Source organism: Ipomoea nil, unplaced genomic scaffold, assembly GCF_001879475.1.
Source record: "Ipomoea nil cultivar Tokyo-kokei standard unplaced genomic scaffold, Asagao_1.1 scaffold2036, whole genome shotgun sequence".
NCBI lineage: Eukaryota > Viridiplantae > Streptophyta > Magnoliopsida > Solanales > Convolvulaceae > Ipomoea > Ipomoea nil.
In genome coordinates, this window is record NW_017618464.1 from 2973179 (window position 1) to 3044875 (window position 71697).

The 71697-nt window shown below is 39.1% G+C and overlaps 5 protein-coding genes and 1 non-coding gene across 12 annotated transcripts; all 6 read left to right on the top strand.

The window, feature by feature from the left end:
* Positions 1–19657: 19657 nt before the first annotated feature.
* On the top strand, positions 19658–23372 carry LOC109148179. Of its 5 annotated transcripts, none has more exons than XM_019296016.1 (7): positions 19658–19844; positions 20671–20737; positions 20823–20881; positions 20960–21049; positions 21165–21304; positions 22692–22749; positions 22945–23372. In XM_019296016.1, exons 2-7 carry the CDS (start codon positions 20671–20673, stop codon positions 23119–23121), a joined length of 591 nt encoding a protein of 196 aa, XP_019151561.1. In that variant the 5' UTR covers positions 19658–19844; the 3' UTR covers positions 23122–23372. The 5 variants fall into 5 exon arrangements, with proteins under 5 accessions (XP_019151561.1, XP_019151563.1, XP_019151564.1 ...); XM_019296018.1 differs by having other exon boundaries at positions 22948–23372; XM_019296019.1 differs by having other exon boundaries at positions 22951–23372.
* A 1047-nt stretch (positions 23373–24419) lies between these two features.
* On the top strand, positions 24420–24492 carry TRNAA-CGC. The gene has a single exon. It is a non-coding gene; the product is annotated as a tRNA-Ala (tRNA).
* A 5948-nt stretch (positions 24493–30440) lies between these two features.
* LOC109147802 lies at positions 30441–31118 on the top strand. The gene has a single exon (XM_019295459.1). It carries the CDS (start codon positions 30441–30443, stop codon positions 31116–31118), a length of 678 nt encoding a protein of 225 aa, XP_019151004.1.
* Positions 31119–34738: 3620 nt separating this feature from the next.
* On the top strand, positions 34739–38426 carry LOC109148280 (UDP-glucose 4-epimerase GEPI48-like). The gene is made up of 9 exons (XM_019296166.1): positions 34739–35292; positions 35663–35712; positions 36483–36618; positions 36711–36812; positions 37099–37326; positions 37425–37503; positions 37646–37728; positions 37825–37916; positions 38006–38426. The coding sequence occupies exons 1-9, from the start codon at positions 35110–35112 to the stop codon at positions 38154–38156; spliced, it is 1104 nt and encodes a 367-aa protein (XP_019151711.1). The 5' UTR covers positions 34739–35109; the 3' UTR covers positions 38157–38426.
* Positions 38427–41814: 3388 nt separating this feature from the next.
* On the top strand, positions 41815–54677 carry LOC109148210 (anaphase-promoting complex subunit 5-like). Of its 2 annotated transcripts, none has more exons than XM_019296071.1 (21): positions 41815–42124; positions 42655–42856; positions 42939–43098; positions 43190–43311; positions 43474–43720; positions 44279–44456; positions 44565–44643; positions 44732–44817; positions 45607–45739; positions 45919–45951; positions 47584–47832; positions 48131–48208; positions 48306–48565; positions 49631–49690; positions 49815–49882; positions 50767–50872; positions 51097–51238; positions 52158–52256; positions 52438–52702; positions 53787–53854; positions 54315–54677. In XM_019296071.1, the coding sequence occupies exons 2-21, from the start codon at positions 42686–42688 to the stop codon at positions 54450–54452; spliced, it is 2742 nt and encodes a 913-aa protein (XP_019151616.1). In that variant the 5' UTR covers positions 41815–42124; positions 42655–42685; the 3' UTR covers positions 54453–54677. The 2 variants fall into 2 exon arrangements, with proteins under 2 accessions (XP_019151616.1, XP_019151615.1); XM_019296070.1 differs by having other exon boundaries at positions 42684–42856.
* Positions 54678–56794: 2117 nt separating this feature from the next.
* LOC109147726 (GDSL esterase/lipase LIP-4-like) lies at positions 56795–60303 on the top strand. Of its 2 annotated transcripts, XM_019295377.1 has the most exons (6): positions 56795–57061; positions 57707–57892; positions 58014–58171; positions 58346–58622; positions 59857–60107; positions 60176–60303. In XM_019295377.1, exons 1-5 carry the CDS (start codon positions 56809–56811, stop codon positions 60087–60089), a joined length of 1107 nt encoding a protein of 368 aa, XP_019150922.1. In that variant the 5' UTR covers positions 56795–56808; the 3' UTR covers positions 60090–60107; positions 60176–60303. The 2 variants fall into 2 exon arrangements, with proteins under 2 accessions (XP_019150922.1, XP_019150921.1); XM_019295376.1 differs by having other exon boundaries at positions 59857–60236.
* Positions 60304–71697: the final 11394 nt, after the last annotated feature.

The following is a 71697-nucleotide window of genomic DNA, read 5'->3' on the forward strand; positions in this document are numbered from 1 at the left end:
GAGCACTAATTCATGTTGGTTTTTTTTTTACACAGAAGACGGAAATAATGAAAAAACTCACGGACTCAGAAGACGGAAATAATGAAAAAACTCACGGACTCATGGTGTGTAATGGTAAAAAATTAGAAATTACCTTAACACCCCTCAGCATGTTACAATTGATAAATCTAAACCATTAAAATAATAAAACAAATACTCAAATATGTGAAACTTTATTCAGTTTCATTTTATATATACTATAGTTTTATTAAAACACAATCACATGATCATTTCGATATAACTACAACTTCATTGCACAATACACTCAAAAATGTGAAATGTTATTCAGTTTCATGTTATATACACTACAGTTTCATTTCACCACAATTACAGTATCATTTTGATATAAGTGCAGTTTCACTTGATAATATATAAAATAATACGTGAGGCAATGTCGGTTTAGATACATTGTAGTGTTAGTTTGTAATTAACACACCAAAAAATGCGCGCTCCGTTAACAGTAACGACGTGCCGTTTCTTTATTTAAAGAAGCGGCGCCGTTTTGACGACGGTGCACGTACACCGCGGTCCACGATATAACGACCGGATCCCACTGATCCTATATATATATATATATATATATATATATATATATATATATATATATATATATATATATATATATATATATATATATAATTAGGTTTTGGTGTGGTTAGGTTGTTCTTGTGCAGTTGTGCGGTTTAATCTGGCCATTCATCTTGCTTAAATCAACGTCCATGATTACCAAAATTTAAAAAAAAAAAACGCGGTGATAATTTTGTAATTTTTGTATTTAGGTCAACATTAATGTGAGCGGTTCTGTGATTAATGTGCATGAGTTTTGTATATAATATGCGTGAGTCTTGTGCATAAGGTGCATGAATTTGTGTTTAATGTGTATGGGGTTGTGCTTAATGTGAGTAGTTAGTAAAACTTAAAGTGTGAGCTTTTGTGTTTAAGGTGCGTGAGATTTGTTCTTAATGTGAGTGGAGTTTGTGCTTAATTTGCGTAGGGTTTGTGCTTAATGTGTGTGAGGGTAGTGATTAATATCAGTAATTGTTGAAACTTAAAGTCTGTGAGTTAATACTTAAAGTGCGTGGGTTTTGTGTTTAATGTGAGTGAGATTGTGCTTAATGTGTGTTGGATGAAGAAGCATGCAACACGTCTAAATGACCAAAAGCGTCTACCAAAACCAAAAGCGCGTCCTCTTGTCCAACAATGTGCGTGAGTTTTGTACTTAATGTGCGTGGGTTTGTACTTAATGTGCGTGAGTTTTGTACTTAATGTGCGTGAGTTTGTGCTTAAGATCTAACACTTAAGGTGCGTGGCTTTCTTCCAAACACGCGTTTTTTTTTTTTAATTTTCATTGATTTGAGCCATTGATTTAGATTTGATCAACGGCTCAGATCTAACCGCACAACCGCACGGGAAGCTATATCCGCACATGAACCTTTCCCTATATATATATATATATGGATCAGTTCACGTGCAAAGACTCTCCGAAGTGAAAGATGGGTGAAATTTGAGCGGTTGATCTAATCTAAGTCAACGGCTCAAATCAAGAAAAATTATTTTTTAAAATAAACGTGATTCTGCCAATATGCATACAAATGACCAACTGTCTCAAACTGATGCACCTTAAGTTATAAAACCACGCACCTTAAGGTATAAAATAAAACAAAGCACTTTAAGTTTAAACTGATACACCTTAAACTAGAAAAATAACGCACAATATATATACATATATATATATATATGAGCGCTCATATGCGGCGGGGTCTTACCGTGCGGCGGTGCGGCGAAATTTCAGAATACACCAACAGTGTTAACAATATGCACCAACAGTGTAATAAAAACACACCACAATGAAATGTAATAAAACATCACAAAATACACAACAGACTCAAAAAAATACACCATATAACTCACCACCCCCAATGTAGGGATGGCAATGTGCCCCGTCCCCGACGGGGATCCCCAATCCCCGCCCTGAAAAAGACGGGGATAGGGAAAATTTTCAGGGAACGAGGATGGGGACGAGGATGGGGACACCCCTCCCCGTCCCCTTATATATATATATATATATATATATATATATATATATATAACAGTACACTTATATATATATATATATATATATAGTTAATTACATAAATAAATATACTACTATCACTTATATATATACTGTTATCACTTATATATATACTGTTAGTATAAGTACTGTTATATATATAAGTAATTAATTAATTAATGTTGCCACACTATATATAAGTGTAGTATTATTGCACTGTATACACATGCAGTATGCTATATATATATATTTAGTATTTTAATTTTTGAAATTGTGATTTATATTTTAAAATTTTTATTATTAAAATTTAAAATTATTTTACATTTTATCTAGAAGTTGACGGGGAATGGGGAATCCCCGTCCCCGCCTAATTTCCCGTGGGGACGGGGATGGAGAATATTTCTAATTTCCCGCCGGGGACGGGGATGGAGACGGGGTAGCGGGGACGGGGACGGGGACGGGGAGTATACTCCCCGCCCCCGCCCCGCCCCGTTGCCATCCCTACCCCAATGGTGTATTTCCGAACAGTGTATGGTGTTTTTACTCACACCTAATGGTGTGTGTTTGGTGATGCAGGGCTCTGTTTACTCTGTTTTGTGTGGTGTATTTTCCTAACGTTGATGGTGCATATTTGTTGAACTATTGGTGTTGCCGCACCGTAAGAATTCGCCACACCGTAAGACACTGCCGCACCTGAACTCGCATATATATATATATATATATATATATATATATATATATATATATATATATATATATATATATATATATATATATATATATATATATATATATATATATATATATATTGATACTGCTAATTATACGTAAGCAATATGAAATAACTCGAGACCAATTAAAGCAAGTAAATGTCTTTATTGATCACGGTAGAGGCCCTAAGTACAATCTACTTGGTTGCTTTGAGTACCGACTGACTGCGGTCGGGATTCTCTAACAACAACCTATCGATCGTCCAAAAGTCCCCTCCACTGTAGCTACTGTGGGTATTTATAGCCTCTGTGCCGGAGACAAAGATCCGGTCGTTCGGCATGCTCTCCACGTAGCCTCCACGTGTCATCCTCGCGGGTGCCCTGTCTGTCGATGTAGAGAGCCGCCACGTGTCTTTTATCAGCTCTCTCGCCAAAGGGCTATCGCTCGGTGGTCGACACTGTCGCTCGGGCAACTCCCGACCGGGTTTTTCACGAGGAGCCCGACCTGTTACCTGCAAAAGATAAAAGAGAAAAGGACGAAGGCATCTCGGTCGTGGTGAAGCTATGTCGGTCGGGATATTCCCTACCAAGAGCCCCCCAGCCCGGGCCTTTTTGATCGTCCGGGAAAAAACGGGACGGGATGAAGAAGCTCAACCGCCGGCCATCAACCCGACCTGCCAGCTGACATTCCTCTCTTCGCCACGTGTCGGCCACTGCCGGCCTCTGCGACAACCGTCGCCTCGGAATCAGTGCGGGTCGTGTCAAGCAAGTGGGCTCGTTTCCCGCCTAAATGCTCTCCTATAAATAGGCCCTTGAAGCCCTCATTTGAACGTTCCTCACTCTTTTGCTTCAGTCGGTACTCTCAGAGCGCCCCGAGCAGAGCACCCTAGCAAGGCAGTCGAGCAAGGAAACCTTCAAGCTTTCATCCGCAAAGTTCCTCCATTCGGTAAGTTCTCAACCCCTCCCTTTACTTTGCGCTTTCATTTATAAGTAGAACTGATAGGCCAACTAACTGTCCCGGACGTCTCAAGTCCCTTACTAACCCCGACCGACCTTTAGGTAGATCGAAATGACGGACTCTGACAGCCAGAACGCCTCGATCGCGGACTATGACGAGGAGGTCGAGTACCTCAGCGATGAGGAAGTGGACATCATGTCCTACTCTCCCGAGGTCATCCACCGACCGGCGCCAGCCCCCGAGCGGGCTTCCGAACAAGACAACGCGTCAAGCTCCTCTGGGTCATCGAGCTCCAGCTCAAGCGGATCGGGGAGTTCCGGCGAAGAGGAAGAAGAAGGAGCCTCATCAGGCAGACAGGGCTCCCCGCCCAAAGGCGTTAGGGAAACGCCTACCCGGGTGGTTGGGGACCACCCGGAAACTGCTCCTCGACGAGGCGACCGGGAAAATACTCCCGAGCCGGCCGAGGAAGACACAGCTGGGCCAAGCGCACCAGCAGCAATGGAGTTCGAATTCTTGAACAGCGAGAATGTCGAACAACAAATGAGCCGATTGACCAAAGGCGAAGCGGCTAGGATTGCTGAAAGGCTCAGAGGTCGGGTGGAATTTGACACGAGCCGAAAGTTAGGGAATGTGATCGATCGGCACCGGGGCAAGTGGATCGGGATGCATTACGACTCCCTGATGGCCCCGATCGCCATTCCCTTCCCCCCCCCCCCCCCCCCCTCTTGACGGCCTTCTTGGCATACTACCGGGTCGTCCCGGCTCAGATCTGCCCCAACTCGCACCGGATCATCGCCTGCTTTCCCCAGATATGCGCTCGGCACGAAGCCGCCTGCACGATGGAGTTATTCAACTACATCTACCAGGTCAAAGTTCTCCCGGGCAGCTACGGAGGCGGGTTTCTAATGCTGCAGTCTCGGGCGGACATGTGCGCCATCAAAGGCCTGCCCGGGAACAACAAGGGGTGGAAGAATAGAATTTTCTCCATCAAATACGATCCCTGGATCCTCCCGGTCGACCGCGCTTGGAGCACCCACTTTCGGAAACAAGTGGTGCCAGACGAGACACAAGCGCTCAAGGAGACGGTCGCTCGGATCTCGAGCGAGCTGCACGAGTATACAATCTTCCGAACGGCCGAGAGTCTCGAGGCGGCTAAACTCCCGCCCCCTACGTATGAGCTACGGGAAAAATATCTGCCCGTACCTATGGGCGTGACGGTCGCCAAGCCGTCGAGGCGGAAGAAGAAAGGTTTAACCCGAGCTTCTCTTCCCGATCTAACTTTATATTCCGATCAATCTAACTTTGCTTCTTTATTTGCAGCCATGGCAGAGTTCGGAGACGAAGATGCCCCCCTTCCCCCGCCCGCCAAGATCTCCCTTGGCGGCAAGAAGAAGGCGAAGGCGAAGCCAGCCGGGGAAAAGGAGATCCCCTCGGCCCGACCGCTAAGCGTCTCGACCGTGACGACGGCCGAGGGCTTCATCGTCGAGCCCTCAGACGTCCTGGTCACCCGGGTGGAAGTCGCCCGTGGTAAGGAGAAGGTCTCCGACCGGGGCGTGACCGAGGTGGGCGGCATGAAACGCCGTCGAGAACAACGCAGTCCGAGCCCCTCGGTCGGGCGAGGGAAGGACGACACGTCTATATTGGCCCGGATTGGCAACGCCGGGCCAGCTAGGGAGGATCTGGGGAAGATGACCCCAACCCAAGTGGCCGAGAGGATTGGCCATGACCTGGCCGAGGTAAGCTCTCTCCCACTGCCTTTCTCTTTTGTACAAGTATCTTCATCGGGGCTAATCCCAAATATCTTTTTGTACCGCAGATTTCCCGAGCGGCCCAGCTCCTACAAGGTCGGGCCATGCTGGCCGAAGAAGCCGACCATCACAAGAAGACGGCCGCTCGTCGCTTGAAGGAAATCAAGGACATCCAGGCCGAGCTGGAGAAGGCCCAGAAGGGCCTAAAGAAGAGCGAGGAAGACCGGGTTCTCGCGGAGAAGGTCGCCCAACGGGCGATCGGGGAAGCCAAGGAGCTGAAGGCCCGACTCGACAATCCGAGCGAGTTGGTGCAGTCTGTCTTCAAGGACAGCGAGTCGGGCTCGGCGTTTCTCACAACGGCCTGGGGAACAAAGGTCGGAGATGACCTAATCCTCTCCTTTGGACGATGGGCCTTCAAAGCCGGGCAACGCAAAATGCTCGAGCGAGCTCGTACCCGGATGGAGCAAGCTCTTGAAGGAGACGACCTCCAACTGGTCCTATCGACCTTGCCCCCAGACCTAGCTGACCCCGGTCCCTCTCCCTTCGCTCCGAAAGAAAAGGCGGTCGAGCCTGGGGGATCGTCTGCGGCCACTCCGAGCGGGAAGGAAGCGGCTGCTGGAGCTCAGGAAGTAAAGAAGTAGAATAGGCTTCTTCTTTTTTGTAAAGGAACACTGATCGGGAGCCCGGTCCCAAATTTGTACCGGGCACTCTTTTTCAATCAATGAAACTCGTTTTTTGTTAAACTTATATTGTTCGTCTTTCTTTCTGCTTTTTTACTTTTAGTCATGCACATGCCGACCCTTAATGCTCGACCTCATGGCCTTTTGGCCCGGTCCTGCACTACTCGATCCGTTCGACGCCCGACCTTATGGCTTTATGGCCCGGTCGTGCATCCGAGATTTCGACATCGAACTGGCCAACCTGATCGGGTTTACCCGGTCTCCAGGCCTTGTCAAAATTTTTGAAAATAAGTAAGCCTCTACGGTCGGGATACTTCCGAACGACGGGCCTGTAAATACTTCCTTCATCCCAGCCCCCACATTATTGTGCGCTCGAGGCACAAGTGGGTGCAATAGTGGACAAGAGGTGATCAGATCGGGGAATTATGCTGTGTGCTCCTGGCTTCCCCGACCGGTGGCGTGACTCGAATGTCCGCCGATGTGGAGCGCGTCTGACCGATCGATAAATTCGCCCGGTCGGTGTAGCTTGAAGATAAATTGATCTGCGTGCACCGAAGGTAAAGAAAATGACCGATCGGGCCGCCGCATGCAAGCGGTCAAGCAATCACCGATCGTATATACATTAAAACCTTCCCGCTCGCAGGCGGTTAATATCTACAAACATAGGAACTTAACTACAAACGACGACCGGGACCTACACACAGGTCAAGCCCCCTCTTCGTCCAAAGATTACAAAAAATAAGCTTAATGCCTAAACATAACGAGGTGCTCGGAATTCCAAGTCCCCTCGATTACCCGATCGGTTGTCGTCTCCAGTCAGTATGTACCCGGCCGTATGATCGCGCTGATGATGTACGGCCCTTCCCAGTTTTGAGCTAGCTTTCCGCCCTCTAAAGGTTGACTGGCCTCCCTTCGTCGTAGAACATAATCTCCAACCTGAAAATAACGAGGGTTGACCCGAACGTCTTTAGAACTCTTAACACGCTTCTGGTATTCGGCCATACGCCGAGCGGCTAGCTCTCTTTTTTCTTCGACCGCATCGAGGTCTACGGCCATCGCATGCTCATTCTCCTCCGCATTGTAAGTTCTCTCTCGATCAGTCGGGATCCAAGCCTCGATCGGGAGTCGGGCTTCAGCTCCATAAACCAGGGCGAAAGGGGTCTCCAAAGTAGCTTCCCTCGGGGTCGTCCGATAAGTCCATAATACATATGGCAACTCATCGGCCCAACTACGACCTGCCGAATGCAGCTTCTTTTTTAGACCTTCCAAAATCGTCCGGTTTGCATTTTCCACTTGACCGTTTCCCTGCGGGTAAGCCACCGACGATCGGATGTGAGTCGTCCCGATCGTGGCCAAAAAGTTCTGGAAGTACTGGCTTACGAACTGGCGGCCATTGTCACTGATGAGATGTACGGGCACGCCAAAGCGGGAAACCACATTTCGCCAGAGAAATCGAGCACATTGCTGAGAGGTGATCGTGGCTAGGGGCTCGGCTTCTATCCACTTGGAGAAATAATCAATGGCGACAATCACGAACTTTCTCCGTCCAGAGAGCTGAGGGAAAGGGCCCAAGATGTCCACCCCCCACCTAGCGAAAGGAATGGCGGTCGTGACTGGCTGGTAGAAGGTTGCCGGTCGTCCGGGCATCCGGGCGAACAGCTGGCACGTCTCACATTCCCGAGCTAACTTTTCACAGTCTAGCTGGAGGGACGGCCAGTAGTACCCGATCAGCATGATACGACGGGCCAAGGATCGGCCTCCTTGATGTGAGGAGCAAATTCCCGAGTGGAGTTCTTTCATGACTAAATCGGCCTCAAATGCGGTCAAGCAACGCATGAGAGGGCCTCCATATGATCGCCTATAGAGACGGCCGTTCAAGACTTGGAACCTCGGGGCTCTCAGTCTGGCTTTTCGAGCACGCTGAGGGTCATCGGGAAGTCGACCGTGCTCGAGGAATTCCTTCAGATCAGTGATCCAATTGTCTTCTACCGGTTGGATTGGATTGACCGGTAGACGATGGATGCTGTGCCTCGGGATCACTAAAATCCGAGCTATCTTCGACATGTGTTCCGGGGCGTCTTGAGCCAATTTAGATAAGATATCTGCGTCGGCATTATCCAATCGGGGTATGTGTCGGACGGTATACCCCCGGAACTGAGCAAGCTTCTCCATTGCAAGGTCTCGGTATAGCTGCAAACGCTCTCCATTGACTTCATAATCCCCGAGAACTTGCCCGACCACGAGCGCGGAATCCGTTTGAGCCCGGATGTATTCAGCCCCCAAATCCCGAGCACACTGTAAGCCATTAACAAAGGCTTCGTATTCGGCTTCATTATTGGTCGGGTGGAACTGATACATGAGAGCAAAATAAACCTTGAATCCTTCCGGGCTCGTGACCACCACCCCTCCTCCTGCTCCTTTCTTGCTACTCGACCCGTCAGTAGCCAACGACCACCACTCAGCCTCGGGATTCGCTACCTCGGGGGGTCGGGTATCCCGGGCGGTGCACTCGACCAAGAAATCAGCAAGGGCCTGACCTTTGATAGCTGGTCTTGGCCGGTATTCGATCGCGTATTGTGTCAGCATTAACGCCCACTTGACTAAGCGGCCGGATGATGAAGCGGTTCGGAGGACTGGCCCGATCGGCTGATCGGTCAATACGCGAATTGCTCGACCTTGGAAGTAGGGAGCCAACTTCTTCGCGGCAATGTATAAGGCGTAGACGACCTTCTCTAGCCGAGAGTACCGGAGCTCGGGACCATGTAGCGCGTGGCTTACATAGTACACCGGTCGCTGGACCCCTTCCGGATCGGTTCGGCACAACACTGCGCTTACTGCGCGATCGGACACGGCGAGGTACACGTCTAGCTCTTCTCCGAGCACAGGCTTTGAGAGCACGATCGGTGACATGAGATATTCCTTCAGCTCATCAAAAGCCGCTCGGCACTCTTCGTCCCAGACGAATCCATTAACCTTCCGCAATACCTTGAAGAAAGGTAAAGCGCGCTCGGCTAGCTTGGAGAGGAACCGGCTGAGGGCTGCCAACCGGCCGGTCAATTACTGGACTTCCCGAACGGTGAAGGTGGTTGCATGTCCAGAATCGCTTTTACTTTGGCCGGGTTGGGCTCAATTCCTCTCTTGGTCATCATATAGCCGAGGAACTTGCCGGTCTGAACCGCGAATGTGCACTTGGTCGGGTTCAGCCGCAACTGGTATTTCCTCATGATCTGGAAGCACTCCTGGAGATCCCGAGTGTGGTCGGATCGGTCCCGACTCTTGACCAGCATGTCATCGATGTAAGCTTCCATCGTTCGGCCCAATAGATCGGCAAAGAGCATGTTGACCATCCTCTGGTAGGTCGCCCCTGCGTTCCGGAGACCGAACGGCATCACTCGGTAACAATACAGCCCGTCCGGGGTCACGAAGGCTGTCTTGCTCTCATCTTCATGGTGCATCATGATCTGATGGTATCCCTTGAAGGCATCCATGAAGCTCATTAATTCGGCCCCGGCCGTCTCGTCGACCATCTGGTGTATGCTCGGTAGAGGATACGGGTCGAGCGGACAGGCCTTGTTGAGGTCCGTAAAATCGATGCACATCCTCCATGCTGGGGGCTTAGGAACAAGAACGATATTTGCCACCCACTCGGGATAAACCACCGGGCGGATGTGCTCGATCGCCGCCATCTTTTTGACTTCTTCTCTGACAAATTCGCGGCGATCGGAGGAAAGGTGTCGTGTTTTCTGCACGACCGGCTTGGCTGAGGGATCGACGGCCAATTTGTGAAAGATGACCGATCGATCGATCCCGGGCATGTCTTCAGGCCCCCACGCAAAGATATCAGCATACTCCCGGAGTATGGCTAAAACTTCCGCTCGAAGCTCGGGGGTGAGGGCTCGGCCAATCTTGATCTTCCTATCCGGGCGGTCCTCGGATAGGGGAACTTCTTCTATTTCTTCGGAAGGCTCAGGTTGTTCCTTCCGATCCTTAGCCTCCTCTTTGGCTATGGTGTTCACCCGGGAAGATGGACTGGAGTCGCGTCTATTAATCGCTCGGGTGTAACATTTCCGGGCGGATTGGACATCGCCACGGACCACACCGACCCCATTAGGGGTGGGGAACTTCATACACAAGTGGGGCATAGAAATTATCCCACCGATCTTCATAATGGCGGGTCGGCCCAAGATAATGTTGTGGACGCAATGGAGGTTGACCACAACAAATTCTAGCTCCGTTTGGATCGACTTTGGAGGTGCGCCGATCTCGACCGGGAGCGTTATTTTTCCCTCGGGGTAAATAAGAGCCCCGGTAAATCCTGACAGTGGTACACCGACCGGAGTCAGCTCCTTCCTGTCGAGGCCAAGCTTCTCAAAGACGTCCAAGTATAGGACGTTTACACTGCTGCCCGTATCAACCATAACCCTCTGGACGTCTGTCCCCTTAACGTCAATCGTGACCACGAGCGCCTCCATGCCGTGGTCATTGCTGCTAGGTTGGTTTTCGAGGGTGAAGGTTATGGGCTCCATCTTCTGCCTCTTCCCGGTCTCCCGGGAATCCACTATAGCGACCGGGCAATTAGTCCGCGGTCGGGAAGCATCTTCCAGTCCACCAAAAATGACATGGATGGTAGGCTTTCCGGACGGGCGGCTACCAGACGGAGGGTCAGGGTCCCGTCGGTCATCATGACGATCGTCCCTTCGATCGTCTCTTCTGTCTTGCCCTGACCGATCAGAGCGGTGATGGGAACGTCTATGATCCCTCCGATCGGTGTTCCTCTTGTTGTCCTCTCTCTTCCCCACACACTTGTCCAACTTGCCCAAGTTGAGCAAATCTTCCAACAATTGGCGTAAGTGGGTACACTCCTCGGTGTCATGCCCGGCGCATCGATGGTAAGCACAGTGCTTACTCTTGTCAGGGCCGTCTCGATCGGGATGGGGGAGTTTGATGAGATTGCAGGACTGGGCGTACTGCATGGCCTCCGCTGCGGATCGGTTCAAGGCCGTAAACTCGCCAGGCCTGGTGCGGGATCGGGGATTGTCATCTCCCGACCGATGTTCCGCCCGGCCGGCCGGTTTACGGGACGAAGAGCCGACCTCCTGCAAGCGCTTTACGGCGTTCGCCTCGCCGGCGTTGGCATAGTCTGTGACCCTCCGAAGGGCCTCCTCGTAACTGGTCGGGGGGTGTAGGATGAAGTCTTGATACAAATGTCCCGCCCGGAGAGATATGTGAAGCATATGGGTGGCGGTCGCATCGTCCATAGGCTCGACCTCCCCGACCGCTGCCTTCCACTTGACGAGGAAATCGGTCAAGCTTTCCCCTTCTAACTGCTTGGCCTTCTCAAGATACATGTAGGGCTTTCTCACCACTTTGGAAGTAATGAACTTCCTCACAAACTTGATCGCCAAGGTGTCAAATTTGTCGATCGAGCCCGGTTGTAAGGTCCGAAACCATTCCGCTGCTCGACCGGTGAGCGTAGAGTAGAATGCCCTACACATTACGGCGTCTGAAACGCCCTTCATCATCATGTTGCTGTAAAAATCATTCACATGGGCTTCAGGGTCTGCCCGTCCGTCATAACTCTTCTCTCCAAAGACCTTCAAGTCGAGCGGGTAAGGCTGGGCCATTACCGCTGCTGTGAAAGGCGTCTGGTGCAGGGTCGATTGGTTGACCGGGGGTGTTGCAGGGTACGCATTCCTGAGCTGCGCAACTTCCGCCTGGAGGTTATAGAGCAATCCTCGAGTTTCATTGAGCTCGGCGGCTTGGACGGTTTGGGCTGTTTCCCGAGCGCGTCGCCGTCGGTGTGATCTCGACCCGCTATGCCCAAATGAAGCCTCCTGACTAGCGTCCTGCATGTGCACGTCTTCCGGTTGGCGATTCGGATCTTGGGGTCCCAATCTTTGCCGCATTTCCGGTCGAAGACGGTCAAAAGCTACCGCTCGGGCAACTTCTTCAGGGTCCTCCGCTTGGGCGGGAACCTCTTCTGCTTGCTGGGCCTGCCGTGGTGCCTCCATCGCAACAGCACCCCCCGACCCCAACCGCGAACGAGCCGAGCGTCGAGCCCGGGAAGTGGGCTGATGCTGCGGCTCTACCTGAGCGGCCGGGTATACTGGAGGGGCGGCGGCTGGAGCCGTGTACGCAGGCGTGAACGGTGGGTAACCAACCGGAGGAGTGTAGTACATCGGTTGGCCTGGCCAATACCCATACGGTTGAGGTGGGACCGGGTACGGATACTGACCGGGATACATCATTGGTTGCGGGTATTGCTGACCGGGCGTCTGAAATCCCGGTTGTATGTAGTTCACCGGCTGTTGGGCAGCCGGGTATGTGTTTGATGGATGCGGGGGCGAGAGGTTGAGGTTCAGATCGACCGTCCGACCTTGCTGTTGGGTAGCGTGATGGTCAGATGAGCTCGCCGCATCGGCTTAGTCGTCGGCGAAGTTGTTGTATCCCCACGGATACATTGTTGCCAAGAGACCGAGTGCTCGTCAAGACATAGCTTTGTTGCACCGATCCCCACGGACGGCGCCAAAATGATACTGCTAATTATACGTAAGCAATATGAAATAACTCGAGACCAATTAAAGCAAGTAAATGTCTTTATTGATCACGGTAGAGGCCCTAAGTACAATCTACTTGGTTGCTCTGAGTACCGACTGACTGCGGTCGGGATTCTCTAACAACAACCTATCGATCGTCCAAAAGTCCCCTCCACTGTAGCTACTGTGGGTATTTATAGCCGCTGTGCCGGAGACAAAGATCCGGTCATTCGGCATGCTCTCCACGTAGCCTCCACGTGTCATCCTCGCGGGTGCCCTGTCTGTCGATGTAGAGAGCCGCCACGTGTCTTTTATCAGCTCTCTCGCCAAAGGGCTACCGCTCGGTGGTCGACACTGTCGCTCGGGCAACTCCCGACCGGGTTTTTCACGAGGAGCCCGACCTGTTACCTGCAAAAGATAAAAGAGAAAAGGACGAAGGCATCTCGGTCGTGGTGAAGCTATGTCGGTCGGGATATTCCCTACCATATATATATATATATATATATATATATATATATATATATATATATATATATATATATATATATATATATATATATATATATATATATATATATATTTAATTTCGGGTATTCAGCGGGAGTTAGATGACATTTACCCTAACCCAATTCGAATTTTAATCATTCATCTAAATCAGCTTCAAGTTCGGTTATCCTAAACATGTGGCCTTGTTCGGTCAGATTTTTTGGATACGATGATTTTTGCACAGCCCTAGGTATCGTCTTCTTCTAGTCACGTTTTCTTCCAATCTAGAAGAAGACGATGCAGTCTTCATCCAAACAGGAGGAAGATAGCGTTGTCATGGCAGTCAACAATTAAAAATATTATTATTTATTTTTTAAAATACATTATATATCATTTAAGATATATGTGGATGTCAATAACTGATTAACTAATTTTAACTGATTATATTCTAATAACCTATAAAAAAGGTTTAATGACATTATTTTTTACGTTTAAGTGTCTAATTTTTTGTTAATTGATGGAATTAATTACACTATTTCTATCATGTGAATTTCAAAATAAGTACTCCGTATTTAATACTCCTTCCGTCCCATTTTATGTGTCTGGTTCGGTTAACGAAACTTGACTGGAGTTACTTTTAATCTAATTTTTCATAATATTATGTTTAGTATTAGTATACAAACTTGACTGGAGTTACTTTTAATCTAATTTTTCATAATATTATGTTTAGTATTAGTATACAAAGTTTATATATTTAAAAACTACACTAAAATATTATTTATCACCATACAACAAACTCGGCGACAGTTGGAGCGGTACTCTTCGACAACGATGGAAGTTATATATCGGCCTTCAACGCCCCCGTCCAGAGTTGTTTCTCCCCTCTTATGGCAGAGGCGGTCGCATTCAGAGAGGCTTTGTCATGGCTAAGGGACCGGGGAGAACAATTCGTAGAGCTATACACAGATTGCAACACGCTACAGAGTTATCTATCATTTGTTGATGCCCCGTTTCGTTCATATATTGATTATGTTATTGATAGGTGCAAGACTATCATATCTACTTTTCAGCACTGTTTGATTAAATTTATTCCTAGATCGCAGAACTACTATACACACACTTTAACTTCTAAAGCTTTTGATAATGCTACTGCTATGTAGTGGGACTCAGTCCCTCCTGTCTCGATTTCAGGCTTTCTATAATAATGACCACATTGGTTTGCTTTCAAAAAAAAAAAACACCAAAAGTACTATTAAACACATAAAAATATATACTTAAAATAAGTAAAAATATTTAAAAAATAAAATAAATAGTTGATTTAATCAATAAATAATAAGTAAAATAGATAAAATTGGACATATGGAGTATCAAAAATTGGAGTGACAGACTAAAGGTAGATATTCGAAGTACTATTCTCCTATAGGAAAACTACTTCGGAGTTGGTTTACGATTTCCTAATATCTTAACCGCCTCTCATAGTCTCATAGAGAAAATTACACTTTTGGTCCTATGACTATAGTGGAGGTGGTAATTCCAGTTCGTGACTTTTAAAACTAACAGATTTAGTCCTTTTAGTAAGTTTTTTTACACATTAAGTCCTTCCGGCCAAATCACCGGTGGATTTTGGTCGGAAAAATACAATCCCTTAATTTATTAAATATTTGGGGGGTAAAATGGTCAATTCAGATTCTTCTTTCTTCTTCCTTCTTCTTCCTTCTCCTTCCTACTTCTTCGTTCTTCTTCTTCCTTCTTGTATTTGGGGGGTAAAATGCACTAATGTTTCAAGTATGAAATTCAATCTGGTGTTCTTCGACGGTGGGGGCTACAGTTTCAATCTGGATTCTGGAGGACCAAAATAAAAATCTATTTAGTTAATTTGATGATGCATGGAATAACATTAACAACCTCAAATTATCAATTGTTAACCGTAAACTAAAAGTTCAAGAATAAATTCTCTTTTTTTTTTTTTTGGTGTGTGTTTGTTTTTGTAGTCAAGAAAGGAATATTTTCGGGTTTTACGATCTGGGTTTCGTGGGGTTTATTTTTGCTGCTCGTCGGCGGCGGTTAAGTATTTGCCGAAGCAGCTCTTCAGGCGGATCACGAAGTGCGCAGCCTCGACGAATTCGACAGTCCATTTCGCGGCCTTGGAGTCGCGGTGGCGGCAGTCCTGGATAACCGATTCCTCGTTGCGATCGGCTAGGAGGTATTTTTCGTGGTGGCTTTTTAGCCGCAATCTGAATATAAGGAGATCGGAGATATTAACGGTGTCGGCTACAACCACCGGAAAATACGTGTGAATAATCGCGTTTTCCCCTTTTTTTCTCAAACATAAATGGACTATTTTACCCCCCCCCCCCCCCCCCCCCCCCAACTCCAAATATTTAATAAACAAAGAATTGTGTTTTTCCGGCCAAAATCCACCGGTGATTTGGCCGGAAGGACTTAATGTGTAAAAAAAAGCTTACTAAAAGGACTAAATCTGTTAGTTTTAAATGTCACGAACTGAAATTACCACTATTAGGACTCTATGTATATGAGTCTGTTTAGAACTTCTTATCCTTGTCACACTGTGACTCTCTACTTCTTATCATTGTCACACTGTGACTCTCTATTCTATATATTCACATCATCTGATCTCATTGTAATCAAGTTCAGAAAATATAATACAATCAGTTCTCATCTGGTATCAGTTAGCTAGGGTTTTGTGATTCATAAAATTAAGAAGATGCAGCGCTGCGATGGCAACCTTAATTACCGTGGAGGTCAGCAACGTGGCTTCGATGATCCGTGTCAAATCTGTAAAGGTTTCGGCCACACAGGAGTCAATTGTTTTTGGCGTTATGATGATCCGTGTCAAATTTGTAAACGTTTTGGTCACACGGGAGCCAATTGTTTTTGGCACTATGATGATCCGTGTCAAATTTGTAAACGTTTTGGTCACACGGGAGCCAATTGTTTTTGGCGCTATAATGATCCGTGTCAAATTTGCAAAAGTTTCGGTCACACGGGAGTCAACTGTTTTCGGCGATATTCAGGGGCTCCGGGTTCTCAGGCTAATTTGGTGTTTCAGAATGGTTTAGTTGCTAAAACCTCGTCAAATTCTCATACTTGGGTTCCGGACACTGGAGCCACAAATCATGCAACTCCGAACATCGCTGCCCTTTCTACATCGGAGAAGTACACTGGTAATGACACTTTACGTGTCGGTGACGGTATGGGTTTATCTATTAGTCATGTTGGCCATGCCTCTTTTAATACCCCTTCTAGATCATTTACATTGTCTGATATACTTCACGTTCCGCGTTTGTCTAATTCTTTATTATCTGTTCAGAAGTTTGCATCCGATAATAAAGTCTTTTTTGAGTTTCACCCCTCCTTTTTTGTTGTAAAAGATATCAATACCAAGGAAATACTTCTTCGGGGCAATAGTTCGGGGGGACTATACACACTTTCATTACCTAGTTCGTCTCCGTCAGCGTTTATTTCCGCTCGTGCCTCGGCTTCCACTTGGCACAATCGTCTAGGTCATCCTCATAACCGTGTTCTTAGCCATATACTTCGTTCTTGTTTGGTTAGTGGGTCTCGTGATAATATTCGTTGTCATAATTCTTTATGCAATGCGTGTCAATTAGGCAAATCTGCCCGTTTTCCCCTCCCCCGTGTTGCTTCCTCTAGTTCTCAAGTCCTAGATCTTATTTACACAGACATTTGGGGTCCTGCGCCCACTTTATCTACTTCTGGCTTCCGTTATTTTGTGATCTTTGTGGATGACTATTCCCGTTATACATGGTTCTTTCCTATGAAATTAAAGTCTGATCTTTATGTCATCTTTGATAAATTTCGTACTCTTGTTGAACGGTCCTTTAATTGCAAAATAAAGGCCATTCAGTCTGATTTAGGTGCTGAGTACAAAAAGTTGCATTCTTTGTTTGTTCAATTAGGAATTCAACATAGACAATCCTGTGCCTATACACATGAACAGAATGGTCGTGTTGAACGAAAACATCGTCACATTGTTGAAACTGGTCTGGCTCTTCTAGCTCATGCCTCTGTTCCTTTGAAATTTTGGGATTTTGCCTTTGAGACTGCTGTCTATTTAATTAACAGAATGCCATCTTCTGTATTAAATAACTCCAGTCCTCATCTCCTGTTACATAAATCCCCTCATTCCTATCTTTTTCTTCGTGTCTTTGGGTGTTTATGTTACCCTCATCTTCGACCATATAATCGTCATAAGATGTCATACAGGTCTTCTCCATGTGTCTTCCTAGGTTATCCTGAGTCCTTTAGGGGGTACAGATGCATGGACTTACATACTAATAAGATTTACACATGCAGGCATGTCAGATTTGATGAAGAAGTTTTCCCCTTTGCTACTAAAACTTCTTTGCAGGATCTATCTACTCCGTTTTATGGACCTTGGGTGGAATCTGTTCTCAGTCACAGCACACCTATTCCTGCCGTGTCCAATGATGAGCTGCCAGAATCGCCGCTACCTGCTTCATTCGAACCAGCCGTGGATCCTGGACAGGCTGCCTCGTCGGGTGATCCTGTGGAGCCTGTTGCTCGCCGGCGAGGCCGTCCACGTGGGCGGTCCATCAGGCCCAATGTCCGTACTCACTCTATGGCCACTCGCAGCAACGCAGATGCTCCTGTTTTTGCTCTAGCAGCTCAAGTGCATCCCACGGAACCCACATGTTACTCTCAAGCTGTCAAATATCCTGAGTGGCGTGAAGCCATGGACCAAGAATTCAATGCTCTCCTGCATAACCACACATGGTCTCTAGTTCCACCCACTGCAGGTATGAATATTATTGGCTGTAAATGGGTGTTTCGTACGAAAAGAAAGGCTGATGGTGCTATTGAAAGGCATAAAGCCAGGCTGGTTGCGAAAGGTTTTAATCAGGTTCCAGGTCAGGACTTCTTCGACACTTTTAGTCCAGTGGTAAAGCCTACGACTGTAAGACTCCTTCTATCTCTAGCTTTATCATCTGGGTGGTCTATCAAACAGCTAGATGTTCATAATGCTTTTCTGAATGGTAATCTGGCTGAAACAGTTTATATGAAGCAACCCCCTGGTTATATTGATGCTAACTTCCCGAATCATGTTTGTTTGTTAAAAAGATCTCTGTATGGGTTAAAACAAGCTCCCAGAGCTTGGTTTAATCGACTACATACGTTCTTACTATCGGTTGGCTTTCAAGCATCCAAGACAGATGTCTCTCTGTTCTATTACTCTAAAGACTCTGCTTTGGTTTATCTATTGGTGTACGTGGATGACATTCTTGTAATGGGAAGTGATCAAGGTATTATGTCTCAGCTCTTGTCCAAACTGTCTGCTACATTCAAAATCAGAGATCTTGGTGAACCAAATTTTTTTCTGGGTATTGAAACAGTTAAGAGTGACAATGAGATTATTTTATCTCAACAACGGTATATGAATGATATTTTAAAACGGGCTGGAATGTCTGAATGCAAACCCCTTTCTACACCTATCTCTGTCTCGAAAACTGTCCCCTTCAATTCAGATCTATATGATGATCCCACACAGTACAGGAGTCTAGCTGGAGCACTGCAATATCTCACTGTCACACGACCTGACCTATCCTTTGCAGTTAATCAGTTATGCCAGCATATGCATGCCCCCACCATATCACACTGGGAGCAGCTCAAACGGGTACTCAGGTATGTTAAGGGAACAGTTGATCATGGTTTACACATACGACGGTGCTCATCTAGAGACATTCATGCTTTCTCTGATTCTGATTGGGCTGGTTGTCCTGACGATCGAAAATCCACGAGTGGTTTTGCTGTTTTCTTGGGGAGTAATCTTATATCGTGGGTTTGCAAGAAACAGAGAACTGTTGCCAGGTCATCCACTGAGGCTGAATACAAAGCTCTTGCAGATGTTTGTGCTGAGGTTCTATGGATTATGTCATTATTGCGTGAGATACAGATTCCGGGTATTTCCATTCCAAAATTATGGTGTGATAATCTAGGAGCTACATATATGAGTGTCAATCCAATCTTTCATGCGCGCACCAAGCATGTGGAGATTGATTATCATTTTGTTCGTGATCGAGTAGCTTCGGGCGATATCCAAGTCAACTTCATCTCCACAAAGGATCAACTTGCTGATATCTTCACCAAAGCTCTACCTGGACCTAGATTTTCTTCCTTAAGGGACAAGCTACAGGTTACTAGTATACACTGTGCTTGAGGGGGAGTATTAGGACTCTATGTATATGAGTCTGTTTAGAATTTATTATCCTTGTCACACTGTGACTCTCTACTTCTTATCATTGTCACACTGTGACTCTCTATCTATATATTCACATCATCTGATCTCATTGTAATCAAGTTCAGAAAATATAATACAATCAGTTCTCATCACCACCTCCACTATAGTCATAGTGCCAAAAGTGTAATTTTCTCTAGTCTCAGGCTCTTCCTCATCAAATCCCCGCCTCAAATATTTGTCGCTTTCACGATCTGCAGCTATCTACCTTTCCTGCCATTTTCTAGTTTCTACTCTACGAAGCTTCTCTTTCACGTCTTCTTCAAATCCCAAAACCTAACCCTAAATTTCACTTGAATCTCCCCTCACGAGCACAAATACAACCAACGTTTACAGGTATGTTTTACCAAGCCTTCGATTGATTGCAAAGTTTCCTGGATTTTAGTTTCTCTCTGCATTCTCTAGTTCCCTAGGTACGGAGTAGTTGTTCGTATACATCTGTACCAATATGTTGTTATTGCATTAAGATGACGGATGACGGATGACGGATGACGGATGTATTATGTCCTGTGATTTTTTGGAGCTTTTTTTCGTGGTTTCGAAACCCTAGGTTTTGCAATTATTGATAATTGTTTTTTTTCTTCATATGAAGCACTGAACTCTTTTATTTTATAAATAATTAAAATTTTGATTTGTTATCCCATGATTTCCCCTATAGGATCCAAGCTTAGCTCTGCGGCTATAGGTATTATATTGTTGTGTTTTATTTGGAGCCTTTTTTTACGGAGTAATTTTTTTTTTTTTTTTTGTATGGCAACTCTAAAAGGTTGAGCTCCATATTTTTATGGTAAGCTGAAGACTGAAGCTGCTTGTTGTAGACGTCATTTGGATTTTGTCTGTTATATTTGTCCATAGACTCATTATATTTTGAAGAAAAATATCAGTCAATTATTTTAGGATATTTGTAATACTTCTTTAATATGAAGAAATAGTTGCATATTTGAATTGTGTGTGCTAGTTTAAATACATTTTATAGGTGAATTCCGAATATAATTCTTCTCTACTAGGTATAAATGCATGCATCTAGTTACTGTTTTAGTTCATTTACACCTGTTTATTCTCATATTTGATAAAGCAATACTTTGTCTTGTTAGACTTTTATGACTCCCTGATCGCTGAACTTCCATAGTGATATCTTATGAACCATTTCTTTCCCCTGCAGATGGCTACCAAACCACTAACTAGTGAGGCAATTGCACTAACGGAGAAGAAAATGGAAATGACACTAGGTATGCATATTTGTATAGTTACTTCCCCATTCATTTGCTTTTGTCTTCCTATTCTCTTGCATTTGCCTGACTTCTGTTGTTGCAGATGACATTATCAAAATGTCCAAGAATAATTCAAACAAGTCTAAGAGGAAAAGAGTTTCGGTACGTGCATTTTTTGGGGTTCTCTTATGCTTTTCAAGATCCAGCTGTTAAACATTTTCTCCTTTTTCATGCTTGCAGAATAGAAGCCAAAAAACTTTTAATAATGCTGCTCAAGATAAATCTGCAAAGATTCGGAAGTTCATGGACACAAGGTCCTCTCTTAGACAGGTATGTTAATGAAATGGAGTAATTTGTGTTGTGGTCTATGTTTGATCAGAAGATGACATAATCTTTTGAGTTTGAATATACTGATTTTGATGATTTCTTTTGTTCATCCTGTTAGGGGGCTCTTGCTCAGAGGAGATCAAGTTTTCAGGGAAATCAGTTTCCTTTGGCAACTGAAGCAGCTAAAAAAGCTGCCACTGCTCCTATTCGCAGTAGAGCCTTCAGCAGAAACAGGAATGGCAATATGAATAAAAAGAGGTGTGTTTTACATGCCTTATCAATGTGTAGCATGCACTATAAGAATACTGTAATATGATGTGGATTATTCACCTGGCTGCTGTTGAGTTGAAGTGAATTCCTTATCTGGTGTAGGTAAAATGTGGTTCTCTATTGTCTCAGCTTATTCTATTAAGGGAGCTTTTGATTGGTTTAGGCGTAAAATGGAAGATGCAATTTGTGAAGTTTGTTTAACCATTTACTGTTGACTACATTCATATGAAGATGGATACATTTTCTACAAAATTGATTAAGCCTTAACTTGTTTAAGATGGAACTTGGTGGTGTCAATTACTTATTAGAAGCATAATGTTTGGGCCTTCTGAGGTGTGTTTAGATTGTTGTTGAAGCTCTACTAATTTGATTGGCATTGGATTACACCAAATAGGGTGCAGATATTTGTTTAATGAAAATTGAAGGTTCCTATGGGAGTTGACATGAAAGAAGAAGACTTACCATCACCATGCATTTCCTGGGAACTTGGAGTTCCCCTTTTGCAAGAAAAAGGACAGATTTTGAACTGCCACAGATAGTTGTGGTTGAAAAAATGTCATTATTAAGTTTGGGGTTGATATGTGAAACATTTCTCAGGATTTTCATGTGGATTTCTTATTGGGCTATTGCTTCTTGTTAGGGCATAACTTATGGAATTAACACCGTCAATCACCGTGTAATTGCATTTCATGTAGTATTTCATTTCTGCAACCACTCTGCTGGCCAGAAATGTGGGATGGAATAAAGCATGAAGCACATGCCCACAGGTTGTATGGGATGTGCTCTCTTCAGACTTTCAAGAATACAAACAGTCCTGTCTAGTTCAAATTTTCTTCTCTGACCTTAAATATGCTTTCGATATTTTTGGTTCAAGTAGTAAAGGGGTTAGAAGTGTTGAAAATTTTCTGCATCTGAGAGTATGCTGGATGGTCATACCCAAAATATATCAGAAGCCAGAGGAGATGGCATGTGCTGCTTCTTGTGTGATATCATGGGGTTGTACCAATTAAAAGGAGGGAAAAAAATATTGGTGGGGGTGATGTAGTGTGTTTTGACTTTAGTGTTGGGTAGCATAATCACTTCCTAGCATCCTGCCTTGCTAATGATGCTTCGAGAGGGGATTTAGTCTTGTATTCACTTTTGAGCATTGTGCAAAGTTCCACAGAGATTGCTTTCCACATTCTTGGATCCATAAAATTTTCTTCCCCCAACGGAGGAGTTCAGATCATGTGTTACATTGTCACGAGGCTTCTGTGCTTGGGCTCCTCTCATTCATTACATGGTTGTGCGTTCAATGCCATGCTCTGCATATCCCTGTTGTAAGTTATTCCTGATGATTCCTTCCTGTGCTCCAATTGTTGTTTACTGTTTGTAGGCTTGCTGCTCCACTGGTTCAGAGGAATGTTGCAAATGGAGGTGGCTTCAGTGTTAAGGTACATGCACCTATGTACATATTAATCAATCTTGGATGAATTAGTATATGTTCACTATTACAAGTATGTTGTACATTTCGAGTCCTGAAAACACGTTCAGACTGTAGGCACGGAATGGCACGCCTTTCTTTTAGGTTTCTAGGCTGCTGAATTTTTCTCAGAACTCATAATATACTTAAGAGTGTCATCTTTGCACAGCAGCAGCAGCAGGAAATCAAGTTTATGTCACAACAAAAGCCTCAGACATTGGATTCACTGTTTGCAAATATGAAGGAACAAAGGATGAAGACCTCTCAACAGACAAATGGTGCAAGAAAAAATGGACGTAGCCAGCATCAGGCGCCATGGATAAGAGGCCGTTTTGGCAATTGATAGAGATACTAAACTACCGACGGGGAGTGAGAAGGGGGACAGTAGTGTCCTTTACAAGTAGTTCTGAGACTTTGGTTGCCTTGAACAATGAATGATAATTGTGGCTTGCTGCTTTGTAGTTTCTGGTGACCCCAATTGATATCTTTCCCTTGCAATGAATGTATAGAATATACTTACTATTTTTATATCTGTATTTTAATTATCTGTGGATAAGCCAACTTTCGATTTGCTAGCATAGCTTAACTTTTGCCTCTCTATGAATCCTTGAGTATATGACCAATACTAAACATATACGGAAATTGGAAGGGTAAAAAGCTCGACTTTGAAAAATATTGGTTATGGTGAAGTATAGGTTGTGAGTTGTTGGATGTCTCTCAGTTTGGACACAATTCGCGGAGCATATTTAGGCAAAAGCAACAAAGCTAACCAAATACAAATAACTATCAAGAAAATGCTAAAACAAAAAGGTACAAGAAAGCACATGGGAAAACAATCATGACTCAAAAGGAAATAATAAAGCCGGATACATATATAGCAAAAAGTATTTGATATGTGCAATAGTGCAAATCCTAATAGTAGTAATCATAAGTTCATAACGTCTAGAACAGAACATTGTCATAAAAAATGAGATAATCCCTTGCTTTCCAAAGCAATGGGGTTGTTGCTTTTTTTTTTTTTTTTTTCTTGATAATCTGGGGGGGTTGTTGTTTTTTTTTTTTTTTTTTTTTTTGATAATCTGGGGTTGTTGCTTTGTTGTGTACTAATGCTCCTCAGTATTCCTTCTTGATCCATTTAATAGATTTAGAAAGAGTTGTCATGCTCTTAGAAACTTGAAGCCAACGTTGCATAAATATAATGACCAAGCATTGTTTGAGAATTGTCACTTGAACGTACAAAAGGTAATAAGAGAATGTTTATGTAAAAAGCGCAAAATTATAGTAAGTCAAGTTGTCCTTAGTATACATATTATTGCTTTTAAGTTGAACCACAAAACAAATGAGAATTAGGGAGGGATATAAACCTCCAAATAGATGAGCATTTGCCCCTTTTCGGAGCTCATGATTAACTTTGGAAAAGTTAACATTCTCAACCAATAATCACATAGTGAGACATTAACGTGCTGTTGTTTGCTGTCCAAACTATAAGGGAATCTTGGGTGGCAATCAAATTTTGAATAATGATTGGTCCCTAAACTGTGTACTCCAGTCCCACATCGATTGCCCCATGAAGGAAATTTCATGAACCCACCAAATTCTTTAATAAAGCTAAATATTTAATATTGGAGAAAGTATTCATACGGGGGTGTAGCTCATATGGTAGAGCGCTCGCTTCGCATGCGAGAGGCACGGGGTTCGATTCCCCGCACCTCCATGTTTATGCATTTTTGTTGTGAAGTGTCCGGCGCTCTTATTCAACTTTATTTATTGTAGGAGATTCTCTTCCATTGTTTGCCTAACAATTATAATAAATTTATTGATTAAAGCATAATTAGAAACAATCCAAATTCCCACCCTTTTAAACTACTCTGTAATAAACTATAACTCTATAATCATTCTTATAATTCATCTTAAATTTTTAATGTATAATACTTTTATCATAAATTTATTGATTAAAGCATAATTAGAAACAATCCAAATTCCCACCCTTTTAAACTACTCTGTAATAAACTATAACTCTATAATCGTTCTTATAATTCATCTTCAATTTTTAATGTGTTTATTATGTCATATGATGATATAAAGTTTATTTATAATGGAATAATAAATGGAGCTTCATTGAAGTTGAAGCTCCAGTTTCCCTTCATTCTTTATTAATCCACCTTTCTGAGCAAATTCTAAATATAGGAGACACATTTAAACTTATACCATAAGGCCGAGTTAAAGGGCAAAGAGTCGATCAGATTAATTTTTTCGTACATGAAGAGGTTCGAAGTCTTGACCTCCCTTAAATAGGGACGGAGCAAAAGGGCAGGCATCTGTCCCCCCACACCACACCCCCACCCACACCCCCACCCCCACCCCATATATAATCTTTATATGTATATATGTACTAGTTTTTTACGCGCATTGCGCGATTGGATAATGCCCAATGTTTTTTTTTTTTAAATAAGTACTTTAAAGTATATTAAGGCAAGATTATATTGAAATTGTTCATGCATAGATAATTGAAGGTTGAATTTGCGTATTTAAATAGGTAATTCTTCTCCCAAAGGTTGAGTCCCCAACCCCAAGGGCCCCCCACGCTCCGACCCGACAGAGCATTGTGGGAAGTTGTAAATAAATCACGGTGACTCAACGAACAAGGAATCTGCCCACTTTGGACATAATTCCCGCACTGCCGCCGCCGAGGTTCAAACCTTGGTCTCTTCTCCCAAATACTGCCCACTAAACCATTGAGCTAAGCCCGTGTGGGTTAAATAGGTAATTCTAAGTTTACAAATGCAAGATAATATAGTCAAGATTGATTATAATTGTCAATAAAATAACTGTATAGGTATGGTTGAAACCAAATACGGGACATAAGGGAGAACAAATAAAAATTAGGGCATAAAATATTAAATATATACTAATATTGTTTGAGGAGATTTCGACATTAGGATTTGTGGTTAAGTTCTATTAAGACTTTAATATTATAATTAGATTAATGGTGTAATTATAATTCTATATTAGACGTTAATATTAGAATTAGACTAACGGTGAATTAACGGAAAAGTTAAATGGATAATCATATAATTAAGGATAAATTAGAAAAACTTTAAAAAAAAATTAAAACTTGAACAATTTGAACCATTCATTTGATTTAATAATTTGGCGGTCATTTTTTCTACCCAATGTTACTAATTAAATAAATTCGTTGGTCAAATCCGCTAATATAATCCGCTAACTGCTGATTGTCAAACAAGGACATTGCAAGGTAGTTCTCACTTCAATTTGTTGTGTGATTTGAATACTCTCTGATCTTTGTCACAAAATCTCTCAAGTAGTTAATATGGTTGGCTTTATTAATTATATATATTTTTTTAATTTTTTTATGGTATTAATAAAATACTTGGTAAATAAATATATAGCATTATTTTGTATTATAACTTTGATATTTAATTAGAAAAATAGTGCACAAAAAAGATAATAGACAATGTAGTGAATATAATCAATTGATGAATTTGAATGTAAAATTTTTTACATTTGAGAAAAATAAAGACAATATAACTAATGAAAATATTTCTCTTAATTAATTTATTGATAATGAATAATTTTTTTTCACTGAATTAAGACATTGTAAGGACAATGTAGCGAATATAATCAATTAATAAATTTGAATATAAAGAATTTTTATACTGTAGAAAAATAAAGACAATATAACTAATACAATTATTTCTCTTATTTAATTTATTGATTATTGATAATAAATAATTTTTTTTTGAATAAAGGCATTGTGGACACATAATTCTAAATTAAAGAAATGCATATCTATAATTTTTTTGTTGTAGCTACTAAATTATTATTTATATAATTTAATAAGAGTAAAATAGAGTACTAATTATGCCAACTTTGATTGGGATGAGGTTTGAACCTAAGACCTTTTTTTTTTATTGAAATCAATGAGTAAGTTAACGGTGAACTAACGGCAATTCTTAAAATTTTAACGGAATTAGTAACAGTGTGTGGGTATTTTAGGAAATTTTAGTGTAAAATTTAAATCTTATCAATCTTTTAATCAATCTGAGCCATTCATTTGATTAAAATCTGTGACCGCCATTTTTTCTACCCATTATAGGCCTAACTCTCTTGGGCTCTTATTAGTATATAGATATATAGTATATGTTTTAATATTAGTATAAAAAAAACTAGTAAATGTCAACAACTAGGGAGTTAGATTAGTTGGTAAGGCATGTGTTTGTTAATAAGAAAGGTTTTGGGTTCAAATCCTTGCAATTAACATAGTTTTACATATTTTTGAGTCCTCCTATGACTTCAACACAATCACTTTTTTAATATTTAATATGTGTAATTTATAATGTGTTTTCTATTCAAATTATTTTATCAAATTAATTATGTTTTATATATTGTTATGAATATTTTTATAAAGTTTCGATGTGTTTTATTTTTTGCACATATCCAACGATATTTACAACTATATTTCTTAAGTAATGGTTATAAAAAAAAAAAAAAAAAATCTTAAGTAATTTATTTTTTTTGAATTATCTCTTTTGTTTTAATGTTTCGCTTTTACTGAAAAAAATTTTTGAATCCGTCCTACTTCTTCGCTCTCCCTCAATTCAATTTCTAGCTCCGTCCATGCCCTTAAAAGATGAGAGTGCACGATCACTCACACCAACCAAACTAGTTCAATCTCTATACTTTAATCATGCCTTAATTACATCCTAATGCCCATTGTTAGAATAGTTGGTTAATCTAATTATTTGTAACTTATTTGTGGGTGTTTTCAGTATACATAAACAATTTTATTATTGATGTGTGTAAGCAACCTTAGAGTGGAGAAGCAATGGATGCCTCACTCAATAAAATCCAATACGTACTGTTGAAATTAACTCAAAATATAAGGGTTCAATACACCCTCAATTTTGTTCAAAAATTACAATTAAGTCATAATTTTTTTAAAGTCTTAAATAGACCTTTTAAGTTGAAAAATAGTGCAATTCACCTCGTTTTGCATCCTATAGCAAGTAACCATTAAGTAAATACTAAGTGGTGTGTCCCTTCATGTTTTCTTTTTGAATGCTACAAGCTCTATTACATTGTAATATCTGTTCATATATTTTCGCAACCTATTGAAACACAAAGAGTCAATAACACCTCCACTAAAGGCTCGAACTTACAACCTTCTAAATGGAAGTCCAACCCGGATACCATTAGACCACATAGTCCTGATCATGTTTTCTTCTTGATAATAATAATAATAATAATAATAATAATAATAATAATAATAATAATAATAATAATAATAATAAATAAATAAATAAATAAATATTTTTTTTAGAACACATGATTCTTTACTAGGTAATATATATTATATACTTTTCAATGCTTCCATTATGGAGACGGTCCTGTGATCAATCATTTGAAATGGTAACAGATTTGTCATCATATTATTATTATTATTATTATTATTATTATTATTATTATTATTATTATTATTATTACTTGGCATCCAAACCAAGAAGAACAAATTAAGTGGCATCCAACAGGTATGTGTGTCACTGAAAGTTGTAATTGAGTAAGGAGGAGGAGATGCTAAGTTGTAAGATTGTTGCTTTGATTTGGAAAAAGGTACATTGAAGTCGGTTTGTGTCTATAATTTTGGACCTAATTTTATTTTATTACCAAAAATGTAGAATGTATTGGATGACAGGCTTTTTGCTTTCTGGGATTCCCATGTGGACACCTCATAGTTGGGTACAAGGAGGGACATCCTAATAATTGCAGATTCATTAATAATACAACTTGGAAAAATGGTATCACCAAAAGAATATTATTATTTTGTACGCATTTTTAATTCCCGCTCATTAAACGTATGTATATCCAATACTAGCAATTATGCATTGACTCGAGTCAAAAAAACGAATATTGTAATCTAATACCGTGAATTTGTTTTGTTTAATTCCAAAAGATAATCATGAAAATGGAGGAGGTTAAATAAAAGAATAAAGAAAAATGATAAGTATAGTAAACCTTCTATGTTTTGATTTTATTAGAAAATGAAAATAAAAAAAGAAATAGAAATTGTAGTTCAATTTTTTTAGATCAATTAGAGAATAATATATCAAGAACAAAAAAGTAAAATATAACAATAGTGAAATTTAATTCCACACAAGAGTTCATATTTATACTACATAAAGATAGAGATGACAAGTCTTATTATTAAACGTGTACAAATAAGGCACTATGATGTCAATTATAACATTGTCAGAAAAATAGTTGATTGGGGATATGATTCAACCGTTCAAATAATATACAATTCAAACACTAATAAGTTGGTACAAACAGTGAAATGGATATGAAGATAATCAAAATGTAGTGTTGAGTACACATTTATATTATTTTTAATATGTCGATACTATGATACTTTGTAAACGGGTTATGTGGCATTTTTTGATAAATTCATAAGGTTTGCCAATCATGTGAATGAAATTGCTCTAAATGACTAAGGTGGTTTATGTCATCAATGTTGTATGCATAAATCAATTAGTTTGACTCTTGCAAGCAAATTTGTGTTGATTGACATATATCTTAATTATAATGGGGTACATAACGATATTTCAAAATACTAATTCTTTGGACTATGAAATGGTGCATATTGTTTAGGTAGCTAAGTTGAATTATTCTATAATCATATTATATTTAAAATAAGAATATTATATATGTCAACCAAGGTTATGTTTCTAGTTTTTTTTTTTTTTTTTTTTTTTTTTTTTGGTGGTATAACAAAGGTATGCATTACAGTTCAAAAGTTGTACAATTCATTTTTGTTGGATAAATTTGTCCTTATTACATTTTGTTGGCAAAATTATCCTTATATTATTATATAACTCTGGTATTATTGAATAAATTAACTCAATCACTAACCAACTTGGTTGCCATGAGTCGTTATGCACTCGACTCAATCACTATTATCATACATTTATTATATCCTTTTCCCCTTCTTTAATTATTATTTTATTAAAATTATCATATAACAAGTAATTTAGTTGTATATATTATATTTTAATTAAGGAAAATACTGGCTTGGGCAATCCACGGACAGTTCAGGAGGTGGTGGATTTAGTGTCCAAAAAGAAGCCCGAGTTCGTGTTTTTGATGGAAACTATGGTGGACAGGAGTCATGCAGAGAGGCTACGGGTAAGATTGGGTTTTGATGGTTGTTTTGCGGTGGATAGTGATGGACAAAGAGGGGGATTGTGTTTTTTATGGGCCAGGAATAATGGGACACGTTTGATTAAATATTCGTCTAATCATATTGATTTGGAGATTTCTTTGCCTGATAAGCCGTTGTGGAGGTTGACTTGTTATTACGGGTATCCTCAGAGGGATAGGAGGAGGGTTGCATGGGATTTTCTACGTTCACTCAAGGGGGTTTCTGACTTGCCGTGGGTGGTTGTGGGGGATTTCAATGATTTATTGATGCAGTCAGAGAAAAGGGGGAGGCGGCCGCATCCTGTTGGATTGATTGAGGGGTTTGCTGAGGCTTTGGACGATTGTGGTTTGATGACACTGCATATGATTGGGTATCCTTACACGTGAGAGCGTGGTAAAGGGACTGCTCGCTGGGTAGAGGAGCGTCTGGATAGGGTGGTGGCGAATATGGACTGGTTACAGACTAATGATAGGGCGAGGGTCTATAATATTCGGACTGACTCGTCGGATCATTCTGCTTTGTTTCTGGATATAAGAGGGGCGGATCATGTGGTGAGGCCCCGGGGTTTCCGGTTTGAGAATGCATGGCTGCTGGATGGAGGTTGCAGGGAGGTAGTGGAGAGGGAGTGGTCTAATTCACCGGGTTTGGCTTTGCAGGCTAGGCTTGGCATGTGTGGCCGGGGTTTGAGGAGGTGGGGTGGTGATCGCCATCATAAGTATGGGAAACGGGCTAAAGGGATTAGAAAGGAGATGAATGCTTTACGGGGCAGTCGAGATCCAGCTTCTTTGGCACGGTTTAGGCAACTAGATGAGCATTTGAGTGTGGTACTAGCTCAGGAGGAGGTTTTCTGGAGGCAGCGTGCTAATCAGCACTGGCTTCAGGGGGCTGACAGGAATACTAAGTTCTTTCACAAGTATGCCTCGTACCGGAAGAAGAAAAATGTGATCCAGAGACTCAAGGACGGGGGTGGTGTTTGGAGGGAGGGCAGTGCCCTGGAGGCAGTGGTCACAAACCTAGGACAGCAAACTAAAACAAACTTTCTAAAACCCTGTCCCTCAACAATCCTAAAAGGAAGTTCATCTAAAATAATCATCTCAGCTAAGGCTCTCCTTATCAAGTCTTGATCAAACACCCAAGTACCCAACACCCCTTCAGTTCCTTCACTACTTTGAGTTCCAGCAGAAGAAGGTGCAGGTTGGAATGTGAGTAGGGACTGCCTTGTCTCCTTAGAGTGAGGATTTTTAAGGCAGTTTACCACATGAAGTCTGAGAGAAGTCCCATGTTTCTTGGTCTCACAACAATACACTTTTGCACAATATATACATTTTCCTTTGATGACAATGCCCTCACTGTCTTTGATCTTTTCAAAGTGATCCCAACATGGAGCTCTGGATTCAACCTCTTTCCTTTTCTTTGGAACAGGTGGAGGTAAAGGCTGCTGAGACTGAGGAGTAACAGTCTCTACAGCAGGTGCTTCCAACTCAGGTTGGGTTCCAGATACACCAGTAACACCACTAACACTTTCCATCTAAAAAGGGGAAAGTATCAGTGACACAGAATGGGAAATCACTCATTGAAAATCATCAACAGAGAATGGGCTTTGTCACATACACACATGTATCAATTAAAGTGTTAAACAGGCAGAATTCAGTGAATTGAACATTTCATCATGTATGCAGAATTGCACATAAATGATTTAAGGGTCACATATCCATAAACTTACAACTTACAAATTACAATTTACAATGAAATCCATAATCAGGCATTCAAGCTAAGTAGGTGTATGCTACTTTATATGCTCATCATTTATATGGATTTCAGTCACACACTACCACATTTATATGGATTTCAGTCACACATGAGTACAAGACACACTCCCACATTTATATGGCTTCCACACAAATACCATCATGCTTAACATTTATATGGATTTCAGTATTTAACACACAGTGGCAAGGGGCTAGGGTAGTATGGCTTCCACCACAGATTAGGTTACAAATTAGAAACCCTAATCAAACAATTCACAAATTTACACTCAAAGAACTACTGACACGCAATCCGGAACTTCTCAACGGATTTACAAGTATCATAGTCCAGTGAGTCCACAGATTAGGTTACAAATTAGAAACCCTAATCAAACAATTCACAAATTCACACTCAAAGAACTACTGACATGCAATCCAGAACTTCTCAACGGATTTACAAGTATCATAGTCCAGTGAGTCCACATATTTACGTTACAAATTAGAAACCCTAATCACACAATTCACAAATTCAAACTCAAAGGACTAGTGACATGCAATCCGGAACTTCTCAACGGATTTACAAGTATCACAGTCCAAATAATCATAAAAATTAGAAACCCTAATCAAGAAGACAAATACACAATAATCTATAACGAAAATGTAAATAGGGTTCAGTAATTACTTCGTTTCTCAGATTTAATCCCTCGAGAACAAAGGGCTTCGAATCCACTATTCCACCGTTCAACAGTTCCACCAGACTCCGGTGACCAGACTAGGGTCTAGGGCTTCCACCGTTCCACCACTCCGCCAGTCGCTACTCCGAGTCTCCGAATAGGGCTTCCACCAGACTAACAAACAGAGACTAAGACTCTCAGAGTCTTAGAGAGTAAGACACTAAGAGTCTAAGACTCAAAGTCTCAAAGACCAGAGCGAAAGAGAGAACGAGAGATGAGAGATGAGAGATGAGAGATTGAGAGAAGTCTAGAAGAGTCAAGAGTGAACTGAGAGCTCGGCTGCGCTCAATGAAATGAGTAATATATATACATACACCAAACGACATCGTATTATATAGCGGAAAAAAACCCTAGGGTTTTATCGGGTAATCGGACGGGTTTGGGTGGCGTTTACTGCCTCCCACCCGAACCCCTTGCATCCGTCTAATAGCGTAGCGTCGGATCCGGTTGGGTATTCGGATACGGTTCGCTCCACGGACTCGCCCGTCGGGTTTCGGGTGGGTCGGGTTTTTCGGGTTTTGCACACCCCTAACAATGCTTATAATGAGTGTCAAGCAAGTGGAGACTACTAAAAGCACGTACACCAATACTTAATAGCACTATCAAGCATCTTATAAGTTGAGTTCCATCTAGTGGGCACGTCTGTTGACAAACCAACTTTAAGTTGAAGACCAACTGTCTCAACACATTCTTGAAACACTTTCATCCTCCCCCGACCCTTTAACATATTTCACACTATCTCTAATTTTATTCAAAGCATCCCCCATCACTTTCAACCCATCTTGCACAATAAAATTCAATATATGTGCCGAACATCTCGTATGAAAAAATTTCCCATTAGACAACAAATTATTTTGCAAACAAAGTTGTCCTTTCAAGATATTTTGCATAGTATCGTTAGCAGAAGCATTATCCAAAGTAAGAGAAGACAATTTTTTCTCTACTCCCCACTCTTCCAAACATTCTAGAAGCTTCTTATTTAACTGAATTCCAGTATGTGGGGGAGACATAGCACAAAAGGATAATATCTTATTATTTAACTTCCAATTACTATCAATATAATGAGCAGTTAAACAAATATATCCCTCAACTGTGCATGTTGTCCGATCCAAAGATCAGAAGTCAAGCAAATTCTACTAGAAATTCTTTTCAAGTTACTCTTCAGTTTCTCTTTTTCTTTCTCATAAAACTTATAAACATCTGCTGCTGCTGTATGCCTACTTATGAATTTGCAATCAGAATTCAAATACTTGTACAACTCTCTAATTCTCTTATATTCAACAAAAGAATACGGCAAATCATGTCCAATGATGCTCATGCTTATCATTTCACGAACCACATTATGATCAATTTTTTTAGCAAGCAACTTTCCTTCATGATCAATTAACATAGAACCCACATCATTATATTTAGGCTTTACTTTACAAGAAGTCCATGTACTATTGTGTTTTTTTCAATTTAATCCTTATACCTTTATTTTGTTCAATTTAGTCCTTGTACTTAAAAAAATGATACAATTAAGGACAATAGTTAACGGTGATTATGTGGCGTTGACATCATCATTGTCACATCATGATATTAATATTCCTACTCATATATTACTTTATAATTAATTATTTTACTACCAATATATTAAACTAGTATGTCCAAAATAAATAATTACAACCATATTCCTAATGAGATTTGGACACTTTATGTCATCATGCTTGTAATTATTTATTTTGGACATATTAATGAATATATTAATGGTAAAAATAATTAATTTTAAATATTTATAAAATAATATATGAGTTGGAATATAAATTAAAATATCATGATGTCAGTGCCACGTAAGCTAAGTTAACGGTAATATTAACACCGTTATCGGTTGTCCTTAATTTAATTACTTTTTAAAGTAGTGGGATTAAATTGAACAGAATAAAAGTACAATGATTAAATTGAACAAAACACTATAGTACATGGACTTCAGAAGTATTTTGACCGAGAATATTACATGGACTCCCATTTCTTACTTTAAAGTTTTATTCCCTCTCACAAGTTTTAAGTTTTTGATGTAGACACTTATTTTGGGACCCACATGATAAAATATCAAATCCTTACTTGTGAGTAAAAGTGAAAAATATAATTTTGGAGTACATATAGTATAAGTCTTGTATGTATGTACATTTGCAATGTGTTAATGAAAAAATAAATAATAAATAAATGAAAATCAAGAAAGGCGTCCCCATTGTGTTTATTCGCGGAAGGAGAAGAGAATATTCATATTTCATATTCATTACTGTTGAATCATGAGCTCTATATCTCCGCCGGCACAACCGTCAAATGCCACGACGATCTTCGGCCCCCTCTCTCGGTTGGACATACCGACAAAACCTTCCAGCACGTTCTACATCTCACATTATTCTTCTTCTTCCCCAAAAAAGCCCCGCCTTTTTTCACAGCCATTCTGGTCCGCACACATATAAAGCGGGCTGGGACTCGCCTTTCCGAGCTCTTGCTATCCTAAATAGCCCTACCCAGATCACAATTTCCAACAATTTTCAGTACCCAGATTCCGTTTTCTTCTCAATTATACACATTTCTTCCGTTTACTGATATCTAGGGTAGTTTGTTTGGTTATTGAATTGGTAGAAACGATGTCCCAGAACATTCTTTTGACTGGGGGAGCAGGCTATATTGGGAGCCACACTGTGTTGCAATTGCTGCTGTCTGGCTACAAGATTGTTGTGATTGATAATTTGGATAATTCTTCTGCTGTTGCCATCAAACGAGTTCAGGAGCTTGCCGGCCGACACGGCCACAATCTTGAGTTTCAACAGGTGGTTTTTCTTTTGTGTTTCTCCTTTGGTTATTCAATTTGTTTATGTGAATATTGAGTTTTTAAAGTGTTATTATGCCTGGAAAATGTTCAATTAATACCCCTGTAATCTTGGAGAGGTAAAATTGAAGGGGGAGAATTTTTAACTTCCTCTTATGATTCGGGATCTTGCGATTCCATGTGGTTTTTGCTTTTTCTTTTAGTGAATGTTTGATGAATTTATCTCACTTCTATATGAACCAATAGGAATTAAGAATAAGTTAATTTTCATATAGAATTTCCAAGTGGAGTTTGCAGCTGTTTTTAAAAGAAAATTTTCTCTTTTGGAATTAAAGAATCTGATGAATGTTTCATTTTGAATTTAACTGCAGATGGATCTCCGTGACAAGCCTGCACTTGAAAGTCTTTTTTCCTCTAAGAAGTTAGTTCCTATACTGATTGATTGATTGATTCTGGTTTCCATTTATTTCGGGTATTGGAAATTTTAAAGAAACATAGCGGCATAGTCATTCCAAGTGCATTCTCTTGCCCACAAAAGTCGAAATTCTCTAGCTCTAGGTCCTCACAACCCGACACCACAAGATAGTGGAGGGGTAACCCAGCCAAGATGGCTAAAGGATACAAACTTGTAATCACAGTCACCGAGTCATGAGTTCGAATCCCGGCTCTATTGGTCTGAGCTGGTCAGCTATGGGCAACCTAGGCTGGTTTACCTTGCCAATTAGGGTCACAAGGCACAGTTTACCCAGTGCACACGTTCGGATAGTGGTAGCGGGTAAGAGATAGTGGAGGGATAAATCACAGAAGCAGCCCATTAGGCGAGAGGACTACTTCTTGACTCCCACAAGGAGCCTACCACATTGGGCTGCATGGGCTCAATTTTGTATTCTTGCCCATAATCTATCACTCAGGAATCAACTGAGCTGTCTGTGCGTTCAAAGTGCATTCTCTCCGGATATCTTTAGCTGTTTCACCTGTTTGCACTTTCACGCAATACCTTTCCTCAGTAACTACTCTGTACTGTATTCAGGATTTAACTTAAGAAAATCCATTTCACTGCTTCCAGGACCTTGATCATATTGAAGATTATATTTAAGCTGTTTATTTATTTTTATTTTTATTCTTTTAATCATTTAATGGCTATGTTGCATTTGGTATTATGTTTAAGCGCCAACCGAATATTTTCTGCAGGTTTAGTGCTGTTATCCATTTTGGTGGTTTAAAAGCTGTTGGTGAAAGTGTGCAGAAACCTTTGAAGTATTATAACAATAATCTCATTGGTACAATTACTCTTCTGGAAGTCATGGCTGCCCATGGATGTAAAAAAGTACTTTACCAAGATTCACTATATCTTCGTGTTTATCAAATCTTTGGCTGTGTGTCCTGTCCTGTCCTAACTCCCCCTCCCGATAATTTCAGCTTGTGTTTTCGTCATCAGCTACTGTTTATGGTTGGCCGAAAGAGGTTCCATGCACAGAGGAATCCCCCATTAGTGCTGCAAATCCATATGGACGAACCAAGGTACCTTTCAAGCTATATTTCCCGTTCTATTATGTGTATAGTTTATTAAATATAACGGATCATTCTTGTATCTGAACAAAACAAGTGCTTATGTGCTCATATTTTAAGAAGGTATGTCTAAGTGTGCCTCAGTGGAGGCGGTATTGACTCTTTGTGCTTCAGTAGGTTGAGAAAGTAGTTATAAACAGATACTGCATTGTAATAGAGTCAGTAGTACTCAGAAAAGTGTGCCTATCTAATGTGTATGTGTGTGCCTTACATAACGAAGAAAATTATTTTTTTCCAGCTTTTCACTGAAGACATATGTCGGGATCTCCACCAATCAGACCCGGAATGGAAAATCATATTGCTGCGATACTTCAATCCTGTTAGCGCCCATCCTAGTGGCTACATTGGTGAAGATCCGCGTGGAATCCCAAACAATCTCATGCCTTTTGTTCAACAAGTTGCGGTCGGGAGGCGACTGGCATTGACAGTTTTCGGAAATGATTACTTAACGAAGGACGGTACAGGGGTATTTGTCGAAACCATGACCTACTTACCTGACCCTCAAGTTCTCTTTGTATTGTGTACCAATGTCTTTACCCACAACCACTTTGTGATACTTTCCAGGTACGCGATTACATTCATGTTGTGGATTTAGCAGACGGCCACGTTGCTGCATTGAAGAAGCTGGATGATCCTTCAATAGGTATACTATACCCTTGTGAATAGTTGTCATAAAATTTCAGGACCATAAGACCATAAATAGCAATTCCTAGAATAATCGACTATTTGAGCGAGTGAATTGCTGTTGTTATCAATCTGCTCTTATATTGCTTTCTCCCCCACAGGCTGTGAAGTTTACAACTTGGGAACTGGAAAAGGTACATCAGTCCTGGAAATGGTGGCAGCATTCGAGAAGGTATCAGGAAAGGTATGTATCTATGAATTTTTAGAATGGGGTTAGTGTTTTGAAGCTAACAAAGATTCGGTTTGTAAACGTTAAGTTGTTTTTCTGTGATGGGTACAGAAAATTCCGCTGAAAATGGCTGGTCGACGCCCTGGTGATGCTGAAACTGTATATGCAGCAACAGCGAAAGCAGAACGCGAGCTAAACTGGAAGTAAGTGCCTCGATCGATAAAACAGTAGTTTAAACAACTGGAATTGTTGGGCAAAAACAATGGTTGTTGATGATAAAAGTGATTTGCAGGGCAAAATATGGGATAGAAGAGATGTGCAGAGATCAGTGGAATTGGGCAAGCAGAAACCCCTATGGCTATGAAGGATCTCCTCAGAAATCTGCATGTTTCTTGCCCTGTCTTCCCAGGAATCAAGTACAAGGTTGCCTTGCACAGAACTAGGAGGAGGAGAAGAGGATGTGTGTTTTACTTTACTTACATAAATACCCCTACCAGTCACTATTCTTTTTTTTTTTTTTTGAGTACTATTCATTTATTTCTCTAACATCCAACTTTTGTTGTTGCTGAATTTAAGTAGGTTTTCTTTAGCTCCCTCCATCCACTCCTCACAAATAGGATAAATACATATTGTTTTTGTATTACTTACTCGATTCATTACCTTTCTTGTTTTGCATTATTAATTAAATACAATTCTTTTGGGTTTGTTTGTTTTTATGTGTTGATTTGATTTGAGTTATTCTTAATTTAATTTTATATAATATTAAGTTCTGTATTAGAATATTAAATTTATATATTTAAAAATTATATTAGAAATATTATTAAACATTAACAAATGAATCAAGCAAATCTGACAAAGTACTTCACACCACTTCATTGTCAGCTGCCGCGTGTTTGCACCATTTCAATTTCCACCTAATTAAAGCCCAATTCAACATTACATAACAGGACAGCAATACTATCATGCTCTACAGCTCTATCACCTTCCCATTTATCCATTCTTGAAAATAAATATATATGAAGAGATTAAGGAAAGATGGTAACGTGAGAAGGTATCAAATAGAATAGGGTGTTTTTTTTTTAGTACTACTAACTCTATTACAATGTAGTATTTGTTTATACATAATTTCTGAACCTATTGAAATACAAAGAGTTAATGAATTAATGCTCTTATTATAGTTCAAATCTGTAACTTCTCATTTGACATTGAACTACAAGCAACTTGACAATAGAATAACGTGTTTTATTTAGTTAAAAGTTTAAATTAATAATAGACATACATGTTTAATAATAATGATTAAGATGAAATATACATGTATAAGTTGGTTATTGGTTAAAATTAAAATAAAGTGCACACCAACAATATGATCTATGATAGGGTCAATTTGGTTGAGTGAGAAAGTTTATGACCAATAGTCGTGCACATGCACTCCATTTTCATTAGAAGAATCCATGAAAAGTAAAACTTTTCTAAATTTATTATTATTATATTGAAAAACTGTATAGCGTCAAATAGTATCAATACTTGTATCATTGTTCTGAGCACATTCATATAGAGCCGTCAAAATGAATTTTGTCCGTTAGGTCAGACCGCTTGACGGGCCGAGTTTCGAAAATAGCAACCCGCCCCTCCTAGCTCAGCAAATTATATCATGCACCGAGCTTCTAAAAGACGTCTGATGGGGTGTGAACCCAGTGGGCTCGGGCCCAAGAAGAGGAAGAGAAACCCAGAAGAGGAAAAGCCCAAAAGAAATATGAGCCAAACCGAGGGGTCGGCTCGACCCGGAGGTCGGCACGAGTAGGAGGTCGGTCTAAACTAGCCGTTAATCCATATTAATCTCCTAATTATTACCCCTCAATTCCTAACCACCCAATTATTATTGTTATCCATAACCCCCACATAAACTCCTACTTACTACCCAATTAAGCCATCACTATTACTCATAAAGCCTACTAATTACCCCCCATGGCTATAATCTTGAGTCTTGGCTAGCTATAAAAAGGAGGAGAAGACAAGAGGAAAGGGGGTCCATTCATTCATCTACACATGGGAGGACTCTCCCAAGTACTATTCTCCCACTTACTATTCTTTCTCACATAGAAAGACATGTCATTCTTCCTACACCACTCTCCCAAGAGAAGGCTATTCACATACACAAGAGAAGACTATTCTTTCACCACAAGGGAAGACTCTACCATTCTCCCAACAAGAAGATCAAGAGGAAGACTCCCTCTCTATATACAAAGTATAGCTTTTCCCCTACACAATATTTCTATAACAAAATAGCCACTCAACATGTACAAAGACACCTCCAAAATACACAGTGATTTTAGGCTTGGCACCGCCCAAAAAGACCCGTGGTTTTCACCTTCCGATTTCCACGTAAAAAATCATCGAGCACATATTTTTAGCAGCTTTATTATGAACGGTGAATCCACCAACCACGGTTGTGTTGGACCTCCGAGGGCCCAAAAACCCTAAAACCAACAACGTCGTTTTGTTTAATGAAAAGAAACAGCATCCGTTTCGCGTCGTTCCACACCATTACGCAAAGAGTAACTCTGTTATTCAATTTCATTTTGTATACACTGCATTTTCATTTCAACACAACTACAGTTTCATTTTGATATAACTACAATTTCATTCGATATTTATACACTCAAATATGTGAAAATGTTATTTAATTTTATTTTATATATACATTATAGTTTCATTAAAACACAACTACATTATTATTTCAATATAAATACAATTTTATTACACAATATACACTCAAATATGTGAAGTGTTATTCAATTTCATTTTATATACACTGCAGTTTCATTTCAACACAACTACAGTTTCATTTCAATTCAATTGCAGTTTCATTTGATAATATAAAAATAATACGTGAGGCATTGTCAGTTTAGATACACTGTAGTTTTAGTTCGTAATTAATACACCAAATATGCGCGCTCCGTTAACTGTAACGACGTACCATTTCTTTACTTAAAGAAATGACGCAGTTTTTGAACTGCGTGTCACAAATCTTTGTGGACCGCGATCCACATTATAATTGCTGGCCTAGCTCGCGGATTGCTCGCCACTTATTTTATATATATATATATATATATATATATATATATATATATATATATATTTTGATTGTGTGCATCCATCTAATATTATTTAATGGTCTAGATCAATATAAATCAATCACGTTCCCACACATTTAATTGCATTCGCAAACACTTAATCTAGACCATTAAAATTAATTAGATTGATGCATAAGATTTGTTCTCACGTTTTCAACTAAAAGTGTTCTCATATGATCCTATCAATAGTGACATGAGCTGCCTACTCTTGATGGTTTGCTGGAATTTATGGTTAGCCAGGAACGAGAAAGTTTGGAACGGAAAGCTGATGAGCCCTGTGTGTTTGGTTGAAGGATCTAAACGCTACCTTACAGATTGGAGAAATGAGGTGGGGTATGCTGATGCGATTTCATCGTCCAGATTCAAGCCGGAACAAAAATGGGAAAAGCCCCACCTAGGATACTTCAAGCTGAACACAGATGCTACGGTGGACTCTCATCATAATCGAGTGGGCTATGGTTGGGTGCTAAGAGATGATACTGGTCAGTTTCTTGCTGCTGCTTGCATCTCCGGAAATGGTCTCTTCACCCCAAAAGAAGCCGAAGCTAGGGCTCTCAGGGAGGCGCTCATGTGGACCAAAACGCATGGTGTTAGCAGAATCCAAGTGGAATCAGAAGCACTTCAGATTGTTCAAAGCTTAAAACACTGTGCCAATGATTCATCATTCGATCTTGTAGTTTTGGATATCAAAGATATGCTACGTTCACTACCTCATGTACATATCTCTCATGTTAGTCGTACTGCAAATATGGTTGCCCATAGTCTTGCTAGGGAAGCTTGTTCTATGTCTGTACGACAGGAGTGGAACTCTACCCCTCGGTTGGTTATTGTCAACTATCTGTATTTTGATTTGAATTAATGAAGTTTCTTTTTCTCAAAAAAAAAAAAATAATTAAGTAATTATTTAAAAAAAAAAAGTAATTAAGTAATAAGACTAAATTCTAATAACGGCTCCCTAGCGCTAGTCTTCACTCTTCCGCGCAGCAGCCCGCGTCTCCACTCTCCAGCGCTCTTCCGCTCTTTGTCCACTACCAGACGGCGGTCCAGGTCGCCGGTCTCGCCAGCCGCCTCCAGCCCTCATCTCCCTCTCCAACTCTTGCCGGTCAGCGAACGCTCAGGCGCTCAGCGTGATTGCGTGAACCCTCGCGAGTGAAGTCACGCCATCTCTCTCGCTCTCACAGAGTCGCGGGCTAACTCTCTCACTTTCACTGCGGCGAGCTAGAGAATCAGGCAGGGTGGTGAATCGGCGATAACCTCCGGGATCTCCGCCGTCTCCGGTATGTCATAGCCTTCTACTACTGTGTTGAAAGGAGAAATATGGGGATTTAAATGTTCAATTAAATATTTTTACTACAATTTTCTAACATGTGTGCACTACTCGTTCGATCTCTTTCGGAATCTGTGGTCGTTGATTATACACTTACACAGAGTTCTAGCCCTAGCATATAAAATACGACAAAATGTTATAATTAGTTTTCAGATCCGTGAATGCTGCTTAGTCCGTCTCTGTTGTTGTTTCCCTTTGAAAGTTAAACAATCTACCAGTACTATTAGTGGTTCATGGAGGATTTGAGGGTGATCAATAGTTATTTCTGAAATGGAGTCTTGTTATCTTTCATGTTTATTTTATTATATATAGCATTGGTTGTGAAGGAATAATGTAAAGCAGTAGGAGACGCCTAGAAGGTGATATAAATGACTGGTATTCTAGACGGGCCGGCTGGTATTCTCTAGGCCCGGACTGGACTGGCCTCCCAGTCAGCCTGCATTGATTGTACTACTCCTCACTCCTTCATCTCACTTGCAGCCCCGCTCTTTCACTCCTCCGCAGCCCAGCCATGGCCGGGATTGTGAAGCCGCCGGGCGCTTTCTCCGTCACACCTCATAAGGTCTCCATTTGCATTCTGATTCAAATATACGCTCCGCCGGCCCAACCCTCCGTTCCCTTCCCTTTCTCCTCCGTCTCTCAACACAACGGCCTCGCCATGTACTTAATCTCTCTCACTAAGGTATTTCAAACCAGTCCTTCTTTCAGTGCTTCTGTGTTCCATAGAATTTGAGTCTTTATTCATTTAATTATTTATCTTGTAGTCATGTGAGGATATTTTTGAGCCGAAGCTAGATGAGCTGATTGCGCAGTTGAGGGAAGTTGTCGGACCATTGAATGATTGGTTGAGTGAGAACTTGACGCGAAGGCTATCGTCTTTAGCATCCCCTGACGATTTGTTTAACTTCTTTAATGAATTGCGAGGTGAGCAATGGTTTGTTATTGGCTTAGGGTTTTGTGTGCTATGTTATATGTTGCCCTGCATTACTGAGGTTTATGAGGCTGTTCTGGTTAGGCGTACTTGGTGGTTCCTATTCTAATGATATAGATGATGATCAAATCAGTTTGGATCCTAGTAGCAACCTTGGAATGTTTGTTCGTAGATGCCTACTTGCATTCAATCTTTTGTCATTTGAGGTACTAATGGGCCAAAACTTATCCAATCTTTTTACTTGATGCTTATTGCCTGTTTCTTTTTCCACATTTTAGTGTATATCTGTTTTGTATATTGTGAGTTGTAAAGTTCACTCTTTTGAGAATCTGAAACTTGGTGCTTTATTCTTATTGTTGGACATGCAGGCTATCTGTCATCTATTAACACATATAGTGACTTATTGCAAGGAGTCACTCTCAAGTTGTTCTCATTACGAGTTGAATTTTGATGATCCCAGTTGTGATCCAGAAGCACCAATGGAGTATGAGAACATGGAGCTGGAGAATTTTGTTTATGAAAAGGTCAACAAAGAAATGGAAGCAAAAAGCATAGCTAATGAAAGAGTTTCATTTCATAATCATGCTCCTAGGGCACTTGTTGAGTTAGTTGAAGGTTGGGTTGTTTTTTTTTTTTTTATTATTATTATTTTTTATTTTTTATCATTTATTATTTATTTTGGTCTCCCCACCACATATATGTTGAAAATAGTTTTGTGCTTGCATTTTTATGATTAATACTTTAATTGATTGAGTGGGATGGGTGAAACTTCTTATTCAGTATTTGGCTTTTGGGCAATACATAATATGATTATCTAAATTATTGTTTTCCTACTCTCACTGGATAATTCAATTGCATATGTGGGAGTGAATATGTCATCTGATTCTAGATCTAACATTTCACTTTTATTCCACACAATCAAACATCTCCTGTGATACACATTCCATAGAAATTGTTTCTTGGTTGACCTCTTTGTTCTACTACTCTATTTTATTTTTTATTTTTATGTTCAGTTCTTTTGGTAGTTTTTCACCTGAAAAGAATGTGTTCCATTTCATTTACTTCTGTTTGCCATGGTTTCTACTTCTTTCAATTGTGTCAAATTGTGAAATGCCAGATAGTTTTAAATATTGATACATGGTAGAATGTAGTGATAAATCACATGCATTGCAGGAAATGTTGTTTCTCACAGTCCAAAGTTGGAACACATTGGTAAACCTGAGGAATTCAGCCCAAATGGATCTTCATCATGTGATGCATCAAACGGTGCTAATTCTTCAGTTGCTATGTTCCTACGAACAAACTGGCAAATACAAGGTTACCTATTAGATCGGGCTAGTTTAATAGAAAAGTGAGCAATTCTTTCTTTAACTTCTTGATTATCATGCATATTGCTTTTTGGAGATAATTTCAGATTATAAAACAATAAGACAGTTAAATTTGTGCTCAATGTTGACAGGCATGGAAGCTCCTTCCTTCTCAATGCATTTGATTCTGTCTTACAACAGCTCCAGAAACTGGCACCTGAGCTACATCGTGTGAGTTTCCCATGAGATTGATATGATTTCTATGTAAGTTTGGAACTTTCTTTCGCTGACTTTTGACTTTTTGTTCACTGAAATGAAGGTTCACTTCTTACGATACTTAAATAGCCTTTATCATGATGACTTCCCTGCTGCTTTGGAAAACCTTCATCGCTATTTTGATTACAGGTATGCATTACTTGTTTTTTTTTTTTTTTTGGGAACTCTCTCATGTTTTTCTGCAGTTGTTGATATGTGGCTTTGCTTTATATGTCAAGTAATGTCTCTCAATATGATCTATCTCAAATTACCTAGTATACTAATTTTATGAGTTGCAATCCTGTTTTTAGTGCTCATTAAAAGAATAAGGTAGCTGCTTGTTATTGTTATCTTGTAAGCTTAGACATGACTCTCTTGGCACACTTTGGAGGTTCTGTTTAGACATTCCATAATGGTGGCTGGTACTTGTATATATTCCATTTATAATCCTAAGAGATCCACTTTTATTGTTTAGGATGACTTGCTTTTGACTTAGTCAAATTTAGTTCTTGGGTGTTATTATCATTAATTCATTATATCTTAGAGTGAAAGTTATAGAAATCTTTAACATTTTAGTTACTCATTAAGCCTAAATTTAGTGGAAAAATCCCTGAATTAATGTGTTAATTTTCCCCTTAAGTGCATTCTTTGTTGTCATGATTTCTAGATTAAAAGATTTGATATAATCAGCCTTTGTTCACTGAAAATATTTTGAGAGCTTGTTATCTTCTCACCATTATGGACATCTTTCCGCATCCCACCCTCTACAAAAACAAGAAAAATTAATGAAGGAAAATATTTAACTTCCTAAATTTCTTTGCATCAAATAACACTAATTTGTGTGGTGTTACCGTTATTATTGTCATTTGTTGTTCAGCTTGTGGAAACTTGATCCTTGTGGAGATAATGTTCCTAATTTGGGAATTACCTTTACCAAAGTGCAGGGACAGAAGGATGTGACTATGTACCTCCTCCTTCTTCAGAAGGCGGCACCTTTGGGAGATATGAAATTGCATTGTTATGTTTAGGAATGATGCATTTTCATTTTGGCCACCCAAAACAAGCTTTGGAGGTATGCATATGTAATAGACATCTTTCACCTTTATTCCTTGCTCATTTATACTTCAGAAGTTTGTATATGTCCCTTTTTGGTCAATTTATTTTTCTTTATCATTTGTTGAGGTGGTATTGGGGGGTTGGGTTGTTTTGTTTTCTGCTGATTGCATGACAAATTGTTTACTTAAATTTTAGGTGTTCAGTGAAGCTGTTCGAGTTTCTCAACAGGTAGTGTTCTTAGCTCTATTAAGTGTTTCTGCATGTATAGTCATTTAGAATTTTATTTATTATTTTTTGCTTCAAGTTGATGAAATACCATTCAAATTCACTAAGAAACACGTAGTGAAATAAAGAGATGAAAGAGGTAACTTTGTGACAGTAGAGAATGCTTCTGGTAATTGGGTCTGGTTTTTAGCCAAGTGCAGGATGAACCTCTCTCTGATACTTGTTAAATGGAGCATTGAAATGAATTGTCTACTACTTTCCATTAATTAGATTACTACTAAAGGAGAACTTTACAGAAATGTGTGAAAATTTAAATTTTAAATACATGCTATTTTTAGAACATTGACAAAAATGTGTTAAAAGTGACTTGGAATAACTCCCAAGCATATTTAACACATTTCTGTCCAAATTTCAAAACTATCATGATTTTAGAAATGTTTTTAAAATTCTACAAATTTCCGCCTAAAAACAAAACAGTATTTAAAAGGTATCTCCTGCACCAATGACGAAGCTTAACACGAACAACCTCACAACAACTAAAGCACTCTAGGACTTGCCAACAACAATCTTCATTAAGAGCGACAGAGCAAACGAAGCATGAGCAACAAAGGATGTATTAGAGCCAATAGTAATGACAATACACCCAAAGAATAAAATAAAATATGAATATTGAGAACACCAAATGGTTGTTGATGGTTTCACCAAGTTGTTGGATAAGTGAATAACAAAAGGCTTTTGGAAATAAATAGCGCCAAGCTTGAAAACCCTCGGGAATAATATTGAAAATAAAGAAACAAACACCCTTATACCAAAACACCCCAGAAAGAAGTTTGGCAACAAACCCATAAAGCCTTCAAACTTCACCAAAACGTCCAAAAAAGGGCAAAACAACAATTTGAAAAATTTTCACCGAAAAAATTCATTAAAGGAAGACATACCGCATACGTGCCAGCTCGTGATGCTGACGACGGTGCAAGATGATGACAAATTTTTCCAGATAAGGGCACAGAAAGGAGAGGAATCCAACGGTGTAGGAGGTGAGATAAAAAAACCACCGGAGACGAAGAGATCAGAAAAAAAAACATGGAAATCCGGCAATTTGTGATGGACTGCGTGTAGTTGCGGATGACAACGGCATTTCTTGGGCAAGGTCACAACGTGATTTTGAGTGTGACTGTGGTGGTAGATCTTGAAGTAAACCACTATAGACACATTGGAATCCAAGAAATAATCACAGGCTACTGTTTACATTGGAAAATTGGAAGGAACTTAGCCTAGGAAACGTAGGCTCTGATACCATGTTGAATTTGAAAGATTGAAAGGCCCTAGGGGTGGAGAATAACAACCACTTGCCAGTTAGGCAGAAGCAAAAATGAAGAATCAAAGAATGAGAAAATGTACTATAATATTGAAAGGTTACAATATATTTCTATAATTCTATGTTTCTAATGAAGAAACATCGTACATATATATACAAACACATAATTCTTAATTAAGCACATATTCATAACAGACACAACCCTTTTTTTTTCAACATATAGATTTGCTTATATTTCTACCATGACTCAAATGTTTCTGATTCCTTATGCTTATATTTCTATTTCATGTCTCAAATGTTTCTAACTCCTTTTGCAGTATAGTGACGATACATGCCTTGCTTATACATTAACAACTATTTGCAAGCTGTTGTCTAATGTTGGTCTCTCAAACACAACCAGTTTTATTGGATCATCATATTCACCAGTTGCCTACATAGGTACTTCTTTGTCAGTTCAACAACAATTATATGTTCTCTTGAGAAGGTCCTTGAAGCGAGCGGAAAGTATAAAGTTGAAACGATTGGTGGCCTCTAATCATCTTGCCATGGCTAAATTTGACCTGACAGTAAGAGCATGAATTTCTGTATGCTAGCATAATAATTTTATGATTGCTATGTATTCTTCTTTTAGTCTTAGCTGCATAAATTCTCCAACATCATGTGCAACTCTTTCCAAAAATAAAATAACAAAAACATTGCCATGCATGGTCATACAATTTTGACCTCTCACTGTTTACTTGAGATTTTATTATGTTTACATAGACACGTATTTGCTGAATATAGTATGATTAGTTATGGGAATAGTGATTTAATTATCAGCTTGGTCAAATTATTTTACATAAATTGCTGTATCTTAATTTGCAGCATGTTCAAAGACCTCTGCTCTCATTTGGCCCAAAGGCTACCATGAAGCTTGCAACATCTCCGATCGATGTCTGCAAGGTTATATTAGCTCTTGTATCATTTTAAGTTTTAACTTTTTTAAGATTTGTTTAACTTTTGTTGATAACTTTTTTCCTGTTTATGGTGAATATTGCAGGAGCTGAGGTTAAGTTCTCATCTGATTAATGACTTTGGAGATGAAACTTCAACACTAACCTCAGATGGTGCTTTTTGTACTGAATGGCTTAAGGATTTGAAAAAGCCAAATGGTTGTCTTATTTTTGCCCAGGAAAATGAATCGAGTAATAACGGTGCTTTCCACTTCTGTGCACAGCCTAGTTCCATTCCTGGTTCTGTGTTGCAGCTTTTAGGTTCTTCATATTTGGTCCGTGCCACTGCATGGGAGGTCTATGGCAGGTAATATATAGAAATTCTTGGTGTAGTACTTTAGTATTTGTTCTGCATCCAGCTTTGTGCACTTCTCTCCATGCAAGGTATATTTCCTTAAGTTGTTCTCTTAGAGACTGATACGGAAGTTCAAGAGTAACTACCTTGAATCGTGGTGTTTGGAAGACTACATTGTTATCCAATTTGTACCCATGACAAGAGATAGCCAATTTTTTGCTTGTTTGTGGCAATTCTATGCTGGGCGATGTAGAAATTCCTAGGGCTATGCATGCATTGCTTCTTTTGCCTGTGTTGCAAGCTAAGCCTAGGTTTCCAACATCAAACCTCAAATTACATTTAAGTTTTTCAGATGGTCTTGGGTTATCTGTCATTTGCATCATACATACTGGTTGGGTAAACTTTCTTCCCTCACACCCCTGATCACTCAATCCTAACATCAGTTGAAATGCCAAATACCTTCCTTATATTTAAATTTACTGTTTAACAATATTTCCTTCCAATCTTTTGGTGGGTGGCAGGGTGATCACCCCTTAACCAACAAGGATTGAGTACTATTTCACATTTTCCATCAAGAGTGGGTTATACTACATAAGTTTCCAGTGCTCCCCCTTGATTGAAAAAATATATATATATATATATATATATATATATATATATATATATATATATATATAAATCCTGGATCAAAGCACTATAATAACTACATGTATAAGTATGACATCTCTCTTTGTATTGTATTTTAGCATAAAATCTTGGTGAATATGACTAATATTTACATATTTTGTCCTGAATAAGGCTCTTTTATCCCACCCCCTCAATAGAAAAAAATTACTTATTTTCTTTATAGTTGGTCAAATTATGCAAGATGATTGGACTTTTTGTAATCGTGCCCTCTTTGGGACGTTTGGGTTGCTATTGCTTTTACTTTCAAGCTTGAGTAGTCAGGAATGGTTTTGGGTGAAATTCTGTATATTTCAGTCCAGTCTGACGTCTTGTAATCTTAGTCATCTGAAGTATGCAAACGTTATCTTTTAACTGTTTGACAAATTACTTTACTTACTGTATTCCTTTCAGCGCCCCTCTTGCTCGAATGAATGCTCTAGCTTTTGCAACTTGTTTTTCTGACTCATCAAGGTAAATTTCTCAAAGTTTCCAATAGGGTTAATGGCCCTGATTTGATATCTGACAAAAAAATTGTTTTATTTTTTTATTTATTTTTTATTTTTTATTTTTTATTTTTATTTTTTTGTCCTTGCAGTTCTGAGGATGTCGCATTGGCTTATGCAAAACTTATCCAGCATCTGGCAGTATATAAAGGATACAAAGGTCAGGAGAAATGTTTTAGCATATTGAATCAGATTTATATTAGGATGGTTGGTTCTTGGTTGACCAAATGCTCTTGTGACAGCTAAATTTGGCAACTATCTTTTGCTTCTTATTGACTCACATTCTGTTTACTTTTGAACAAAGGTTAATCAAGGGATTTAACTGAGGGACCTCTATATGCTCCATGTTTAATGCATTAAAATGGGTTTGTGATTCCAAATTTCTAGTAGCAAATCATTTTTGCTTTAATCACTCTGTTTAATTCATAACACTGAAGAGAACTGGAGAACAACGCAGTTTATGGAATTTAATTTGGATGGTAAGGTGGACATTGATGAGCTATGTTTTGGAAAATAATGAAAGGCAATCAAGTCTTAGAGAATACTGAGAAATTAAAGAGTATGGCAATGGGGAAGAAATTAGGGGACTCTACGATGTAGCTTGCAGAAAGTAGATAATGACAGTCATTAAAAAAGTTGCTCAATTATTTCCCACAGAGAAGAAGACTTGAGATATCCATAACAAGTCAAATTAGCAAAAGAGCAATTTGACTCTTCAGTTATTAGCCTTTTAGGGTGCAGAGTATGGTATCTTGTATTGTTGCTTAAGATGTTTTTGGCTTCTTCAACTTGGAAGCAATTTGTATGCAAATAAAGTATAATGCCTTATTTTATGCCCCCAATTACAAACCTTCCAAGTTTCTGCCCTAATTATCAAATCAAAAAGAGAAATGGAATGGGGAAGGTTGCAAGGAGGCCTGTACAGCAACCATTCTTACAAGAATGTGCAGGGAGGATCTTAATTTGTGCGGACACATGCATGAAAATATATATATATATATATATATTCATTTACCAATGATATTCTGTGTTCCTAATTTGCAGAAGCATTCACTGCTCTCAAAATAGCAGAGGAGAAGTTCTTATGCCTTTCAAAGTCAAGAATCCAGCTTGTAAAGCTGCAGTTACTCCATGAGCATGCTTTACACCAGTAAGGCTATTTTTTGCTTGATGTCTACTATCAGACAATCCAAGTATCATGTTTTTAGATGAGATATGATCCCTTGACTATGTCATAATTCCCAAATTGGTCCTTGAATGCCAATTCACCCAAAATGGTCTATCGACTACGCCGGCATAGTTGAGGGAGCATTTTGGGTATTAACTCATTTTAGATTCATTCTTCTTGACAATATGGTGGTTGCTATTTTGCAGGGGACGACTAAAATTAGCTCAACAGCTATGTGATGAGCTAGGTGTTTATGCTTCTTCTTTGGCTGGTGTGGATATGGAGATAAAAGCTGAAGCGAGCTTCCGGCATGCACGGACATTGCTTGCTGCAAACCAGTTTAGCCAGGTCAATTTTTCTTTTATTTTTATTTGTGCTTACCAGAACCTCTTGTAAATGGCTAGTGCCCTAAAGTGCTAGTCCTTTTGAGGAAAATGTAGCCATATAGATTGGTGGATGTGGCTTTTCTTACCTCAGAAACTGTCTTTGTTGAATGCTGAGTTTGGTAGAATTATATTTTGTCAAAAGGATATGCTTTTCTTTCCTTGCTGCTTCTCCATCAATTGATCATATGATGATAATCTTTTGCTATTGTCCTGTTTCTTTAGTATATACAGTAGTTCCTTTCTTCCATTTCATGTCAGTCTGAAGATTATGATGCTTTTGGACCTACTTTTGTAAAGTCAAAACATTCTTACTTTGGCCTGATAATTTGATTAAACTAGTCAAACGGCATAAATAATGCACAGCTGAAGAATGGCAAAATTTTGCCATTAAAGTCAAACGGCAAAAAAATTGCCATTAAAGTCAAAACTTCTTTGTTTATTTCAATGGCAAAATTTTTGTTTCCAACCATGAAGAATGCACAGCTGTCTTAGAGTCCAGATCATGTGTCTGCTGCTAAAAAGATTCATCATTACCCACTCCATATCTAGTGCCGTGAAGTATCTATGCATAAAACCTGACAGTTCAATCCTCTGAAGGTGGTTTATTTTAATTAGAAAAATTCCAGTTTTAATCCAAGACCTCTAGCCTTTCAAATATTTCATATCTTTGCTTGTGGCTTATGTATCCATGTGTCATACACTCATACATGCAGTAATGCAGTATATCTGTGCCATATTGTGTGTTTTGCACCTTAGCCAATGAAAGTATCTTGTGTAACCCTTAGTAGCATTGTGTTCTTAGTCAATAATGGGTATTGACCCAATAACATGCTGCTCTATATGTTGTTGAGATATTCATCTAATGCACCGTGTTCTCACAGGCAGCAGCTGTTGCACACACTCTTTTCTGCATGTGCTACAAATTCAGTTTGCAAGTTGAGAATGCCAATATTCTTCTTTTGCTCGCAGAGATTCACAAGGTACTTAGAATTTCAGCTCTGGTTTACTTTGGGTTTCATGTTAGTGAACTAGAACTACAAAATCACTAGGGATCATATTGCATGGTTGGCATAAGATGTCTCCTTGTGTAAACATTTGGATTTTAATTTGTTTGTAAGTCAACATTACTTAATTGAAGTTAAATCCTTTTTTCCATTTCAGAAATCAGGCAATGCTGTTTTAGGAATTCCATATGCATTGGCCAGCCTTTCCTTTTGCCAATCTTTTAACTTGGATCTTCTCAAAGCCTCTGCTACACTGACATTGGCTGAGTTATGGCTCTCACTTGGGTCGAGCCATGCAAAAAGGGCTTTGGCTCTCATACATTCTGCTTTTCCTATACTTCTTGGTCATGGTGGTCTTGAGCTTCGTGCTCGGGCCTTCATTACAGAAGCAAAATGTTATCTAGCTGACTCAAGCTTTTCAGGTATTTTTGTATTTCTCTTCTTCATTTTAGACCATATGGGTGCAATTACATTTAAATTCAATGAAGCTTCAAGATAATTGTCATTTAGCAAGTTGGTTACCCTCATTTTTTAATTTGATTGTTTTTGATCTTACAACTGTAGTGAAGTTATTAGCTGGCCTCTATGCTTAATATGGGGTTCATGCATTGTGATCTTCTAGGCTTCTAGCAAATTGCCTTTGCTGGACTATCTCATGAAATGCATTATTGGTCACAATTCTCTCAATCTGGCTTGCATATACTAATCTAATGATCAGAGAAAGCTGCTTATATCTGAAGGTTGAAAAGTGACAACCTGAGTAGCAAGCAATGAACAAATGAATACCCACAAAATGAAATTTTGCTTCAAAGCTGTAAAACACTTTAGACTGAAACATTTTGTTGAAAGGCATACTCGAGGCATAATGTCATAGCATGTCAGATCTAATGTAAAGCACTGCAGTGCCACCATTTTCCTACCAGGGAAATGTTCTTGGACACACTAGGTTAATAAGGCCCCCAAATTATGGATGCTAGTATCCACTGTCCTTTAAGCTTCTATAACAGCTTTATCTTTGATTTTCTAAGGCAAACTGTACTATGAAAGGTGGTAAACTCTGCTTATCTTCCTTCCCAAGAACTATAAAGTGCAGGAGCATAGTGTACTGTGTTGGCATCAATCGTAACATATACTCTGTAGTACTAATGATTTCTTTGGTACTGTAATATGATTCCTGAATAGCTATGCTAGGATTTTGATTAATTGTTAACCACTGTCTAAATTTCATGAAAAAAGAGGGCTTCCACTTCAACAGATTTTGGTTTTGCACTTCTCTGGAAAAGTCTGGTCCAGTTGGAATTGGAAAAGTCCTAGTGTGCTTTAGGTCTTGTATGAGAACTGAGAAGATCATTTGAGTCCTCTCTTGATTGGCACATAGAAGTATAGAACACATTGAACTAATTGTATCTATACTTATTTGATGTATTTCCGCTTGACTTTGGTCAGGCATCTTATTCCAAGTATAATCCGAGTATCTGACCATAAACATCCTTATCCTTCTCCCAGTATATGAAGAACCAGAAAACGTGCTTCAACCTTTAAGGCAAGCTTTGGAAGATTTGGAACATCTAGAGGTCAGTCTGATTTTTATATTTTAATATAATTGCATGTAATCGATTTGAAAATGGATTTCCCTATATTTAGGGTCCGTTTGGAAATTCGGAAATTCCAGATTTTCCTGTGTTTGGGTATTCAAGGACAATAGAGTCCTCACTTACCACCACCACCATCACCACCACACCACCTCCACCACCATCACACCACTACCACCACACTACCACTTATTATTATTATTATTATTATTATTATTATTATTATTATATAACAAATAATATGTTCATTTTTCGGAAAATGAACCAAACATGAAAAATGCAATTTTAAACTTTTAGCCAAACAGAAAACTACCGGTCAATCATTAGAAAATCAGTCATGTTTCAAAAGGGACCCTTTAGTGTTTGATTTGCTGATACTCAAGACAAAATTTATGTCACTATTGGGACATATACTTTACATGGCTTCTTCAAATGTGTACAGTTTCATGAGTTGGCAGCAGAAGCTTTTTACCTGATGGCTGTAGTGTATGACAAGTTGGGAATGGTGAATGAGAGGGAAGATGCTGCATCATCGTTTAAGGAACACATTTTGGCGCTGGAGCAACCTTTGAACGATTAAGATAGTCGGTTCATTTAATTGCGATGTAACTTCGTATGAAAGAAACATACATGTCATGTGTGCTTCGCTTGTAGTGACTAATGCTAAGTCTCTTGTACAGGCTGTACTGTTGTAGAAGTTCACAATGTATGCCTTTAGATCAAGGTTTCTGTTTGAATTAACTTGAACATTTTTTTTTTCTTGTGAAATTTGTAGTTCTAATGAAAAAAATCAGTGTTCTATCTATTTTTTTTTTTTAAATAATTCATATTGCATTATTATAAGGCATTAAGGCTTAGGCGACAACTGTGTATTTTATATTTTAATTATTTTTATTTCACTATTCCAGATTTTCATTCCACGTTCCAACCCTAAATCCTCCGTATTTCACTTCAGCCTAACAGCCTTCACCCCCTTGGTTCTGAGTTCTGACTTCCGCCTTCAGCCTTCAGCCTTCAGCCCCTTGGTTCTGTGTTCTGATTTTCGCCTTCTGCCATTCACTCTTCGTCTCATCGGTTTTCCCTTCGGCCTTCACAGAATGAAAGAGAGTCAGAGACACGTCGGCTACGGTAACAACCCGTTTGCGGCAATGTCTGCAAGTGAGTCGTGACCTCCGTCTTCCGGCGAGTCATCATAGACCGCACAAACCTCGTCTATTACTCTCCTCGTTTGTCTTCGTCGGATTGTTGCATTCCAATCGGTCACCAGCAGAGCCATCGCCCACTAGCTACTCAGCCACCAGGTATCTTACCGTGCATCACACGATAGTAAGATACTAGTGCAATATAAAGCGAGGGAGTCGGCTTGCTAAGTTGATTATAAGGTATAAACTTATAATATGGGATGAAGCTCCAATGATGCACAAATATTACTTTGAAGCTTTTGACAAAAGTTTGCGCGAGATCTTGCAGTTTATCAATCCATTGAGTTCAGAAAGGCAAATTATATCGTGCACCGCGGTGCATAATGAATTATGCACCGAGTTTCAAAACGACGTCGTTTTGTTTAATGAAAAGAAATGGCACCTGTTCTGTGCCGTTTCGCAAAAAGTAACTCTGTTATTCAATTTCATTTTGTATACACTGCAGTTTCAGTTCAACACAATTACAAATTCATTTCGATATAACTACAGTTTCGTTCGATATTTATACACTCAAATATGTGAAAATGTTATTTAATTTTATTTTATATACATTATAATTTCATTAAACCACAACTCCATGATCATTTCGATATAACTACAGCTTCATTGCATAATATAAACTCAAATATGTGAAATGTTATTCAGTTTCATTTTATATACACTACAGTATCATTTTGATATAATTGCAGTTTCATTTGATAATATATAAAATAATACGTGAGGCAGTTTCGGTTTAAATACACTGTAGTTTCAGTTGGTATTTAACACACCAAAAAATGCACGCTCCGTTAACAGTAACAACACGCCGTTTCTTTACTTAAAGAAACGGCGCACCGCAGTCCACGATATAATGACTGGTTCAGAAATGCCTTTTGGAGGAAAAATAATTGTAGAGGAATTGTACTAGTAATTTAAAAAATGAAATATTGTTAATGCCCGACTCGTATAGCCCGCGGGCTTGACATTAAAAAAAAAAAAAAACCATTCTTATATACAACATTAAAGACTAGGACTATGTGGTCTAATGGTACTCGGGTTAGACTTTTATTTGGAAGATTATGAGTTCGAGCCTAAGTGGAGCCAGTAGCTTTCAAACATACGGCATTAAGGCTTATGTGACAATTGTGTATTTTATATTTTAATTATTTTTATTTCACTATTTCTAGAGACACGTCGGCGGGGGGTGGTGTGGCAGGGGCCGGCCTAACCTGTGTGCCAGGGGTGTGGCGGTTTGGGCGAGTAAAATCCAAGCTCGCTAAGAAGTGATTTTTTTTTTTTTTTTTTACCTGTCCCGCCAGCCCGTATTGATAGCTCTACATTCATATATGCTATTTGGATTGTACTAAACCCTTGTTCACTTAGTAATCAATAATTAAGCCAAGCTAATATCGGTTGTACCTTGACTGGTACAAAAGGTACTGATATTGATTCACGTATTATTATTATTATTATTATTATTATTATTATTATTATTATTATTATTATTATTATTATTATTATTATTATTATTATTATTGAAACTCCGTTAGTTATTTTATTTACAAAATCTAAAAAAAAAATAAAAATTGGGCCAAATATCTTTCTCCAAACTAATAATTAAATAAGCAACTATATCCATTTTAAAATCAATGATTTATGGAGCGGACTATATGCACATCCAATATTCACACACTTATAAAAGAGTCATTTGCTACACTCATCTCCATCACTACACGTTGAAACAAACATACAGACATGGATACCAACCAAAGAGCTGCCATGTTTGTGTTTATCACTTGCTCTGCATTTCTCGTCCTCTCTTCTCCGCCCTTAGCCGCCGCCGAATGCATAAGAAACCCCGTTATCTTCAACTTCGGCGACTCCAACTCAGACACCGGCGGTTATCCCGCCGCGCACGGCAACATTTTCGGATACCCCGACGGTCGTACGTTCTTCCACCGATCTTCCGACCGACTCTGCGATGGACGTTTGATTATCGATTTCCTATGTAAGGAACAACATTTTCATTTATTTTATCATGTGTTTAAAAACTAGGAAAATAACTTCTAGAAAATATTTCATGGAGGTTTCATTTTTTAGAAAATAGTTTCGTTTTCATAAACGATTGTGGTCATTTTTGGTTTGTGGAAAATGTTCCGTCAAATTTTGACAGAAGTCATTTTTCTCTAAAATAGTCATATTTTTCAAGTTAACGGAAAATGCTTTCCGTTAAATTAATTTTCCTAACACATCCAGACACTAGAACCCGAAAAATGATTTTCAAAAATAATTTTTCGAATATCCAAAGACACCCTAAATTTACTTTTCCAATGTAAGTTCCATCATCATATCGCAAACTAAACTACGGTAATCTAAATTTATTTAAATATAGAATTTATTTTTATACAAAAAAAAAAGAATATTTCCTGATTTATTTTCACGTGTTTTTACGTACAGTATCCCCGTGAACTCTTACCTCTGCAGTTTATTTAAAATTATTAAGCAAAAAAAAAAAAAAAAAGAGTACTAAAACGAAACGAAAAACAAGGAAATGTCACGGAGATAGATGTTGGATTCGTTTTATGGCTGTTTAATTAATAAAAATAATTAAAATTTATTAGGTATAATGATGTAGACTGATGCATATTCACAGGTGAAAATGTGAAGGCAGACTACTTGTCTCCATATTTGGAAGCGCTTACCCCAAGTTTCAAAAATGGAGTTAATTTTGCAATAGGTGGCTCACAGACACTTCCTAAATTTGTTCTTTTCAGTTTGAGCACTCAACTTCTTCAATTCAACCGTTTTCGCACCCGTTCTCTTGAATTTCACTCAAAAGGTATTTTAATTTTAATAGACAAAAATTTTATAATCTAGTGATATATGTACAATATTTTTTTTAAAAAATAAAAGTTCTCGAATTGATTTGGTTACCATTAAATTAAAATCCAATAAAATAGGGACGAACGGCATGCTTGGAGAAGAGGACTTTGAGAATGCATTATATATGATAGACATAGGGCAAAATGATATTGCGGGTGCCTTTTCCTACCTCTCTAAAGCTCAAGTCATTGAAAAAATTCCTTCTTTCATTTCTGAAATCAAAGATGCTGTTTGGGTATGCCCAATTCTTTCTTCTTCTTTCTTATTTCTTTTCCAATAATATATGCTATGTGATCAAATTATTATTATTATTATTATTATTATTATTATTATTATTATTATTATTATTATTATTATTATTATTATTATTATTATTATTATTATTATTATTATTATTATTATAATATAGGCAATATACAAAGTTGGTGGGAGGAAATTTTGGGTGCACAACACTGGACCAGTGGGTTGTCTACCTCGGACTCTTGCAACAACAAAAGTGAGAGATCCGAATACTGAATTTGAAGAAACTGGCTGTATCAAGTCTCTGAATGAAGCTGCACAAGAATTCAACGTTAAACTTAGTGATCTTTGTGAAGAATTGAGACATGAAATGAAGGATGCTACTATTGTGTATGTGGATATTTACACCATTAAGTACAACCTCATCTCCAACTCTGCCATCTACGGTAATCTTTCTCCATGCACTATTATAAGTTATTCTATTTTATTTTTGAAAGGATAAGTTATTCTATTTATATTTCTCTTATCTCACGTTAATGCGTCATAAAAATAATAAAAAATTAAATATTTAACTCTCTATTGTTAGGGTTTAGCCGTTTTAGCTTGAGTTATTATTTTCAATTGTTTCAAATTTTTACAATTTTGACAAGTTTAAAGAAACTTAGTTAAGGTTGAGAAAGCATGTGTGCAACAAGATAAAATAATATAAGATTTCTTAAAATAATCTTAATGATGTGCATGCTTTCTTAGCTCTAACAAAATTTCTTCAAACCGTCGTCATAGCAGGGCTAAATTAAAATTATAATGATTGATTGGCCCTCTCGGGGTCGAACCCATTACACAGGATCTTATTAGTGCAATTTACCTCTTGTGTATGATTAGTAAGCTATTATACGAGAGCGACGTTTGTCTACTGTACACCTTCTCGAGTGGTGGTTGCAAGTTTCCTTCATCACCCAACAAAAATATGATAATTAGGAATATATAAATGAAAGTGATATTTGCTCACCCACGATAATTAGTGACTAAAATGACTAAACACTAACCGGGCGTTTGGTTGGAGGGGGGGAATTATGTGGGAAAGGAATTGTAATTCCATGGGAGTTGAATTACTGGGAATAAAGTGGGAATTTAAATTCTAGTGTTTGGTTGACAGGAATAGAATTACTGGGAATTTCAATTCCAATGTTTGGTATACATGGAAATTGAAAGGGAATAAGTAGTATAAAGTCAAAAATGTCCATTATTGTTGTTAGACATTAATTTTAGGTTAAAAAAAAAGTGGTAATTTTGACTCATCACTAACTTTTTTTTCCCAGGAATTAAAATCCCATGGGGGGACATGGGATTTTAATTCCATGAAAATGGGAAAATTGCAATTCCATGGAATTGCAAATCCCTCCAACCAAACTACGGAATTTAATGGCCTTTGGAATTAGGTGGGAATTAAGTGGGAAGGGAATTTAAAACCCCTCCAACCAAACGCCCTGTAACAGTTGAAAAGTTAAAATCACACTTTTCTCTAAAGTAAAAATACTTTTTTTGTCTTTGTCAAATGTCAAATAATGAACCGTACCACATGCGTTTACACCTCATGTCAAGTTTAACAAGTAGACTTTATATATAACGTTTTATATCGGATTTAAATAATTTTATGTTTTGATTAAAATGAATATATAGGGTTTGAGAATCCATTAATGGCATGTTGCGGAGGTGGTGGTGCACCATACAATGCCAACATATCGTGTGGACAGAGTGGGTTTAGCGTATGCAAGGATGGGTCGAAATATATAAGCTGGGACGGAGTGCATTACACGGAGGATGCAAATGCAATGGTGGCTGCCAGTGTTCTATCTACAAATTATTCAACTCCTCCATTCAACTTTGACTACTTTTGTTCCACTAATTCCTAATTGCGCTATCAGATCAGATCAGCTCCCACACCGTACAACTGCACTTCAAGATTTGTGTTGTTCTGAAATAATCGCAATGGTTAATTAGTTGGATGTGTAATCAAAGTTTGAGATGTCTCAATGGGGAATATAATTATTTGCATTTAATTATTTTAGCATAAATCAATTTTATTCTAAGGAATATATATGCTATGATTCTTCACTCTGGTAATGCAATCCGTTATTCACTAAACATTAACTATAACAATTTGATCAAGTTGTCAAACCGTTAAAGTTGGATAAATTCATAGAAAAAAATGAATTTGTTTGTTCAACTTAGAATAAACGAATCCATTGAGGATCCGTTTGGAAAGCAGGAAAATGCTTTCTCAAAAATGAGTCATCATTTTTTAGAAAACATTTTTCTTTTTAGTGTTTGGTTGCATTATGAAAAACTATCTTGTGTGTTTGGATCATTTTTTAGAAAATGAGTAGAATTATATAATTAAACATTTTAATTATTTTATTTAGAATATAAAAATATTTATAATAATATTAAATATAATTTTATTCATTAATATATATATATATATATATATATATATATATATATATATATATATATATATATATATATATATATATATATATATATATATATATATATATATATATATATATATATAGAGAGAGAGAGAGAGAGAGAGAGAGAGAGAGAGAGAGAGAGAGAGAGAGAGAGAGAGAGAGAGAGAGAGAGAGAGAGAGAGAGAGAGAGAGAGAGAGAGAGATAGAGTTGAGTTCAAATGAGGACCACTATATTATAGAGGACTGTGCAGACTGGTATAGTCGTGTGCCATTATTCTGTATATCGTGTGTCTGGCCTAATGTAGATGTGTGCCACAGTTTGTATGTCGTGTGTATAGGTTTGTTAATTAACAGAGTCTGGGTTCGAAACTTGATGTTTACATGTATTCTTGTGTGCCATTGTGTATTAAATTGTGTGCATGATACTAATTTATTGTGTGCCCGTAATAAGTTCGCACAGTCCTCTATATATTGTGGGCAACATCCTGAATGGATTGTGTGACACGCTATATGATGTATATCGAAAGATAAGTACATCAAAAGCGTTGTGGGAAGCTTTGGATCATAAATACCGAAGTGAGGATGCCAGCTCAAAGAAATTTGTGGTTAGCCGATTCCTCGACTTCAAAATGATTGATTCAAAAACCGTGCTAAGTCAAGTAGAAGATTTGCAATTAATCTTTGATGAGATCCGTGACGAGGGCATGGTGCTAAGTGAAGCCTTCCAAGTAGGATCTGTGATCCATTTGTTGCCTCCAGGTTGGAAGGACTTCAAGAACTACCTTAAGCATAAGCGAAAGGAGATGAATCTGGAGGACCTGATCCAGCGACTCAGGATTGAGGAAGGGAACAGGACGAATGATAGGAAAGTTCCTATCATTGTTGGCGCTAAGACCAACGTTGTGGAGCACGGTAAGAGCTCCAAGAGGAACAAGAAGGACAAGCGAAAGCTAGGTCCGAAAGGTGGCGTTACCAAGAACAAGTTTCCTGGTAAATGCTACAATTGTGGCAAGCATGGCCACAGAGCATCTGAATACAAGGCTCCAAGGAAGAAGAACAAGAGTTCTGAAGCCAATGTTGTTGGAGATAGCAGTCAAAAGGAGGTCGAGATTAGCCTTTCGGCTATGGTGACCGAGGTGAACCTCGTGAAGGCATGAGCAAGGTGGTTCTGAAGATGACTTCCGGGAAGGAACTGACGTTGAACAACGTGCTGTACGTTCCAGAGCTGAGGAAGAATCTTGTGTCTGGCTCACTATTGAACAAGCATGGCTTTCGCATGGTGTTCGAGTCAGACAAAGTAGTTTTGTCCAAGTTAGGGATGTTTGTTGGTAAAGGATATGTAACTGATGGGCTCTTTAAGCTCAGTGTAATTCCTATTATCAATAAAAACAAAGTTAATTCTGTTTACTTGCTTGAGTCTTCCAATTTGTGGCATGGTAGACTAGGTCATGTTAATTTTAATTCTATGCGTAGATTAATTAGCATGGACCATATTCCTAATTTTCAAATTGACACAAATAACAAGTGTGAAATTTGTGTTGAGGCAAAACTGACGAAAGTACCTTTCAAATCGGTTGAAAGGGAAACTGAACCACTAGAATTAATCAATAGTGATTTGTACGATTTTAGATCGATACAAACGAGAGGTGGTAATAAGTATTTTATCACATTTATCGACGATAGCACACGATACTGCTATGTGTATTTGCTTAAAAGCAAAGATGAAGCCGTTGATAAATTCATTCTTTATAAGAATGAAGTGGAAAACCAACTTAATCGAAGAATTAAGAAGGTTAGAAGCGATAGAGGTGGTGAGTACGAAGCACCGATTGGTGACTTCTGTGCAAGTGTAGGTATAATACACAAACGTACGGCACCTTACTCACCTCAATCGAATGGTGTTGCCGAACGAACGAATCGTACATTGAAAGACATGATGAATGCGATGCTTATAAGTTCGGGCCTACCTCAAGATGCGTGGGGTGAGGCGATTTTGACAAGTAATTACCTTTTGAATAAGGTACCCCGCAAGAAGCTCGATAAGACTCCTTATGAGCTGTGGAACGGTAGGAAACCTTCCTACTAGTACCTGAAAGTGTGGGGGTGTCTTGCCAAAGTTTTGGTGCCAACACCTAAGAAAATAAAGATAGGTCCTAAGACAGTGGACTGTATCTTTATTGGCTATGCACATAATAGTAGTGCTTATCGGTTCTTAGTACATGAGTCCCATAATCCGGATGTACACGAGAACACGATAATAGAATCAAGGAATGCATATTTCTTCGAAAATATACTTTCTTGTAGGTCCAACGAGGGACCAAGTACGTCAAAACGAACGTTTGACGAAACTATGGATAATGATAATGGGGAATCTGAGAAAGAACCCGAGCTCGAGCCGAGACGCACTAAGCGGGCGAGAGTTGGAAAATCATTCGGTCCTGATTTTCTAACTTACTTGTTAGAGTATGATTCGGGTACTCTAACTTGTTTATTAGAAAATGAACCCGATTTTCTATCTTGTTTGATAGAGAATGAGCCTCGAACGTATGTAGATTCTATCCTATAGAATCACACTTGGGAACTTGTTAATCTTCCTCCGGGTAGTAAACCCTTAGGATCCAAGTGGGTCTTTAAAAGGAAGATGAATCCGGAAGGTTCCATCGAGAAGTATAAGGCTAGGTTTGTAATCAATGGTTACAGGCAACGCGAGGGCCTCGATTACTTCGACACGTATTCTCCCGTGACGAGAATAAACTCCATAAGGATGATACTTGCCATAGCCGCGCCGCGGAACTTGGAAGTTCATCAAATGGATGTGAAAACCGCTTTCTTAAATGGCGAATTAGATGAGGAAATCTATATGGAACAACCTGAAGGGTTCGTGGTTCCGGGCCAAGAAAGGAGGTGCAGCCGTTGCATGGAAATCCTCTAAGCAAACTGTGATAGCTAGATCCACGATGGAATCTGAGCTGATAGCCTTGGACAAAGGTTGTGAAGAGGCTGAATGGCTATGCCATTTTATAGAGAATATTCCTAATTGGGAAAGACCGGTACCTCCAATATGCTTGTGTGCATTGCATAGTCAAGCCACAATTGGAAGAGTACAGAGTCATATGTATAATGGTAAGTCTAGACATGTGCGTCGTAGACATAATACAATTAGACAACTACTCACAACTGGTGTTGTCTCGATCGACTACGTAAAGTCAAAAGACAATATAGCGGATCCGCTGACCAAAGGGTTAGGCAAAGAAGTTGTGGAGAAGTTGACACGAGGAATGGGTCTAATGCCCTTGGACTAAAAAGTTCTATAGTGGATACCCAACCTAGCTGGCACCTAGGTTCAATGGGACAACTAAATTATGGAATAGAGCGGGTCACTATGGGGGTCTCGGACTCCCTACCACTCCTCGTTAAAACAGTGACTCCCGCACGAGGCTAGCATTTTAAATGGTTTAATGATTCTTGAGTATTCGGGATACTCGAGAAAGAATCACCTATGTTAGAGAGAAGTGAGGGTCGCTTCAAAGGAAAATGGTTGGACAACAATTCTTTAGAAACTCTCGTAGAACCAGGAACGGTGACTCACGACCAAAACGGGCACACTTGTGAGAGCAAGAGCATGTTTGGGAGACTCCTGTGTGAGATATGTCATCGTCTACACAAACGCAGTCGGTTCAAAGACATCACGTTCTACCGTACAGCTAGTAGAGTAAACATGTCTTCACAAGGGAAGGTTCAAAGGGTATAGTGACTCCCTACCTATCCTATGCAGGGATCGACCGTTTGAACACAGTTGTTTCCGATTTGAAAATACCCCGAAAATCAATTTTCATTCATGTGGGGGATTGTTGGAAAAAATATCTTAAAATGGCATGTTAAGTGGCTGTTTTGTGGTACAATTTTCAGTGGGGTCCACTTCCGATTTGGGTCGGGTCAAAGTGGATTCGGGTACTTCTTAGTGAGACGAAGAGATTGATATATTGTACGCTCAAAACGGATAATGGGTGAATGAGATATTGATTCTCAAAGTAGACCCATTTGAGTTGGAAAATAAAGGGAAAAAGTGAGTTTTTGTCCCACATTGGTTTGGAAAGAGGATTTGCCCCCCTTATATACAAGAGCTCTTTTGAAACTTGTAAATTGTATAGTATAGAGGCTTTCTCGCGCGCGCGTAGGGTGAGGGGGTGCAAATCACATTCCAACTAGACGAGATTGAAAAAAGGCTTGTGCGCCGGCACCTGCGAGCACAAATGTCGTCCGTAAATTGACATGCCTTGTAAGCTAAGTTATGCCATATTTCGGTATCATTCTCCAATTTAGCCACACAATATTGTTTCTTGTTTCGTGAAATGAAACTAAAACAATATTGCAATACAGTTTCTTAAGTTTCGTGAAATGGTTTAAGTTTCGTGAAATGGTGAAATGGTTTCACCTTGGCCGAAAGTGGTGGTTTCGGCCTGATGGCCAAAAGTGGTAGTTTCGGCTTGATGGCCGAAACTACCTAGGCCGAAAGTTCGGCCTTGTCATGGCCGAACTGAAGCTTCTGTTTGTGACTGTTGGAATTTAATTCAGCTGTTACAGAGTTAATTCTTTGAAATTAATCTCAATTTTAAATTTTGAATTAAAATTCATGTTAATGGTTGCCGTTACAGGAGTTGTAGGGGTGTCTTTAAATGCCAAATTAAAAGCTACTTAATCCTTCAACCCTATATAAGAGAAGATAGAGGCAGCATAATTTTTACACACAGAAAAATAGAACACGAAAGTTCTATCTTTTTAGCCTCAAAACTCGCTGCTTCTACTCTTTCTTGGCTTCCTATGTTCATAGCCTTGTCTTGCTCGCCGGATTCTTTGTTTGAATGCTCAAACACTGAATCATAGCAAGTTTTATCCTGGGAAGCCTAGGCCACAACGCTCCTAACATCCTTGGGAGGTGACAAATAAGGTTTTAAGGAAAGAGTGATTGCTTGACTCTTGCAAAAACCCAACACCAAACACTAGCCAAATTCTCCATCTTTCTTTCCCTTCGTTTACCAAAAAATAATAATCTTATTTTATTTGATTATTATTTGTTTTCTACCCACGGTTCCAACAAAAGTTTCATCTCTGTGACCAGTTGAGCTGCCCATGAGAATTATATATAAATACTATTCTTCCAACAAGGCTGAACCCCAACCTTAAAATATATAAATACTATTAATCCTATTACATGTAGTATCTGTTTATATAATTTATAAGTATTAGAATTTCCTGGTAGTGAATGCTAGTTTAGCGGGGAGTGTTTGTTGGGAATTGGGATCTCTCTTTTTTTTTTTCTTTTTTTTCTTTTTCTTTAATCTTGATCTCAAGGGAAATTAATTTGATTTAATTGTTGGGCTAAGTTTATTGGGCTTGTAGATTTGTTTGAGCTTCCGGAGCAATTGGGTTTTGTCAATCGTTATACCCTACACCACGGCGCGCGTAATATTGTGCACCGCGCGCCTCCCAAAACGACGTTGTTTTGGGGTCGTTTTGGGAGGCGCGGTAGGAAGTTGCTGTGATTATGTATATTTGTTCACACAATTATGTATATTTGTTCATACAATTATGTATATTTGTTTATACAGTTATGTACATTTTTTATACAATTATGTACATTCTTTTTATACAATTATGTACATCCGAATCAGAAAATTTGTGTGTATTATGTTAGGAGTTGATGTGTACTATGTTAAGAGTTGATGTGTATTATGTATTATGTTAGATTATGTGTATTATCTTTTAAAAAGAGTATGTATATTTTGTTATATAATTATGTACATTCATGTATACAATTATGTGTATTCTAGTATAACATTATGTACATTTTTTAACAGGGTTTTTTTTTAAAGAAAAAATAACTGCCATACACTGGGGCGGGAAATTAAAAAAAAAAAAAAAAAAAAAAAAAAAAAAAAAAAAAAAAAAAAAAAACGACGTCATTTTGCATCTGGGCGCACAGTGCAACGCGCGCCGTGGTGTAGGATATAAATTGCCGTGTTTTGTATCATTATTCAATCACCGTTATTTGTTAGACGTAAATTATTCTGTGAACCATGGTCCATGCAATAATGATTGATGAGTTTAAACAATCATTATTGTGTGGACCATATTTTGTACACTGTAAAATAATATACATTCAGTATAAAAATAATGTATTTTTAATATATTAAAAATGTACATTGTATTTAAAAGATGTACATTATTTGTGTACTGAGTGTACATTATATTGTATAATGTACATTCAGTACACAAATAATGTACATTTTGTATATTAAAAATGTACTTTTTGTTATGGCGTATACATCACTGTGTGGACTATGGTCCACAAAATAATTTGCCGAGTTTAAAGACGTAATTTATGAGGAATTAAATAAATAAATAAAAATAAATAAAACGACAGGGTGGCCGCCCCTTTGTTTTTTAAATTTTTATTAAAATTTATTAAAATTTATTTAAAAATTATTAAGAATACTAACTCAGCTACCACGTAAGCAGGTAACCTGTTATCAGATGAAATTGTACGTTTTTGGAGTGTTTAGTGGTCTAATTGTATTTTTTTTTCCTTCAGTGGCCTAATTGCATTTTCAGGTTACGTTCCGTGGTCAATTTGAACCTTATTCCTATTAATTTTAAATGACTAGGAAAACTCACAATCACTACACACAATCCTTAGCACTTTCCTGCATCATCCAAAATAAATAAATAAATAAAAAGAGTAGAAACAATAATCAATAAAACCCGATTTAATAACCAATTTAATCATCGACTATAGTGATTTTTATTGATTTAGTCCTAAATGACTTTTGTACTTTATTAGGTCATCGACTTCGATAATTTTACCTAATTTAGTCCTCGGCTATTAGAGTCAAGGACCAAATTGATAAAATCACTATAATCGAGGATTAAATTAGGTAAGACTACTATAGTCGAAGACTAACTTGAATAAAACTACTATAGTCGATAATTATAGCCATCAAAACTGGCTTAGCCCGCCCCGCCCCGCCTCGCGAAAAGGGCGGGTTGGACTTTATTTTTTAGGCCCGTATTTTGGCGGACTTCTTAGTCTGCCCACGCCTAACCCGCGGGCTTTGGCGGGGTGGGATTAGTGGGTCGACGCGGGCCCGCCAAATTATATATATATATATATATATATATATATATATATATATATATATATATATATATATATATATATATATATATATATATATATATATATATATATATATATATATATATATATATATATATATATATATATATATATATATATATATATATATTAACGGCGTGATCTCGCGCGAATGGCCGCCAGATGCGAAATGCGAACCAATCAACGCGCGCCACGTGTCCTACTGTTACCTACAGTTTATATATATAAATTAGTATATTACTTAAATGTATTTAGTATGGGGGGAGACCGTTACTATAAGTTTGGGGAAAAGATTGAGCAGCTCCGGAAACGACAAGATCAACTCAAGGGATGTACTGATCACGCATCCCTGGATGAGTATAACCGCCTAGAAACGGACTTATGCAGAGTGGAGATGCAGGAGGATGCATACTGGAAGCAGAGGGCCAAACAGCACTCGCTCAAGGATGCTGATGCCAACACGAAGTTTTATCACAGGTATGCCTCGAATCGAAGGAATAAGAATACTTTAATTAAAATTATGGATAGTCGTGGTGAATGGGTGGAAGGGGATGATATGGCGAGTGTGGTTCTGGATTATTTTAAGCACATTTTTACAACTAGTAATCCCATGAATGGTGATCTGATTTATAGCAATATTACTCCACGAGTAACTCAGGCACAAAATGAGTTATTAATGCGGCCCTTTGAGGTTGGTGAGGTGAAAGATGCTCTCTTTGAAATGTGTCCTGATAAGGCACCAGGTCCGGATGGGATGAACCCGGGTTTTTACCAGAGTTTTTGGGATATTGTGGGAGGTGATATTTCGGCCTTTATTATAAGTTGTCTGAATGTAGGCTCATTACCACCTGGTCTGAATAATACCGATGTCGTGTTAATTCCTAAGAAAGATGTTCCTGAGCAGGTCTCTGATTTGAGACCAATTGCGCTTAGCAATGTAATTTATAGGATTATGGCCAAAATGATTACCCGGAGGATGAAGCCCCTAATGGATAGTATTATATCTGAGTCCCAGAGTGCATTTATACCAGGCAGGTTGATAACGGATAATATTTTGATTGCCTCAGAGGTAGGCCATTATTTGAACAGGAAACAGTGTGGAGCAGTTGGTTGGAGTGCCTTAAAGCTAGATATGGCAAAGGCCTATGATCGGATGCAGTGACCTTTTTTGAAAGGTATGATGGTGGCCTTGGGATTTAATGATAAGTGGATTGATCTTATTATGATGTGTGTTACGACGGTATCCTATAATTTCCTGGTAAATGGGACACGTAGTGATTCACTAATACCAACTAGGGGTTTAAGACAGGGGGATCCATTATCTCCGTATCTTTTTATAATTTGTGCTGAAGGGCTCTCTATGTTGTTACAACAAGCACAAGGAAGGGGTTTAATACATGGATGCAGAGTAGCAATGGGTGCTTCGCCTATCTCACATCTTTTCTTTGCTGATGATAGCTTATTATTTTTTAAAGCAACTGTGCAGGAGGCAAATGAAATTAAAGGATGCCTGGCTCTATATGAAAATCTGTCTGGACAGGCTATTAATTACCATAAATCCAGTATATGCTATAGTAAGAATACGATGGAGGTGGTCAAGGAAAATGTGGCGCAAGTTTTGGGTGTGATCCAGGCTCCTAACTATGGGAAGTACCTTGGGTTGCCATCATTTATTGGAAGAAATAAGAAAGCGGCGTTTGCTTATATAGAAGACAAGATCAGACAGAGAATAGGATCTTGGAATAAGAAACTATTGTCGCAGGCAGGAAAAGAGGTCTTATTGAAAAGTGTGGCCCAGGCTATGCCTACTTTCTCAATGAGTGTTTTCTTATTGCCTACTGCTATCTGTACGGCTATTGAGAGGTTGATGAATAGGTATTGGTGGGGCTCAGGGACTGACCAGAGAATCCATTGGAAAGCCTGGGATAAGTTATATATTCCAAAGAAGTATGGTGGATTGGGCTTTAAAGATCTAAGAGCTTTCAATGTGGCACTATTGGGAAAGCAAACTTGGAGACTGTTAACCAATACAGATTCTCTAGTTTCTAAAGTTTATAAGGCAAAATATTATCCGAACCAACCTTTTACTGATGCGATTCTTGGGAACAACCCAAGTCACTGTTGGCGAAGCATTATGGCGGCTAAGGGTTTAATTTGTAGTGGGGTAAGAAGACGAATTGGGAACGGAGTTTCTACCTCGGTATGGGGACACCCATGGTTGCAAGATGAAGATGACCCCATGATCCAAACAGAAATGCCACCCCAACTGAGCAATGCCAGGGTAATCAATTTAATTGACCAGGATACAGGCACTTGGGATTATGATCTGCTTACTGATATTTTTGAGCCCAATGATGTGGCTAGAATACTAAAAATACCAATCTCCCCAGACTATGATGATATGTGGTACTGGCATGGCGACCCCAAGGGCAACTATACTGTTAAGCATGGGTATAAATGTGTTTCGGGGAATTATGAGAATGTGGAGAGTGGGGGTTTCACGAAATGGCTAACATTGTGGAAGCAAAGAATACCACCCAAATGGAAGACTTTATTATGGAGAGCTTTGAGTGATATCCTCCCTACTACCAATAACTTGCTTATAAAGAGAGTAGAGGTTGATCCGGTGTGTGCCATGTGTGGAGTTGCAAATGAGAATATTATGCATGCATTGGTTTTGTGTGACTACGCAAGGACCATTTGGGCACTATCTAACCTTCCATCTATAAATATTGTGACAAATATTTTTTATGAATGGTTTAGTGCAATGTTAAATATTCTAGATTCTGATGGTATTGCCTACGCAGCTGCAATTATTTATCATTTATGGAGGGCTCGGAATGGTGCGGTTCGGGGTGCATATTTGCCCAGACCACGACGATTGCTCGCCGCGGCCCAGGCCGAAATAGCAACATGGCGCCGTGTCCATGCGCCGAGAGGAGGAATGACTGCTGCTGCGCCAACCACCGCCCCATTGCCTACCGCTGCCCACGAAACTGCCGACCAAGCTGCACCAAATCACGGCCCAGCGGCCAATATTACCTACGAAGCCGGCATCCAGTATACGGAGAATCACGCCCCAACACAAATACACCCCAAATGCTATGTCGATGCTGGATATCACCATACGGACAATGCGTCAACGGTAGGAGCAGTATTAATTGGCTCGGATGGTCGATTTATTTCGACATATGCCGCACCTTTGCCACATTGCTTTTCCCCACTAATGGCTGAGGCATATGCTTTAAAGGAGGCTCTATCTTGGCTACGCGACCGTGGAGAACAAAATGTCGAACTTTATACAGATTGCCAGATGCTACAAAGTTACTTAACCACACCGCAACTGATCACACGATCATATGTTGGTTATGCTATTGATGGATGCACGAATTTATTGTCTATGTTTAATTATAGCCACGTTAATTTCATTCCTAGATCGCAGAATTATTAGCGCATAGTTTAGCTTCTACAGCTTTCCAGTATGAAACAACTATGTATTGGGATGTTATCCCACCTGATGCTATTTCAGCTTATCTATGAATACAACCCATTGGTTGACCTTCAAAAAAAAAAAAAAAGAAGTTAAATGTAATTAGTGAATTAGTATATGTAATTATTGTATTGGTATTATTTTACTATTTAGTTTTGGTTTACATTTTACATATATTAATTAGTGTATTATTATATATAATTAGTGTATTAGTATTATTTTAATATACACTTATTACATTTTTATTTAAATTTAAAATATTTAAAATTTGGCAGGCCCCCGCCAAGGCCCGCGGGCTTAAGGCGGGACGGGACGGGGCAACCTCCGTTATACCCGTATTTTGGCTGGTTTTTTAGCTTGCTCCCGCCATATGGCAG

Coding starts and splice junctions, on each gene's coding strand:
- LOC109148179 (XM_019296016.1), top strand. CDS start 20,671: ATGGCTACCAAACCACTAACTAGTGAGGCAATTGCACTAACGGAGAAG. Junction 20,882..20,959: donor CTAAGAGGAAAAGAGTTTCG/GTACGTGCATTT, acceptor TCATGCTTGCAG/AATAGAAGCCAAAAAACTTT. Junction 21,305..22,691: donor GGCAATATGAATAAAAAGAG/GTGTGTTTTACA, acceptor TACTGTTTGTAG/GCTTGCTGCTCCACTGGTTC.
- LOC109148210 (XM_019296071.1), top strand. CDS start 42,686: ATGGCCGGGATTGTGAAGCCGCCGGGCGCTTTCTCCGTCACACCTCAT. Junction 44,457..44,564: donor CGGGCTAGTTTAATAGAAAA/GTGAGCAATTCT, acceptor CAATGTTGACAG/GCATGGAAGCTCCTTCCTTC. Junction 44,818..45,606: donor CATCGCTATTTTGATTACAG/GTATGCATTACT, acceptor CCTTTACCAAAG/TGCAGGGACAGAAGGATGTG.
- LOC109147726 (XM_019295377.1), top strand. CDS start 56,809: ATGGATACCAACCAAAGAGCTGCCATGTTTGTGTTTATCACTTGCTCT. Junction 57,062..57,706: donor TTTGATTATCGATTTCCTAT/GTAAGGAACAAC, acceptor GCATATTCACAG/GTGAAAATGTGAAGGCAGAC. Junction 58,172..58,345: donor AAATCAAAGATGCTGTTTGG/GTATGCCCAATT, acceptor ATTATAATATAG/GCAATATACAAAGTTGGTGG.
- LOC109147802 (XM_019295459.1), top strand. CDS start 30,441: ATGGACTGGTTACAGACTAATGATAGGGCGAGGGTCTATAATATTCGG.
- LOC109148280 (XM_019296166.1), top strand. CDS start 35,110: ATGTCCCAGAACATTCTTTTGACTGGGGGAGCAGGCTATATTGGGAGC. Junction 37,504..37,645: donor GCTGGATGATCCTTCAATAG/GTATACTATACC, acceptor TCTCCCCCACAG/GCTGTGAAGTTTACAACTTG. Junction 37,917..38,005: donor GAACGCGAGCTAAACTGGAA/GTAAGTGCCTCG, acceptor AGTGATTTGCAG/GGCAAAATATGGGATAGAAG.